Source organism: Nelumbo lutea, chromosome 1 (assembly GCF_056320005.1).
Source record: "Nelumbo lutea isolate HS-2025 chromosome 1, American lotus-T2T, whole genome shotgun sequence".
NCBI classification, from domain to species: Eukaryota; Viridiplantae; Streptophyta; class Magnoliopsida; order Proteales; family Nelumbonaceae; genus Nelumbo; species Nelumbo lutea.
In genome coordinates this window covers 109,398,226-109,470,314 of record NC_142684.1, presented here as the reverse complement: position 1 = coordinate 109,470,314, position 72,089 = coordinate 109,398,226, and the positions used below count along the sequence as shown (strand labels likewise).

The window sequence follows — 72,089 nt, the reverse complement described above, 5'->3', positions numbered from 1 at the left end:
TGAAAACTTCAGAACATGTTTTTTTTCCCTACATTGACCTTTTGGACTAGTACTAGAAACCTTGGAAGTTAATGAAAAACAAAGGGTGTTGAAACCTTAGCATATCCCTTCCTCAATTGATCCTTTATTTTTGAGATGTGCTTATGTTGTTCCTTCCATATTGAACCAACATATCTCAAAAGACTTAAAAAAAAAATCCCTTTAGAAGTCAAACCATGTAAAGAAGATAGTAGGGCTTATGTTGTTTTGAAGTGTTGTGGTATGCTATTGATTCCAAAAAACAATAAGAAATTTAGGGTTAAGTAATCTATGGGCTTGGGTTCTGAATGGTCAGTCCTAGGGTTATAGATCAATTATGGCAAGGTTTGAGGCCATGGATGTATAATTAGTTAACTAATGGATAATATATTCTATCGTTTCCATAGGTTCTTTCAGATTATAAGAATAGATAACCCAACTTGAGAACTGTGGCACCTACAATGGTTTAGGTTAAAAGACAAGGATCAAACCTACAAAATGTAGTTGTGGTGGCTAAGGTGAGTGGATTAGTCTCTAAGGCCCACATGGTTTGATTCTAGTACTACGTTGTTGGTTAAATTTGAAGATTGAAACAAGGTTCAAAATATCGATGCAGCCGATACGTTGATAGGGGCATATCGGTCAGTATCAAAGCTGATTTCTCCTATTTTTTTACTTTTTATAAACCTATTTCAGAGGGGTCAGTTTAAGGTTTGTCTACCCCCTAAACTGGGTTAAATCCCAAAACATGCCTTGTATGAGCATATCGGGAAGCCCTTGATATGATGCGTATCAAAATTTTGAACCTTGGACTGAAAGTATTGTTGGAAGGAGAAGTGGATCCCTCAGAGACCTCTTTTTTTTCCCAATATTCAACTTCTCCCAAACCCTATACTGAAATGTGATGATACTAACACTTTGTATACTAGCAAAGTTTCATAAATTGATACAATAGTAGGGACAACAATCAAAGTTCCCATAGTAGATAGCATGGTTGATCTAAAAATCCTTAAAGAGTTTCAAAGAATTTTGGAAGTATTGCATTGCCTATTGAAGGGATTACAAATAACTTAAATAGAGAGATAAAGACAAAGGTAAGTAGAAAAATTCTAGGGAAAATTCCTGAACAGTACCCTGAACTTTGGGGGTTGTGGCAAGTCAGTCCCTGAACTTCAAAATGTGTCTTTGTAGTAAACTTTCAAATTGTGTCTAATAGGTCCCTATCATTATATAATTATTAGTCAATATCATCACATGACATCAGGTGCATATTAAATAGTTTCAAAATGGTAAAATTACCCTTTATGGTATTTTTCTAACCATTTTGTCTAAGTGTTAAAATAAGGAAAGGGGAAGAATGGTTATGAAACTGGACACTGATCAATTGTTGAAGCTCCCGCTCCCCTGTTCAAGCTCCCCAATTCAACGATCAACTATAATCAGACAATCAACTTGAACCGGACGAAGAATTATACTACTCAAGGCTCAAGGCTTCCTCTACTACAATGAAACTCGTTAAAAAATCTCTGAATGGAAGTGGGTCTAATACAGTGGCGATAATCCTATTGGAGGGAGATTCAAAATTTCAAGAACCTCTCCTCTCTCCCTTGTACTTTTGAGTTATGTCTTTTCCTCTTCCTTTTTTTGAGTGCATGGGAAGACTTCTTGTCCTACATTAATTGGGAAAAGAGTAGAGGTGGAGTGTATTTATAGTTTTGCTCTCTCTATGGGTAGGGACTCATAGGAAGAAAGCGCTACAGATATTCCCATACATGTGAGGGGAGGTTTGGGAGTGCTTTTCACATGCGTGTGCCGAGTCGAGTTGGGTTGGGGCGCGGGTGCTACACCAAACCAGTTGTGTTTTTAATTAGATTAAACTTTTGACTTTTAAATTTCAAAATTATTTTTTAAAACAATTTTTGGTCCGTTTGTGTCTCTTCCTCTCTGTGTCTCTTCGAACAGGTGCATTGTTCTAAAGAGGCTTCTGTCTGAAATGACACTTTTGTGTCCATTTGAGTGATTAAGAACATTCTATAAAAGGAGTGTTGGTCGACCCAGAATCACACACTAGTGCATAGTCTTCTTTGTCAATTGTTGTTCTCTAAGCATCCATTTGAGCATCATTCTTTGTGGTTTACGGAGGTCTGGTAAGTGAGTGCACACCTACTAGTGGCTTGTGGGTTGTTTTATCTTGGAAACCGATTTACAATCACCTAGCTACATCGTAGGGGGAAAATGTGGTTTTAAGGAGAGTAATCGAGTGGCATGACTCAACCCTCCTCTCTGCAAGTTCTCGATTTCACAGTTCTACAACCCTACAAATTCAAAGATTCTCGATTTGGAAAGCGATTACTGATAAGTTCCATTCTGCCTTCTTTACTGTTTTCCAACAATCTTAAAGCTACATTTATGGAACCTACCTCTGCTAACCCTTTCATGAGGAATCGAATACTATCAACAATTCCTGATTTCTCTAAAATTGAACTTTTCAATAGAACCAACTACAAGCATTGGAGACAACGCCTTCTATTTGCCTTAGAATAGTTAGGAGTAACATTTGCATTGAATGAACCGAACCCATTAAACATGGAGGAACTAGCCCGTTCTATTGTTGCAGAACATTGGACTACTACCCACCACCTCTACACAAACCATATCCTCAACTGCTTATCCAATGAATTGTACAATGTCTATTCTTCCTGTAGTTTTGGCTAAGAAATTTGGAATGCATTGGACAAAAAGTATGCTCTAGAAATAAAAAACATGTGATTGCTAATTTCCTACATTTCACCATGAAAGAAGACATGGATGTGTTTGCCCAAATAGATGAGTTTCGGGTGCTTGTAGGGGAAATAGCAAAGAAAGGCATGATACTGCTTGATGAATTCGTTACTTGTTCTCTCATGAAGAAATTTCTACATACATGAAATGATTTTATGACAAGTATGAAGCATAAAAGGTCTGAATTAAAATAAAAGAAAAGAACAGAAAGAAAGAGGATCAAATTTCCAAAACCAATACAATTGAGGAAACGACTACAAAATTCAAAAAGAATTTGAATGTGAAAAATGATAAAAATTTCAAGAAGCAACAAAAGAAAGGAAAATGCTATGTATGTGACAAACCCGAGCATTACAAGAAAGACTGTCAGTACCAAAAGAAGAAAGGCTCTAGGAAATCGAAAGTCAATTTGACTGAGTATATTATTGCAGTCATGGTAACTGAGGCAAACTTAGTTGATAAGCCGAAAGAGTGTGTATTGGACACTAGTGCTACTAATCACATATGTGGGCACCGCAACTCCTTCTATGAGTACACAACTCAGTCTAAGGGAGAACAAGTCCTCATGGGAAACTCACAAAATTTGAACATTATCGGCAAGGGAAAGGTGCTCTTGAAATTGACTTCAAAAAAAATCCTAATGCTGAATGATGTGCTGCATGTGCTAGAGATCAGACGAAATTTGGTATCGAGAGCACTCCTACACAAAGTAGGACTGAAGCTCACATTTGAAGTAGACAAGGTTGTGTTAACTAAAAATAATTTATTTATTGGAAAATGATACAATGATGGTGGACTATTTGTACTGAACATTTCTGATATTATTGTGAATAAGATTGCTTCTTCTTCTTCTTTTATTGTTGAATCATTTGATAATTGACATGATAGATTAGAACATCATAGCACTCCTTATTTAAAACGGTTATGTAAATTAGGAGTTTTGAATGTTCCTATTAATTTTATAAATAAAAAATGTCAAGTATGTATAGAAGAAAACTTCACTAAGAAACCTTATAAATGTGTATAGAGAGAAACTAAATTATAACAATTATATACAATGATCTAGGAGACCTTATGTATCATGAAGCTATAGGAGGAAAAAGATATAATATAACCTTTACAGATGAATTTTCTAGATATGTAAAATTAGTCCTACTTAGATCAAAAGATAAAGTTGAACAATCTTTCATAAACTACAAGGCTGAAGTAGAAAATTAGTTAAGAAAGAAAATAAAAAGACTTAGAACAGATAGATGAACTGAATATGATGAAGAAACCATTAGAATATTCTTTGAAGAAAATGGAACATACATGAAACCATATACCCTTATCAACCTGAGTTTAATGGAGTTGTAGAAAGCGTTGCAGAACATTAAAAGAAATGATGAATGTTATGCTAATTAGTTAATGTGCACTTCTAACTTTGTGGGGGGGGGAGCAATTCTAAAAGAAATGATGAATGCTATCCAATATCACCTAAGAAGAAAGGACAAATACCTTTTGAATTATGGCATAACAAGAAACATAGTTTGAACTACTTAAAAGTTTGGGGCTACTTAGTAAGGGTTGAAATACCTAAACCTAAAATAAAAAGAAATTGGAACCGAAAACCTGTGACTATGTGTTTATTAGATACACACAAAATAGTGTGGCTTATTGACTCTTTGTAATTAAAATAATTGATAATGTTGTAGAAAACAACACAATAATTGAGTCCCGAGATGCATAACTCTTTGAACACATTTTTCCATAAAAAAAAGAAACAATAAATAAGGAACCCTTCCAAATCCAAAACAGAAATCAAGAATAATTAAATAATCAAGGAATTAGTATTTCACTTAGTCAAGACAACACCGATTCTATGAATCAAGAACCAGACCTAAGGAGAAGTAAAGACAAAGGGAAGAAACAAACTCGGGTGATGGAATGTTCACATTTCTAACTGACAAGGACATAGTAACCTATTAAGAAGCCATAACCTCACTTGATGCAGTATTTTGGAAAGAAGCCATAAAAAGTGAACTATTTAGTCACTAATCACACTTGGAAACTTGTAGATCTCCCTTCTGGTATTAAGGCATTGGATTGTAAATGGATTTTTAAGAAAAAACTAAAGCCATATGGTACAATAGATATATTCAAAGCTAGACTAGTTGCTAAAGGTTTCAAAAAAAAGAAAGATGTAGATTTCTTTGACACCTACTCCCCAGTTGCAATGTTAACTACAATTAAAGTCTTATTTTCTATAGCATCCTTTTACAAACTAGTAGTTCATTAAATGGGTGTAAAAACAACTTTATTAAATAAGGAATTAGAGAAAAAAATCTACATTGAGCAACCTAAAGGCTTCATGATGCCAGGACAAGAAAATAAAGTATGCAAACTAATTAAGTCTCTATATGACTTAAAACAAGCTCCCAAATAATGGCATAAAAAATTTGATAATGTGTTAGTAACTAATGGATATAACAGGAATGATTCTGGTAGATGCGTTTATAGTAAATTTGTAGATAATAAAGGAGTCATGATCTGTTTATATATTGATGATATGCTAATAATGGTAACAAGTTTGGAGGTAGCAAAAGAAACAAAACAGTTTCTAATGTCCAAATTTGATGCCGAAGACTTGGGTGAGGCTAATGTAATCTCGAAGATTAAAATCCATAAACAATAAGAAAACTTTATTATCTCCCAATCGCACTATATAGAGAGTATTCTTAGCAAATTTGGACACTATGACTGCAAACCTGTTAAAACACCTCTTGACTGTAGTATTCACTTAAGGAAACATGTAGGAGAACCTGTTTTACAAAAGGAGTATGCAAGTATAATTGGATTTGTGTCTTACTTAATGAATTGCACAAGACTAGATATAGCTATACCTGTGGGAAAATTAAGTAAGCTTACTCATAATCCTAGAAATGAACATTGAGAAGTTCTAGTAAGGTTGTTAAAATATTTAAAAGGAACTATAAATTTTTGTTTACACTACTCAGGTTTTCCTCCTATTTTATAAGGCTTTACTGATGCAAATTGAATTTCAAATTCAAAGGATAGTATTTCCACCAGTGGATATGTTTTTACCCTACGTGGAAGAGCAGTATCATGAAAATCAGTAAAGCAATCATGTAATACCAGCTCAACAATGGAGGTCAGATTCATTGCATTAGAATTGGTGGGGTCCGAGGCAAAGTGGCTAAGGAACTTATTGGCAGATATACCACTTTGGCCACAACCAGTTCCGTCTATATCTCTTCCTCTCTGTGTTTCTTCAAATAGGTGCACTGTTTTGAAGAGGCTTCTGTCTAAAAGGATACTATAAGGGTAAAGATGAGGTTCAATGTCAAAGTAGTTAGCCTTGAATACGATCAACACGGCTCAGTGTAGCAAGTACATGGTAAGACCACGACCAAGAATGAGTTTGTCTCAACTGGTGTGTTTCACACATTGCAAATTGAGCCACGTAAGCCTCTGGAGATAATGAAGAAAGCTTGGGATAAGGAGGCTTTAGATGCATTGGTAGAGAAATGCAATCGTGGTGTTGATGCTGAATTAGCAATGGTTTTGATACAAGAAGGGATCACTCATGTTTTCTTCGTGGGGGGGAAGGCTACAAATACGCTTTGTGTTTGGATTGAAGCTGGGGATCAGAATCCAAATCCAATGGGTTCATGCAAAGGTGGAAGGAGTGGTTCCAATAGAGGTAAGATGGGTTTGAAGGACTTCTTCGAGGAAGTTTTCTCTTGTTTTGTAAAGCATATTGATTTCAATAGTATTCACTGCGTGGTAATCAGAAGCCCAGGTTCTATCAAGGATCAATTTCAACGATACCTCCTCTTTGAAGCGGAGAGGATGCGGTTGAGAGAAATCGTCGATAACAAATTACATATATTTGTTGTTAACACCACATTAAGTGATTCAACCACCATGTCTCTGGTAAGAGATGCCAAGGCAGCCAAAGACATTTCAACCCTCAAGAATATCATGGAATTGCTTTTAAACAATGATTCGGGTAAGGTCTCTTACGGGACCAAGCATGTGGAGACGAGGAAGAAATATGAGAATTTGGTAAACTCAATTGAGAAATCAGGAGAGAAGGTTTACATACTTTGGTCATCCATAGAACAACTCATTTGGTTTTTAGGAATCAATGCAATTTTGTTTGTGTTTGATCAACCCTTAACCATTTGGAATTCACTGATTTTACTATTTTACTCCTAAAACATACTATTTGGAAATGTTGTGTTCAATTCACATTATCTCATAAAAAATAATTTTCAACTTCAAAATAATATTGAAAAAATACAAATAAAAAATATTAAGTTAATAATTAAAAATTATTAATTAATAAATGAGACGGTTAAAATTAAAAAAATAATTAATGACTATAAAAATATTAAAATAATTAATAATTAATAATTTACACAAATAAAAATTAAAATATTTTTTAAAAATTATGGAAATAATTAAAATTACTAGTTAATAAAAATAATTAATAAATAATAAATAACACAAATAAAACAATTAATGTTTAATAAAAATATTAAAATAATAATAATTATTATTATTATTATTTATTATTATTATTTCTCACCCTCTTGAGAGAGAGAAGCGTTGCCTTTGAAGTTGCACCGGTGGTGGCAGGAAGACAAGGGAGAGAGAGAAAGAGAGAGAGAGAATGGGGTAAGGGTACTTTTGACTTTAGGCCATGTTTGAAATGCGTCTGAGCAGGTTAAGTGACAGGCCTGAGTCTTAAAATTTCAGATCTGAAAAAAAAAAAAAAAACTTTTAGATCATATTTCAAATTCAAACATCTAAAAAGTGTTATCAAACGGCACCTTAGTTGCATGTTAAAGCTGATTTAATTCCTAACTTAAACAATAAACACAGTTCAAATTTTCCACAAGTAGTGCATTCCAAGCAATATATATATATATATATATATATATATATTAAAAATGGTTCATCCACGTCAGCATGTCTCTCGTTTGAGAGAAGCTATTTATCTATTTTCTCCTTCTTTTGAATTTTTCATTCAACCAATGAAATGCACTTTCCCAATAAACTAAATAGCCTCTTCTCCTAAAATTTCTCCTAAACCACCTCCCCCACTATCCCTCACTTTCTCCAAAATTATCTCTAATTCCTATTTATCTTTTAAATTATCTCTAATTCCTATTTGTCTCCAAAATTATTTCTAATTTAATAGGGAGTTTATCTCCTAAATTATCTCTAATTCCTATTTATCATCTCCCCTACTTCTTATCTATATCTATCTAAAGAAAGTTTGGATTAAAAAAATGCGAATTATTTAAATATTCTAACAAAATTATATATAACTTTAAAATATTTATTAAAAACACATAATATTATATTTTTCAAAATATATCACAAAATTATGTACTAACAATTTAAATTATGCTTTTTTCGGATTATCAATTTAAATGTTTTTCAAATATTTAATAATATGTAATAGCTTTAAATAAATAAAATTAAAATAACAAAAAAAATTTAATATTTTATAGATTATTTAAATTGTAACTAGATTTTAAATAGTTAAAATAACGAAATTATGTAATAAATTTTAAAAAAAATCTTCAAAGTAGAAAATTAATTATAACATATAATTCAAATTATTAATAATTTAATATATTATAAAATTAATAATAAAATTATGTAATATATATATTAAAACAATGAAGTCTAGAAATTTTCTCCTTTTTTGAATTTTTTATTTTTTTTAATTCCATGTCATTTTTTAAACAACCAATGAGATTCACTTTCCCAATAATCTAAATAATCTCTTCTCCTAAAATTACTCCTAAACTACCTCCCCCACTATCCCCCACTTTCTCCAAAATTATCTCTAATTCCTATTTATCTTCTAAATTATCTCTAATTCCTATTTATCTTCTAAATTATCTTTAATTCCTATTTATCTCTAATTTAGTAGAGTTTCTCTCCTAAATTATCTCTAATTCCTATTTATCCTCTCCCCTACTTTTTATCTATATCTATCTAAACAAAGTTTGGACTAAAAAATTTAACAATTATTTAAATATTCTAATAAAATTATAAATTAACTTTAAAATATGTATTAAAAACACAAAAATAATTTAATCTTTTTACAAAACATATCATGAAATAATGTACTAACAATTTAAATTATGTTTTTCCGGGTTATCAATTTAAATGTTTTTTAAATATTTAATAATATGTAATAGATTTAAATAATAAAAAATTTTAAATATTTTATAGATTATTTAAATATTTATCATAACTATATTTTAAATAGTTAAAATAACGAAATTATGTAATAAATTTAAAAAATTTCTTCAAAGTAGAAAATTAATTATAACATAATATTTTAATTAATAATAATTTAATATATTACAAAATTAATAATGAAATTATGTAATAATAGTTTAGATTATGATTTTATGGATAACTAAATTCAATAAATAATTAATATTTAAAATTTAAATCTTTTATATATATATTTCAGTATTTAAATAACTAAATATTTTAAATAAAAAAAATATTTAACATAACTAGATTTTAAATAGTTAAAATAAAGAAATTATGTAATAAATTTAAAAAATCTAAAAAGTAGAAAAATAATTATAACATAATATTGAAATTAATAATAATTTAATATTTTTACATGATATTTTAAATAATTAATTTCACTTATAGGAAGCAATAATTTGAGAAAATAACTTTCAAAAAAATTATATTTATTAATAATAATTTTAAACCCTTAATTTGTATTTATTATATAATTATATATATATATATTAAAATTAATATTTATTGTCTTTTGTGGAAAATGTATTTTCAATAATTATGTATAAATTTATTTTGTTTTGTTATTTAATATAAAAATTTCAATAATTATTGGAGATTAAATTACTATTATTGAAAATTTTAAATTTAATTTATTGTATTTTTGTTATAAGTTATTGATTAATATTTAGAAGAGATTAAACTATTATTTGAGATTATACTATTTATTGACAAAGTTATATATTTTTAGTACCTATTGTATTTTTTGTATTTTCTGTAATTATTGTATTTTCATTATCAATATATTTTCAATAATTGTGTAGTTTTGCTATAAATTTTCAATAGTTATTGGAGATTAAACTATTGTTATTTATCAGAGATAAGAAAATTAGTTTACCTGAAATTATGTGTTCATGTATTGGTTTAGGTCGACTTTTTGGTTTGGTCAGTCTGTTCAAAAGATTTAAACTTAAAATTTTAATTTAATTTTAAAAATAATAGTGCAATTATTAAATAATAAATTTAAAAATTACATTTACGATATAAAACATTTTAGACTAATGAATATGGGAAAATTCCCACTTTTCCATATTTAAAATATAAAATATTAATATATATCCATGGTTAGGTCATTCGATTTTGGTTAGTTTACAAATGACCAAAGTGAAACTGATCCAATTTGGTTGAATTGGAAAATTTTTGAACCAAATCTAACCTAAAATACTAGAAAACAGACCAACTCGGATCGAGTTAATCATGTTGGTCGGTTTCATCAGTTTGATTAATAAACCTAACTGAACTTAATTATTGTTATTTTTGTATTATAAAAATTTTATTAAAAGTATTATGTAAAATATGAATAATTATTAATTATTTAAAAGTTGAAAATATAAAACAATTGTATACTCTTATGTGTTTCTATTAGGGTCATTTATTAGAACACACTTTTAAGGATGACAATTTTCCCCATCCCCAATGAGGACATGACTTCCCTGACCTGATGGGGCTGGGGATGGGCATTAATAGGAATCCTCGGTCAAGGTCGAGGTCGGGGTTGGGGATGGGGATTGAGGTCCCCGCCCCACCTCGATCCTGACCTAGATTATATATATAATATATATATCAGGTTCAAGGATGGGGAATATGATTCCCACCCCATTGCCATTCCTGTACACCTTATAGTTTTACATATTTACTTAAGCCTACCTTATAGTTTTCATTTTATTAAAACATCCCATATATTTTTTAACTTATTTACTTAATCAACATTTCATTAAGGAGTGTTTGTTTTGCCATTAGGCCCATGATGTTTTATTTCAAAAATACCCCTAACACTTTTTTTGTATTAAAAACAAAATTGACCAAATATAGCCAATGGAGTGGTTGCCCATGTCTTATTAAGAACAAAAATGGTATTTTTATTTTTATTTTTTTTATTAAATTTATTTAAATGAACATTAGGGTCAACACTGTCATTTTCCACTATCATCTAATGGAAGATTGATTAAATCCATTGCAAATTGTAAATGGTGTTTTAGTAAAATGCTAACTATAGGGTAGATTTTTGTAAATCCATGAAACTATAAGGCGTATTTTAGTATATGATCATTTCTATTATTTAGCTTTCTCTTAATAAGTCCCATGCATCGCACGGGTCCCCACTAGTAATAGTTATAGTTGCTCCATATTCAGTACAGCGTGGTAGAAGATAAGTATAACCTTTGCATAGACATGGGTGAAGAAAAAGGTTGAGATTACAACAGTAGACATTTGTTACTACTCACTTGAGTTGACATGGAATTCTTCTTTTAGGAGATTGCAATTTACAACAATAAGGATCTAATATATTAGCACATATATAAAATATTAGACACTTAAGCTGTGTTTGGTTGCAATGCAAATAAATCTGTACTGATGCAAAATTATGGCAGTCAAATGATTTGAATGTAAATTTTGACTTATTTTTGTTCCAAATTTTAGATTATTTTGTTTTATTACAGTACAAATGAAGTAAATTAAGACATGAAGCAGAATAAAATAAAACCCAAAACAAAATTAATCAAGAATTTGTATTCTTTTTTCATTAGCACTCTCATGCATTTGTACTAGTGCAAAAAAAAAATTGCACTGTAACCAAACGCAGCCTTAGACATAAATGGAAATTAGTTTTTGCCTTGATCATCGGTAATATCTTGGGTTAACAAGCAAGAGAACATGGGTTGGAGACTGAAAAGTTTCAATTTTGTACAAAAATGTTGTAGGTTAGGTCCTTGTGTATCCAGTCTACCCCTCCCAAGGACCTAAATAACCAGACCAGGCCCTGTTTTAATTAGTTTGCAATATTCAAGTAAATGCAAAATTAGATGATTTGAAGGTCATATAATCTTAAGAGGTCACTGTAGTAATTGAAAAGAAGCTTTCATGTTTTGGGGTACTAAAGTCACTTTAAATGTTTTACTCAAATCATTATTATCACATTAACCTTGAGGTCAAAATATTATTATCACATTAAATATGATAACAATATTTATAGAGTAAACAAAAGATGGTACTCCCAACCCGTGGATGTAAAGCTATCTTTCTTTGATCTTTTCTTTTTCCATTTCACTATCAGTATTTTCATCTTTCTTTATTGTTACCTACATTCTATTCAGGAGATTAGTTACTGTAATGATAAAAATTCTTTAAATTAGCATGTAAAGTGTTGTGTTTTTTTTTTTTTTGAAACAAAAAGCGACATATAATCCTTCATTTATTATGGCTTTTCTATTTTGTGAAAATAGTTCCTTTGGATATTTTTAAAGTGACTGGAATATATATAATAATACTCTTCTTTGTTAGTCCTTTTCGCCAGTCATATTTTTATAGGAAGAGGATACATAATTCTTGTATCTTCTGTTTTTCATAGGGTACAAATGAGATATTAGACTTGTTCATGGCCGGGCTCAGACTTAACTTTTGTCAACATTTGTGGGCCGAACCCAAAGCCCAGCCTATAAACAGGTCAACTTATACTGTGTAGGGTCTAGGGTTTTGGACAGGACCCATTCAAACTTTAATAAATTCTGAACTCGATCCCACTCAAGTTGCAAACCTACTTTTCAGCTTTTGAATGTACATCTTTCTTTATTTTGTTTTTTTTTTTTTAAGAATTTACATCTTTATTTAAAGGATGAGGATTCTATATATAGATTTTATATTTGTATCTTGAATTTTCATAACCCACGAGTACTTGTTTTTTTATTTATTTATATATTTTGCAATAGTACATAATTTGAATTAATAATCCATTTATTTGAGTATGTAAAATTGTAAATCATAGGTGCTTCCTCGGAGATTCTGCAAAAGAGTAGCAACTAATGTTTTAATAAGTTCCTTGACCATTTTTAGTGCGAATTAAAGGGTTCTTCATATAAACCTGGTGAGTCCTTTCCCCTGTCTTCTTTTTTACTTTTTATGTTTTAGGTTCATGCCATGAGTTGTGTCGTGCGAGGATATACTGGTCCAACTATTGATTTCGAATTCACTTCTTGTGGTGGATTCAGGTCATACACAATGGAATCCTCTAGATCATATACGATATAGAATTTTATACTAAGATCCTAATACATTCATGACTTCGTCAAAATAAAATTTTCTACTTAGGCCATGTTTGGGAGTGTTTCAAAATAAATGTTTATTTGGGTCATTAAGTACTTATTAGTATTTGAGAAATAAGTCCGAAATAAGAGCTTATTTTTTAAGCCTAAATTTCTAGTTTTTTTTTAAGTGCTTATACAGTAAGCACTTATTCAATTTTTTTCTTCCAAGATTATCCCTAGTTGAATTTTAAAATACCATTTATAAAATTATCCCTAGTTGAAATTTATGAAAACACTTTTATAAAGTACTTTTCAAAGCACTTTTAAGAAAGTACTTTTATAAAAGCACTTTTACAAAAGTCCTTTCATAAAAGTACTTTTATGAAAGTAGTTTTATGAAAGCACTTTTATGAAAGAACTTTTACGAAAGTACTTCTACAAAAGAACTTTTATGAAAGCTTTTGTAAAAGCGCTTTTGTGAAAGTGCTTTCGTAAAAACAATTTTATAAAAATACTTTTATAAAAGCATTTTTATAAAAGTAATTTAATAAAAGTGCTTTCAAATGGTATATTTTGAAATTTTGAAAGAAAATAAAGGAAAAAATAGTCACAAATGCTTATTTAAAATGCATATTAGAGAAAAAGACTACCAACCACCAGCCAATATAAAATAAGTGCTTATTTTAAAAAATAAACACTTGAAAAAGTTGGATGCCGAATGCAAATAAATGTTTATTTGAATAAACACTTATAGGCACTTATTTTTAACTTAAGCACTCTCAAACATGGCCTTAAAAGCGTATTAGGTCTCTGAATAGGTTTTTATTCTCTAACATGTCCCTTCATGTAAAAGCCCTTTGGGCTTGAAGCATGGATAAACACAGCCCCCTATAGCCTATACCTTGTTTTGAAATTTAATTAATTATAATGGAGTGACAAGGGTCGAACACATTAGACCACTTGAGTAAAAATCTCTAATACAATCTCAAACAATCATTCAAAGCTAGAATCTTAAGTTGTTAGCTGAGGTATTCAAATAGGCTTTTATTCTCTAACAGTATTACTTGGGGTTGCTCATCAACAGCCGAAAAATCAGAAAATGGAAAAGCTGAACCAAAAAAATCCGGTTAATCGAACCAGTTAGTTTGAGTTCAGTTAACCAATATAAAAATCTGGTATATATATTATCTATTTTGTTAATAAACATTAGGGTCCGTTTGATTTGCTGGAATAGGAGTCTGGAATTGGAATGAGAATTCTGACTGTTTGGTTGGGCAGAATTGGAATCCCATTTACAGATTATGGGAATGAACCATCCCGATTCCAATTCCGAAGGATTTCGATTCTGATTCCAATTACGAACCAAATAAACCCTAAATTAATGAATTAGTTAACCAATTGATTTCAGTTTTCGGTTTTCCAAAAAGAAAAGAATCGGTTCAATTTGAAGAAAAGGCCCAAGATTCGGTTAATCATCCGTAATATTATTGAATAAAAAAAAATCTTGCTTATTTCACTGGCTTGCAGTTGCAGGCTGCGTCTCTCTCTGTCCAGAGGGAAAGGTGCTTCGTGATCATCACCTCTACTAATTCCTCAACACATCCACACTAATCGGACTGTGAAGAGGGATGAGCAAATGGATCATGCACGATGATGGGTGATCCCCACAAAAACTGTTAGATTTTGCTGTTATTTTAGAACGTCTTTTGTTTTGGCTCTTTCCTGTTGCACATTTGTTCTTATTTCAACTGCTCAACATCGATGATCAGGGTGTTTTGATTCTTGCCTTCTTGGTATTCTTTTCTTCATTCCGCGTACTCCTGCTAACCAACAAACAAACTCATGTGACTCATTTTTGTTTTCTTTCTTCATCCTCTAATAACGAACGAACCCATCTAGTTTTGCTACCTAGCTCTGAAGATGATCAAAACCCTGAATGAAAATGCAGTTGATAATCATGGAAAGTTGGATCATGTGATCAGAAGGATCGGAACCTTGAATAGGGCTGGCTTCACTGAGCTTGGTTAGTTTTGTTAAAACAGGCCATCCAGCAATTGGGTCCCATTCCTGAATACATAATATCCTTTAACAGTTGTTGGATGACATACACTCAGACGCGTGGGCTCTTTCTATTAATCAGCAATTGGACTTTTTTATTTTTTTTCTCTTCTTACCCAGGCATATTTAGCTGTTATGTTATCATCAATTGGTTAATGCTTTCAGGCTTTTTTGTTTTGACTTTGTTGCCCACCCCACAAAATGGTCCACCAATTGAACGAGTGAATGGATTATGCAAACAAGATGTTCTGATTAAGTATACACACAAATATATTCCGGGCGGTTCCCACTTGCCAATTGCCATCACCCACCTTACGGTGGGCCCTAATCCATTTCTTCAATTTCTTAGCTTTGATTTTGCTATTCTGGTTCAAGATCTGTTATAGGCGTACCGTGTACCCTTACTAAAGAAGCGATGCAGAAATAAAATGGTACGTATATACTCAGTTGAGTAACGATTTCAAGAAACAAAAATCAACTAGTTATTTATTTTTCTTTTTAGACAATCACCTCACCTCGCAGCCGACCATCTTTTAATTCTCCAGCGCTAATAAGATGAGTGGTAAATTAAAGTAGCTAAATCACCGGTTCTTCATGCAACTTGGGTGGGACAATGAGGCGCGGCCCTAAATTAAGGGATCAATGTTTTAAAAATCAATTCGGAAATCGGAACCACTTTAGCCTTGATCATTTGGTCCGAATAAATGGTTCATTGTAATTTAAAAAATAAAAGAATAATTAAAATAAAAACATCCAAACACCGTTTTTTTGGATTAAATGGATTAATGTTTCAATCGCTCAAATCAACGGATCATTGATCAAAGGAACAGTTCAGGGGTGAGACCGAATGATTGCCCGGATGATTTTCGGGTAGAACAGTCCGACCGCCGGGTCAAAGGGTTCAAAAACCATGACAAGGACAGACGGACCCTGGGTGAATACAACTGTAGGTCAGAGTTCCCCCACATGGTCACCATCGGCTATGGGACCCGGCCCAGTCGTCCTGTATTCTTGTCTCCGCAACTAATGAGTCTGAGTGCCCTGTCGAGTACCCAAGTGGGGCAAAAGCACAGGTCTCACAGGACACACTCTAAAATTTGTGTTAAGCCGCATTTACATCCCATGTAAAGTAAATCAGTGCTTTGGAGTTTGGATTTGGCGACCCCTTTCTCAAGCCCATGGGCTCTTTCTCAGGAACCGATTTTACACAAGGAAATAGGTAATTTTCTCCATACTATTCAATGCAAGGTGGCGAATACTGTGGTGGGCCTCCATCTTATACAAAGTCTAAATCCTGAAAATATGAAGGGTATTGGGGTTATAGACTTTTAGAGTGAGTCGTCTCTCTTCATATAAACTGAAACTGAAGCATCGGTGGAAGGCTTAAAAATTGAAACAAACAATGAAGGGGCCAGGGACGAGGGGGAAGAAAGGGGTTGCCACTTGCCAGGATGTTCAGTAGTTTCCCAGCAGAAAAAGAGATTGCAGCCTTAAATGCCATAAGCCATTGATTGGTGGATGATGAAGTAGAAGGTAGAGGGGCACAAAGTAGTGGGGAGAGAGAGAGAGAGAGAGAGGGACAGAGATCCAACGCTGGAGAAAAGTAGATGAAATCCAGCTCATTATCCTGAAGGAGTGACACGACCCCACGTGGAGAGGACTGCCAGTTCACGGACTCCCAGAGGGGTCATAAAACAAGGGGTCTCTAATCCCTATTGCTGTCTCCTCGTCCCTAACGCTGGCAAAGTGTTAACAAGCTAAGAGTCTAAGACAACGACCCCCTTCTGCCTCTGAGCGTGTACCAGCGTTTACATGTGCGAGTGCGCCTCTCGTGTCCACACCCCACATTCTTTCTCATTTACCATTATGTCTTAAAGACAATTTAATTTATGAACGCACTCATATCAATTCTTCATCCTTGGATGGGCATTCATGGTGGGGCTGGGACCCCACTCTTTCAATTTTAATCAGCGTTCTCAGCTGAGAAGCCTAGTTCCATTGAAAATTAAGTAAAAGCTGAGCAGTAAGGCACGATCCCTTGTTTATAGCAGACTTTACAGCATGGCAATGACAAATTAGTGATGCAAATTTCCATATTCCAGTTAGGACGAGAATCCTTCTAAGTCCTCAACACCCCCCCCCCCCCCCCCCCGCAAAGAGTTTGGGTGTTCTGATCCATCTCTTAACGAATCATAGTAGTTGTAAGATGAACACTCTGGTTTTCTAAAATTCATCGCCGGAGACCCGCCGGTTGCACATGATTCCCAATCTCAGATGACCTGGAGAAACTTGATTGGATCATCACAACTGTCTGGGCTAATTGTTTATTGCTTTTCTTCTTTTGTGTTTAATTTATGGAAAAAACCCATGGTTAGAAGTTTGGCAAGGAGAGGCCATTTGAGAATGTTTGACAAATTAAACTATTACTATTCCCTAAACAATGCCTATGTTAATCTAATTATCTCTGTCTTCACAGAGATGAGAATTAAATATGGACACCCATTAGAAAGAAGGGCTTAAATTAACTATGTTGCTCAATGAGGACAAAAGAAAAATTATAATGAAAACTGGCTTCTCATCTCGACCTAAAGTCTTTGTGGGTTGGCAGATCATTCATCCATATGGACCATAAAAAAGGGAAAAAAATCAACTAGCTAGTAAGCCCAACTCATTTATGGGCCATACCCATCAAAGTTCTTCCATCTATATGTCTCCTTTCTTGTACCATATTACATAATCTAAATTGCATGGCCATTCAGATCAATACAAAAGATTATGTGGTTATTGGACTGATAAAATGAAAGAGATTTGTTTTCTTTTCTTTTCTTTTCTTTTTCGTGGGGGTGGTGGTGGTTATTCTTCACCCGACCCCAATCCACTGAGACTCACCCCAACCCGTTATCTTACTCTGATTCACAAGTGGGCTGAGTTTGACGGGTTTTCCCTCATCAGTCCAAGCAGGGCTACTCTAGTTAACAAATAAGATGAAGCAGCATTATTGGATTGGGAATTTGGGATTGACACTTCTCATCCTGGTTAATTAAAGGATTACTAATTCTTGTTAAGAATTCGAGTTGTAGCCTGTGATGTTTATTCCAGCAGAACTATCGGATCCGAATTGAAGCCTAACCCGCACAGAATTTTGCCGCCTCTAAAGAGGCAGTCCATTTTTTGCTACTTGAGAAGAAGGGCAACCCGTTGATCGGACGGTGTAGCTTACTCCAGGAGACTTGGGATACAAAAGGTTTATAAATGTACCTATCACCTCCTCCATCTGAAGCGTTCAATCTGTGGGTTCCATCTGAAGAGATATGCTTATACCATATATGAGTCCAATCAAATCACCTCAAGTATCCAGTCGTCATAATACGATTGTCAATGTATCTTTAAATGGGTCAATTGATTTTATAGCTGAGATTCATGCTTCTTCAGATAAAATAAATAAAAGGAAAGTAATATGATCCAATCATCCATGAGAGTAATGGGTGATGTGGTTCTTATGAAGTTAAGAACTGGACAAAAGAAATAGATGTGCAGAGGATGAGGAGAGAGAGAGAGAGAAGAACGAACCGATGAAAGAATAGTAGTGGCCAGTGGGGGGGCGAGGCTATATTAATGCGGAGACAGGGAGGACAGACGCGAGTGCGTAGTTGTGCAGCTGTCATGAGACATCCAAACGACCCCCCTCTCAGAGACAGCAAATAAGCGTTTGCAGTTGTCGGGCCTCCTTTTCCTTCAGCTCAATTTCCATCACCCCTTTTCCTTTCTTTCCTTTCTCTTTCTCTCCATTTAATTAAACTTGAAAGTTCAAACCTCTGCTCTTCTGTTAGGATCGAGATCGAACTTCAAGCATCAACAACTCAAACATCCTTATCAGTACGCCACAACCAACACCATCAGTAACAACAATTCTGTTTCGTTTGGGTGTCTCAATGTTGGCTTCTTTGTCAAAGAGGTGAAATGGAGAGAGAGACAACCAAAGAAGAAAAAGAGGTGGAAGAGAAGAAGCGACTCAATCTCTGTGAACTACTCCACAAGGAATATATAGAGAAGAGAGGGAGAGAAAGCGAGGAAGAAGAAGAGAAGAATTCATGCATGAAGGGAAAGGCCCAATTTTTGTTGTTTTAATGTTTTAGAGATCATGGCTTACCAGCACTATCGATCCCAATTCGGAGATACCACATTTAGGAAGGTGTTTGTAGGTGGGTTAGCCTGGGAGACGCAAACAGAAGAGATGAGAAGTTACTTCCAACAATTTGGAGAGATTCTTGAAGCAGTTATCATCACCGACAAGAGCACCGGCAGGTCCAAAGGATACGGCTTTGTGAGTCCTTCCTTTCTCTTATTCAGACAGGATACATTGTCGTCCTTCTTCTTCTTCTTCTTCTTCAGTCAATGGTTTGAGTTTGTAGCTTCTCTATAAAAAATGAAATAAAAGTGATGATGGGGCAGGTAACGTTTCGTGATCCGGAGTCGGCGAGGAGGGCTTGTATTGATCCTAACCCTGTGATCGATGGGAGAAGGACCAATTGCAACATTGCTTCTTTTGGTCGCCCTCGAATCTCCCCACCCAGAGGTAGTTTCTGATTATGGTTGTTATTGACTACTTGTTATCTTCTTTATTATTATTATTATTATTTTTTAACTACTATATATTTCTTGTTAACGAGGAGGAGGGGTGGGGTGTTTACTGTTTAGTTTATACAGCGAGAAATCAAGGAGGAAGTCCCTACCATGGAGGCAGACCTTTGGGTGAATCGTCCTACAACAGAGCTGCAGCAGCGCTACTGTCTCCTCTCCCACCGCCACCACCATCACTGCCGCCTCCGCCTCCACCGCCCCTACCCCCTTCCCCTCCGGTTATATATCCTTCGTACGGGTGAGTTTCTTATATATACGAACGCTACCAAAATAACAGCTTCCCCATACACTCTGATGGATGTGAAAGATAGCTTCTAGTGCATAGTGAGAGTATGGGCCATGAGAGAGAAATTCTTGAGTTGTTTTGGCATGAGGTATATTTCCGGCGGCCTCACGTGAGACTGACTCCAGATAATCGCTGCTTTGGAACAAGTGATGGGACCCACCAGTCAATTTATTCCAATCGGACAGTCACCAGATGCGGCCTCACGTGGTGGCTGGCCGGCCTGGGAGAAGGATAAGACATTACCCAGATTAGGCCAAACTGGTGTTTTCCCCCAATCTTTTCTGTTCTATTTGGGTGAGGATAAGACAGAGAAAAGAATTTAATATATGGGGCTCGGTTGGAATCTTTTTGGTGAATTGATGTAACATACATATCCAAGCTGGCTTACAGTCTCGGTCAAGAAAGCTCTAATTTGATAGGTTTAATGAATTTGCAGGTACTCTACCTACACAGCGGATTACGGATACCATCAAGTTAGTATTCCTTGAGGCATCATATGATGCTTAATTTAATTTATGATTTTAGTTTTCTTTTTTAATTCATTGATTAAGAATTGGTTAAGAAAGGATTAAATGGTGGACACTGGACAGAGCATGTACCACCCACAGTACTACCATCAAATGTGCGGGACGTCGCCGTCGACCATCGGTCCATCGTACTACTACGGGTATACTGTACAGGCCAGCAGGGAAACTCCTTTTTCAGGACCCCAGGGACCCTCCTATCTCCACTACCCTGGACAGGGGAACGGATCCTTCGCCACCACCCCCACCACTTTTCCACCGCCGCCACCACCACCACCACAGTTACTGCGGAGGCCAACCCAACCCACTTCAACGGCCGGTGAGTAACCAACTAATAACCACCTTTCTTTGCTTGGATGTTGTGCGTAGCCAATGACTCAGTGAGTCACAAGGCCAAGCCTGACCACCGGACCACTTGACATGAGCCCTCTCTCGACTCAGACTATGTATGACATCTATGACCTAGGAAAACTGATGCCAGAGAGGCAGAAGGAGAAATATAATTAAAATATAAGGGAGTACTTAGGCTAAATATGCTATGGTATTATGGAGTCTGAGTCGTTGTGATCACACATTCACAGTCAGTCATTCTACTCCAGCAGTAGACCATAAAAACGGATTATGTGCTTACTTTATTCAAATCTCACTCCTCCCGAGTCCCGACGCAAAGACCAATTATTCACAAGAGAAAAAAAAAATGAAAGTAGAGGATTACTGCTTTCAGTACATACTATTTTACTCAAAGTAAAACTATTGTTCATATTTATTAGGGTAAAATACCAAAATCTCCCCTGAGATTTTTAACAATCATAAAAACTTTTCTTTTTTATAGTTTATTTTAGCAAATACCTCCCTTTTTGAGAAATTTGACGAAAATCTCCTTTCTATCACATTTTCAGAGGAAAAACGTTAGGCTGATGTACCAGTTTTTTTCCAAATACTCATTTTACCCTTTTATAAATTATTTTATATACAAAAATACTAAAATAACCCTGTTTTAATTCCACCAAAACATTAAAAGATGACCGCTAAAGGTGATTTTTGTCAAATTAAAATAGGGTTATTTCAGTAATTTTGTATATAAAATAATTTATAAAAGGATAGAATGAGAATTTGAAAAAAAAAACTGATGCATCAATCTAACGTTTTCTATTTGGGAAGATGACAAAAGAGAGATTTTTGTCGAGTTTCTCAAAAGTTTAAGAGAAGTATTTGTTAAAATGAAACTATAGGGGAAGTTTTTATGATTTTCAGAAACTTCAAAGGAACTATGCCATAGAATCTCCATTTTGTGGGTGGCTCTGTTCGTCGGAGAACCCAATTTATTGACTACATGATCAAGTTGGAGGGCTCCCTATTTGATATGCGATTAAGATGAGTCTTGATCCGCTGCACTTTTTCCCTTGCATTTTCTTTCAACTATTGAGTGTTTTTAAAATCAGACCAGAAAAACTGGGAACCAGTCACTTTCCGTTGCACCTAAAAACCACATTTTGGCCAAAAACCATTGATTTGGTCAGTAAACCACTGACCCGGGCGGTTGAACCATCAACTCAGACAATAGTTTTTAGCTTTTTTTATTGTTTTAGTTTTTTTTTCTTTTGTTAGAGCAAGCCATGCATTCAGACCGGATGGTCAGATCATTCAACCCAGGAACCGGACCTAGTTCGGTTCCCTGTCAGTCCGATTTTAAAAACCTTGGCGACAAGTGTCCCATTACATTTGTTTTTTCATGTATGTGGATGCCTGTCACTGACCGAATGGAAGTAGAGGCAATTAACTACATACATGATTCCAGCACATGGTGTAAATTTATTGGGTTGCATTAGAGGTGTCAATTGAACTGGATTTGTTCCAACCTGATCCAATTCAATGTGAGCCTACTTACAAATGGACTAGACCAAATCCAATCCAAATCCATTCCAATCTACTAAAATGTAAATGGACCGGATTGGGTCTAGTCCAAACCAAATGAAAATATAAAATATTGTAAAAAAAACAGAACATATAAAAAATTACAAAAATATATTAAAATGAAGAAAATCTAAAAATTACAAAAATATATTGAGAAAGCACTCTTTCATAAAAGTACTTCAATAAAAGTACTTTCATAAAAGTTCTTCCGTAGAAGTGTTTTTATAAAAGTACTTTTGTAAAATTATTTTTATAAAAACACTTTCATAGAAGTGCATTTATAAAAGTACTTTCGTAAAAGTGTTTTATAAAAGTTCTTTCATAAAAGTACTTTCGTAAAAGTGCTTATACAGTACTTCCATAAAAGTGCTTTTGTAAAAGTGTTTTATAAAAGTATTTCTACAAAAGTGCTTTCATAAAATTACGTTTGTAAAAGTGTTTTTATAAAATTGTTTATGTAAAAGTGTTTTCGTAAAAGTACTTTTATAAAAGTACTTTCGTAAAAGTACTTACAGAAAAAGTGATATTTTGCCAGTTTCAGTTTTGATCAGTTTCAAATTGAACAAGGGTTTGGCCTTATGATCAGATTATTGGAAATTTGGTTTAGGTCCAATTCAGACTAATAATAACATAAACCAATTTATTTTAGATTGGTCTAATCCAATAATTATAATGAACTATCCAAATCCAATTTGATAAGATTTCAATCAGATCCAATCCAAAACAAGTCATTGACACCCCTAGGTTGCATTGTATAATAAATGCTACATTGGCAAAATTATACAATTTGGGCAACACCACCTCAATTCACAGTACTTATTTCTGCCATGCGAAGAGATATCAAAACTTAAAAGCAACTTGGTCTGTTTGTCACAAAGAGAAAGAGAAAGGAAACCTTTAGACATGCAATGCCTTTAATTTATGCAATTCACCTCAGTCCTATGTCCCACTTAACATTGAAGAACTATTTTGACTATGCAACAAGTTGTCTTGGCTGACCATTTATCCCTAGTTGTCTAAGTTGAAGATTCCTGGGTTGCTTTCATTTCTTCTTCACACTTTATTATTATACAAATAGCAGCCCGTGCTAATATATTATATATAAAACCTAAATATGAATCCGGATCTGCTTCTCAAACCAACCTTATAACACGTACTAACCATATTTGGAACATCTTTCATATTTATGTATTTTTTTTCATGGAAGATGTTCCAAATACATATGGGATGTTTTGTAAAACCTGAGGTGTGTTCTGTGATAAATAAATCTCCATTTCCTAAATATTTAATCTTTTGTAATAAGTAATTTCCTTTTTTATAAAATTATTTGCTTAATTATGAGGAGAATCGTATATGTACCTGGTTCAACTTATTATTTATAGGATTGGATCTTCATGAACCATAATTCAATTTCAACCTGAATCTCACGCACATAAAGAGCTATATATTATTAACAGGGGCTGAGATAGTCCAAGCTCTACTATGCTTGGATCAAGCCTGCAAGCGTCATTTGTGCTACTTGAATCTATGGCAAATCTTATTATCATGAGTTCAAGTTCGTCTTTCTTTGTGTTTTTGTTTATATATTCATGCTAACAGCAATCAGTACTGGTTTATTTCATCAGAATCGCAGAATACCCAACCGGCCGCACAAGCTTCATCGGCGACAGAAGTTAGGGGTCCCTAGCTCTGTGAGTCGGCAAACCCAAGGGAATAACTCATGAAGATGTATACATATGGGTTGGTATAAGTGTTCAAATTGTATAACCTTGACAAAGCTTCCGTTTCTTATTTCTTATCTCACCACATATTCATTTTTTCCCTTCTGTCCAATGTGGAATTGAACAAAGCTGCATCAGTGCCCCAAGCCCGAGTTGTGTCTCGATTTTTTCCCCACATTTGGGTTCTATTTATTTTTCAATTTTCGCCCAAGCCATCTTTCACTTATGTACGCGGGGGAGAAGGAAAGGTAGAATCCTCAATAAGGAGAATTTCGTACTGCTAATATTTCAAAACTATGTCTCATTCTTCCTTCTGTGTTTCTACTTTATATACGAAGCTATAAATATTTGCACAAATTGCATCTAACCAGCACCAAGTGATACTACTACTTCATGGGTCCTGGTTTTGTCATTTCCTCTCTTGAAACCATGGTTTTTAAAACAGGACCAGATCGGATGGTCAGACCGGAAAAATTAGGAATCGGTCAGGTGATTGGTTCCGTTTTACCCCAGAATCATTATTTTCCCAAAAACTATTGATTTGGTCAGCAAATCATTAACTGGGCAGTTGAATCATTCAAATCATTTAACGGTTTGATTTTTTTTAAATTTTTTATTTTTATTATCAAAATGGGCCACTCGTTCAATTCGAACAAAAAATCGGACCCCTAACCGGTTTATTGTCCAATTCCATTTTAAAAACCATGCTTGATTTTTACATGAGGATGAAATGTGGGTTTCAACTTCGACTAGCTGGCTATATTTAAAATTCAAACACGGGAGTATTGAACCGGATACATTACAATATGGGTGTAAGTTGGTCTGGATGGGCCGATTTTAAGTTCATTTCAGGCCCAATCTTAAGAATTGGGCTTAAGATTTAAACCCCAGGTCAAGTCTAATCTGTTCAACGTAAGTCTGTATTAAAATTTGATGCACTTGAATTAAGTTTGGACCTGGGCCGATTTTAATTATTCAATCATCCCACATTAAAATTTAACGCACCCAATATATATATATATATATATTTATTTATTTATTTATTTATCTAAGCATGCATTCAATATGTATATGCATACATATATTTACATAAATATATATACAGGTCGAGCTCCAGTTAATCAATCAGCCCACACTAAATTTTAACATAAATAAATATGTTTATATGAGCATATATGAATATACATGCAAATAAAGTACCTATATGAATATATATATATATATAGTTTGGTCAGGCTCTGGTTTCTAAGAACTAAGCCCAAATCCAGCCTAAAAATTAGGAAAGTCCGAACTTTTGGATCAATGCGAGCCCGAAGACCCAATTAACAAGTTTGGGAATCGGGATGGGATTTTGGACCAGCCCATCCGGAACCATCCAGCTCAGTCTGGCTTGGAAAGAAGATCGGACTACACAAGCCTAAAATAGTTCCATTGTATTTTATATTCTTCAATCACAAATCAAATCTGCTTTAGTTTCCGTATCTACATAGAAAAACATGCAATTAGACATAGCTTAAGGTTATGTTTGGTTTGAAGAAAAAATAGAAAAAAAAAAAGAAGAAAAAAATATAAAAATTTATACAAGATTTATAAAGATTTTCTTATCTTTTCTTTCCTTTTCCTACTTTTTTTTTCCTTCAAACCAAACACAACTTAAGGTTTTCAAATAGTTGAAAATGAAAATTGACATTGGTGTGGGTTCTATTCTACAAAAATTAATATTTAGATAATGATGGTACGATAGTGGTGGATGAGCCACCCTTTGCGTTACTCAATTAAACATCTGATCTATTATTATTCAATTTGGACTACTTATCAACTTTTCGCAGCCAACGTGGCCTATATCACTCCTACTGATGCCACGTTTCTTCATTCCTCTACTGATATAAAGGAATGCTATACGACTGAGCATTAATTGCATATACATCGATTACTTCCTATATATAAAAACCCCGCCACCCCATGCATCTCTTAGTTCAGACTTAAAAAAGACGTACATCCCTTATAAAACATTCAAAATTTGATAGGCTGGATGTTAAAGCCACCCTAAAACATTAAAAAAAAGTGGCGTGGACCTATCATCCACCGTTAAAAGCTATTGTACCTAGGTTTTTCGGATTGCAAATGGATCAATTTTATGCTAAGGGTAAATTTCTTAACTTACCCTTATTACTGTATATATTGGCTTAGATTACTTCTAAATTTTCTTACAATTCATTAGTTGTATTCATGTTGTTTAGCATCCATTCATGTTACGTTAAAATTCGTACACATATGACATCATATGATGTATAAATTTTTTAAAACCTAATATTATTCTCCGTCTCTCTTCTTCTGTAAGTTGAGTAACAATCACCACCTATGAACAAGAGTGTTATGGTCTCTGCTAATTCTTTGTCCGTGATCCCACACAAGAAATTTGTATTGATGGTATGCGATCTGAAAGCTCCTAGCTGGAAGGTTACTTGAACGTTGGTCACTACGCGAGTTGGCTTAGATTGCAAAAAGGCAGATCAGAAAACTCACGAGGCTAACCCGGTGAGGTCGGTCCAATGCTTAAGTTAGTATTGTTGTATAGTGGCGAGCTGAATGCTTGAATACAAATAACTAGTGAACAAGCAATAGTGCATACCTTGTGCTATGGGGGTCAATGCCCTCATATAGTTGGGCTACCGTGAGCCTCACGAAACCTCTCCGAGATCCTCGGGCCAAGCAATAGGAGTATGTTCTGCTCTGGAAGATGGATAACATGTTGGCCAATAAACCTCATTGTGTCCACTTGAATCGGGCAGGATGAGGATAAGACCAACGGATGCGCGACATTATCCCAAAAGGCTCAGAGGCAACTGGCAGGCTTCTAGAACTTGCTACGTGTCACCTCGACAAATATGGGCATCCGGGATATCTTGTCCTTGGGGTGATCCGAGGTGACTGGGACACCCAAGATGACCGATTTGCCGAGGTGGTCAAAAGCGCTGAGTCATCACCTGGCTAGCAAATTTTGTCCACATGTCCTCTGTTCATTAGGCCAGGCCAAATCACCCCTCATCAATTGCCCCCACTCCTCGTGCACGGGTCATGATTCGATGCGAGGAGTTCATGACGAGCTGAGGTAGATTTGGCCTTGGCCGATCTGGCGTTTGACCTCAGTGACCTGTCTGGCTCGACCAGGAAGCCAGATCGCGTATTAGGAACACACAGACATTATGCAGATTATTAACCCTATAGACGCCAAAACGCGCGCTTAACTGATTTCAGGTTCTGGAAGAGTGTAGCCGATTTTCATGGGAGCTGTTGGATCATTTTGATCATGCCTGTACAAAATCGACTATAGTAGTTATAAATATGGACTATGGGGTCTCCATTTTTTTGCCATGATTTGTGTGTTTGTGATCTAAGCTCGCGTGTCCGCTTCCAGGTCGGTGTCACCTATTCTGGTCCTTCGAAGTCATCTTCTCTTCTCTCCGATCTAGGTAAGTTTATTCATTCTTACTCTTTTTCCTTCCATTGCAATGTCGAGTGTCAGCACTGGTAGTCTGCTAGATGCCAGTAGCAAGTCAAGTGGGACTGAGGTGGACTCCTCGATCCAAGAAGTAGAGTCTGGTCATGCCGAGGTGGGCACCTCGGCACATGGCTTTGAGCCTAGTTAACCCGAGGTGGACTCCCAAACAAGGGAGTGGGAAGACTCCGGGAAGGAAGCCTCGAGCTCTAGTAGTTCTCGGAGGTCGGGGCCAGATTGCTTTGGTCCTTTCGTGATGATTGCGGAGAGATTGCAAACATTGGCCGAGTACTATAAATTCCCTGAGGACCACGACTAGTGCATCCCTTTAGAAGGGTACCCATGGGATCCTGATCCCGATGAGGTCTTAGTATTCGAAGAGCAACTAAATGTTAGGCCGCGCTTCCCGCTCCACCCATTCATTATGAGATCCTCCGATTTTTTAACATAACCGTAGGCCAACTCCACCCGAACTCAGTTCGCTCTATAGTAGGTACTATCTCTCTGTTTCACCACTTCAGCAAACCATTAACTATGGATACCTTTAGCTCGATCTGTTCTATTAAGAAGAACTCTACATTCTTCCTTCTTCTGAACACTGTAGTTACTACCTAACCCCCCAACCTGGATACAAGATCCTATATGGTTTTCCCAACAACGTCCTGGCCTAGAAGAGGTGCTATTTTATCGTCACTGTGGTTGGGGGTGGCCGTTTCTGACGCACTAGAGAATGACCATCAGTGACCCCGCCATCAAACTAGATAAGGACATGAAGAAACAGGTCCGCTCCTGGGCATAGCTCAGGTTGGAGTTGGACAACTTCCTAGCTGAGAAGAAATTAGTTAATGCAGGGTTGAGTCTAGGTAGGTCTCCACTTTGGTCTCACACACTTTAATTTTTTATCTTTCTCACTGTCTTCTTCACTAAGTTTGTGTCTGTGATACAGGTACCATGGCAGATATCCCTGTCTCCAAGCTTTTCTCTGATATGAAGAAAAGGAAGAAGAGGAAGGCGTCTCGCACCGAACCCCAGCCACTGAGCCCGTTGCTAGTTCCATTGCACTTGCTGCCCCGAGAAGAAAGGAGGATGCGTTTGTTATCAACCTGGTCGAGGATGACTAGGGAACTAGGTCGCCAGGTCGCCAGCCCGAGGTGAACCAAGAGTTCAAGCCCTAGCCCGTCCAACCCGAGGTCGCCGCTTTCAACGTAATTCTCGAGGAGGGCCAAAGCATTTTTGATGCTCGGACTGTCACTCTCAAGAGAAAGGAAGCTATCTTTCCTACCGAGGTGTCGAAACATGCGGGGATGCCACACTCCAAACTCGCTGCCACTGCGTGGGGTCATCTGATGGTGGTACGTTTCTAACTTCACTTCTCCGTCCTTTGTGCTTTCCTTGCCTTACTTATCGGTACAGCTCTTTTGTAGACAAACTTGATGACCCACTCGTTGGTGAGGCAGTCTGACCATCAGATGGATCTATTGCAATTCTCGGAGTCAAAGGCAAAGGTTGGTTGCCACTTTCGACGTAATTCTCGAGGAGGGCCAAAGCATTTTTTATGCTCGGGTTGTCACTCTCAAGAGCAAGGAAGTTGTCTTTCCTACTGAGGTGTCGAAATATGTGGGGATGCCACACTCCAAACACGCTGCCACTGCATGGGGTCATCTGATGGTGGTACGTTTCTAACTTCACTTCTCCGTCCTTTGTGCTTTCCTTGCCTTACTGATCGGTACAGCTCTTTTGTAGACAAACTTGATGACCCACTCGTTTTTGGAGCAGTCTGACCGTCAGATGGAGCTATTGCAAGTCTCGGAGTCAAAGGCGAAGGTTTTGGCTGCCGAATCGAAAGCAGTGGAGTGCCAATCCAGGACATTGAAGGCTGTGGAGCTGGTGAAGAAGCGGGAGGCAGAGGCGAAGCGGAAGGAGGAGCGCATCTACGAGTTGACGTAGGAGGTTGAGGAGAAGAAGGCTCTCCTTTTTGAACGCGAGGCTATCTTCTCCCAAGAACTAAAGGAAGCCGGTACTCGCATTGTTCATGCTTACAAGACTTCTTCGGAGTTCGAGAGAATAAATAGAATCCTTTTGTTCCCCTCCTTATGCAAAAATCTTGATTGTGTGAAAAATTTTCTAAGTGTGGATTATTCCGATGTGTCGAGCTGACAAGCTCGGTGTAAGTAAGAATAATACAATGTCAATGTATGCCAAAGTGAGCAGACAATGTAAGGTATACGCCCGACCTGCCTGCACGTGGGCTACTTTTCACCTATCCATGCCAAAGAGGCAATTGGGTTTTATATTGCCCATGCCGAAGCGACTAGGTCTTAGGTTGCCCATGCCGAAGTGACTAGGTCTTAGGTTGCGCCGAGTCATTTGCTCGATCATCGTGGCCCTTAGGCTCTGGGAGCGACTCACATTCCACTCCTCGATTTATAATATGGCTAGCTCGGTGGTCTTCTAGACTTAGTTAATTTTTGGAGGATATCTATCTCTCGAGCTCATAGGTAGTACTTCTTTAGGTTGTCAACATTCCATACTTGGAGTACCGACTTCCCTTCCATCGTCTCTAGCTCGTATGTGCCTTCCCCGAACCTTCGCCTCACCCTATACAGACCCTCCCAATTCGGACCGAGCTTACCTACGCCGGGCTCAGGTACCATCACTTTATGGAGCACCTTGTTGCCAACTCAAACTATTGTTTCTTGACCCGGGCATTATAGTATTGAGCTACTTGCTGCTGGTAGGCTGTAGTTCAAATGTAGGACAGGTCGTGTACCTCTTCGATCAGGTCTAGGTTAGTTCGGAGCTCGTCGTCGTTGGCAATTTCGTCGTACGTGTCAAGCCTCAATGTCAGTACTTTGATCTCCGCAGGGATCACAACCTCCATTCCGTATGTCAAGTTGAAAGGCGTTTCCTCGGTTGTAGTTTTGATAGTAGTTTATTAGGCCCAGAGGACACTAGGCAGTTCGTCCACCCATAGCCTCTTAGCTCACGCCAAGCGAGCTTTTAATCTGTGGAGGATTGGCCTGTTCGTCACCTCAGCCTGTCTGTTCGCTTAAGGGTGTGCAACTGAAGTAAAATTCTATTGGATCCCCATTTCAGCACACCAATTTTGGAACTTGATGTCTTCGAATTGCTTCCCATTATCTGAAATCAACACCTTGGGTATCCCAAAGCGGCACACTATGTTTTTCCAAAAGAATTCTACACGTTTTGAGCTATAATTGTTACCAGCGGCTCAGCCTCCACCCACTTCGTAAAGTAGTCAACCACCACGACCAAGAATCTTCTTTGCTCGGCTGCCGATGGGAACGGTCTGAGGATATCTATCCCCCACTGCACAAGCGGCCACGGGCTGGTCAGGTATTTTAGATTGGCAGCAGGTTGATGAAGGATGTTGGTGTGCCTTTGGCAGTTGTCGCATTTCTTGATGAGCTTGAGTGCATCCGCCTTCATGGTGGGCCAGTAGTACCCTTGTCTTAATGCCTTTTGGGCTAGCGCCCTACCCCCGAAGTGCCCTCCACAAAGTCCTTCATGGATGTCATGGAGTACTCAATCTGCTTCTGAATGTCACAAGCAACATAGGTAGGGGAGTGTGAAGGACCTCCTATATAGCCGCCCGTCGATAACAACATACCGAGCTGACTGATGTTCTACCCTTCGAGCTACATTGCATTCTTCTGGTAGGATCCCATGCAGCAGATAATTGATGAATGAATCAATCCAGTTTGGTTCCCCTGGCAACACAGGAGCGACCTCTTCTACCCCCCCCCCCCCCCCCCCCGAGAATGCTAGGCTAAGGCAGGTCTTCTATGTACACCGTTCGCATCATGTTGTCACTAGTGCTCGCCAACCACAACAGGGCATCGGCTTTAGTGTTCTCATATCTCAGTATATGTCGGATGAACCAAGAGAGGAAGGTCAGCAAGAGCTCTCTCACTTTAGGTAGATAGGCTGTCATTGTTGGATCTCTGACCTCGTAGTCGTCGTTGATCTGGTTCACCACCGACTGGGAGTCGCTGCACACTACAAGGTGCTTCACGCCAATTTCCCTCGCCAGACTTAGCCTGACAATCAAAGCCTCATACTCTGCCTTATTATTCGATGCCTTGAATCTAAACCGGAGAGCATACTCTAGCTTCATCTCGGTCGGCCCATACAATATCAATCCAACACCGCTTCCTTGCTGATTAGATGAGTCATTTATTTGGAGGATCCAGGGCTCCTCGTCCCAGGTTGGATTTTCTCTGACCGGGATCGGTGTCGTGTTGGTCGAAGCCTCCAATGTGCTAGCCGACTCAGTCACTTCAGGGGCCAGTGTGCTGGATGTGCATTCTGCAATGAAATCCACCAATACTTGGGCTTTGATCGCTGGACGTGGCTCAAACCGGATGTTGTACTCACTCAGCTTGATGACCAACTTCGTCAATCTCCTTAACACCTTGGGCTTCAATAAAGTGTGCCTCAATGGTTTGTTGGTGAGGACGACGATCGTGTGGGTACGGACATAATTTCCGAGCTTCTACTATCAACGCATGTGCTAGCTTTTCGATGTCGGGGTATTTGGTTTCTACAGCCTGCAAAACCTTACTTACATAGTAGATGGGTCATTGGACCCGGTCTACTTCTTTAATTAGTATCAAGCTGATCACCTCGTCACTCGCAGAGAGGTATAATTTCAACTTGTCACCTTCCTCAAATCGGGTTAAAACCGTTGCAATACTTAAGTATTTTTTTTAGCTCATCAAACACGAGTTGGCACTCTTTGGCTCATACAAAGTCTTCGTTCTTTTTAATTGCCTTGAAAAAGGGTAGGCACCGACCCGCTAATTTAGACATAAAGAGTTCGAAAATAGAGTCTTCACGACCATGTCACCAACATAACACTCTACTTTATTTTTGAAAAGAGGTTCAAAAACTTTATTTACAAGTTGCTAGAAAGTTGCTCTAGCATTTTTCAATCCGAAGGGCATCACTTTATAACAATATAGCTCTAGCTCAGTTACAAATGCGGTCTTGTCTTGGTTGGCTACGTCCTTCCTAATTTAGTTGTGGTCGGAGTAGTTATCCATGAAACTTAGCAACTCGTGCCTCGGGGTCGCGTTTACCAAGCAGTCTACTATGGGAAGGAGGAAGCAGTCCTTTGGACAGGCTCTGTTGAGGCCAGTGTAGTCGACGCACATGTGCCACTTTCCACTTGCCTTCTTCACCATCACGGGGTTGGCCTCCTAGCTCGAATAATGGACCTCCCTAACAAAGTTTGCTGTGAGGAGCTTCCCGACCTCCTTGTCAACTACCCTCCACCGTTCTGAGGTGATGTTTCATTTTCTTTGTCTAACTGGCATGACTAAAGGGTCCACATTCAGTTTGTGAGTAATTACGCTAGGGTCAATGCCGGGCATTTCTGCCGTGGACCAAGCAAAAACATCTAAGTTATTGAGTAAGAAACTTACTCATTGCGACCAAAGTGGTTCTTTTAGCAGAGCGCCGATCTGGAGGACCTTCGTCAGCTCAGCTTAGGAAACTGGTACATGGACTGTCTCCTCCATCGGGGTAGCTTGCTCCTCTGCGTGCTCGGATGGTTGCTCTAGTTCGACGTCATCTGCCAACTTTGCCTTACCCTTCAACGGGACCACGTAGCACTTACGAGATTCGATTTGATTACCTCGTACTACCCCCACTCTGCAAATCGTTGGGAACTTCATTGCTAAATAGTAGGTTGATACCTCTACATGTAAGGCATGCAACATGGGCCTACCTAAGATTGCGTTGTAGGGGGATGGAGTCATGATCACAAGAACGTGTGCTCGAAGTGCACTAAGTTTGGCCATGTCCCTGTTGCAACTGGTACTGTGACTCGACCAGGGGGTCTGACCACCTCGTCGTTGAACCCCACCAGAGGTGAATCTGCTGGCTTTATGTCGCTTTGCTTCAACTGCAACTTGTCAAATGCTTCCTTGAACAGGATGTCGGCCAAACTCCCTGAATCCACTAGTATCCTTTTTACCTCGAAGTCGTTAATTACAAGCTTGACGATGAAGGCATCATCCTGTGAATACTATATCCTACACACATCATCCTCGATGAAGTAGATTGGCTCCTCCACCCGAGGTTGCTTTGGTGGGCTTTTTACTTCTTGCTCTAACTCTCGGATCGAGGTCTTCCCCACTGTTGTGGTACACCCCACAACAATGGACCTGCCAGTGATCATGTCGATCACCCCATGGATTAGTCTGTCTTTAGGTGGCTGCTATTGCTAGGGTGGCTGATCATTTCGCTTGCTCGACTCTGGAGCTTCTCTTCTCTGGTTAGCTTGATGGTCTGCTGATTCTCTTCCTTCATGGAAGATGTACATCTTCAGATATCAGTGGCGGATGAGCTCTTCAATCTCATCGCGGAGGTTTCGATAGTTTTTAGTGCTGTGCCCGGCGTCGGGATGAAAGTGATAATAGAAATTAGGGTTCCTGGTCATCGGATGTCCCCATAGCCTAGGTGGCCACTTGACAAAAGAAGGAAGAATCATTGATTGCCATCAGGATTTCACCTCGCTTTGCATTGAGGGGGTGTAGGACGTTCTTTCAACAGGAGGGGTCCTAGATCACTGACTTGACCTGGAACCCTGAGATGGTGACTTACTTCTCTAACGGGGAGACTTGCTTTTCTTTCACCTGGACTTATTGTTGCTTGCTCATTCATCCTTTCTCTTCCTCTTCTTGCCTTGTTGGACCTCTACCTTTGGGCTGAGAGCTTCTCTAGTGCTCATGAACCTCTCAGCATGGTTGAGGAACTCCGCAATCGTCCTTGGGTGATGTACTCCGAGGTACCATGCGAACTCCTTGTGCTTAATTCCCTTTCACGCTGCAATGAGGTGCACAACCGGATCAAGGTCGGGGATAAGCAAACACTCTTCGTTGAAGCACTTGATGTAACTTCGAATTGGTTCGTTCTCCCTCTAGACCACGTTCAAAAGGCTTGCTTGTGATTTCAGGAACTTCTTACTAGTGACAAAGTGGGCAGTGAACATATCGACGAACTGAGCCCAACTTTTGATCGAGCCCGGTGTGATGTTTTCTGTACCATTGCTTGGATAATCCTCTAAGTGGTAGAAAAGGCCACACACATACACACCTCATTTGCTTATGCAAGGTGCATTTGAGAGTGAAATGCATCGATGTGTTCATTGGGGTCAAACTTTCTGTCATATGTCTCTAAGGTAGGTGTCTTGAAGTCCTTTGGCCTCAGGGCCGCTAGTATCTCAAGTGACAAGGGAAGGGCCGACTCAACAAAGCAGGAGCCAGCTGTGTAGCTACCGAGCTCACTTCCTCTCTCACCCTTCTTTGTTCTAGTGGCTGACTGCTTCTTGGTGGCAGATTGTTCCTAGCGGAAGATCGGTGCATCTTGCGGTGTCGTCGCTGCTTCTTTGCTACTTCCACATTTGTGCTATTGACCTCGGTGTTATCGGGTACTTCGACCTTGGTTCGTTTTCACTCCTAGACACTGTCATTAGGTGGGAGTGGGTTCCTACTAGCATCTTCTCGGTCGTGAACTTGTTGTTGACTATTACGGGGAGCCGAGGGTCTCGTCGTGAGTCTGTGCCTCGTGCTCCAAGTTGGCGGTCATTGACCTACGACTTGTGATTCTCAGGCCACGAGTGTTATTGCTTATTAGTCCTCATATGCTGGCTGACTTCAGACTTGTCTTTAGGATTTCCTCTCTGAGAAGGTTGGGATGTACGCTGATCATCAACTCTACCCCGAGGTGGGGTCTGGTCCCGGGGAGGGACCTGGACCTATGAGTTTCCCACACTCCAAGGAGGAGATCATCATACACCTTGTTGTTCCTACTGATTATGGGCCCAATGCTGGTTCTGGTTCTGGTTCTGATTCTGGTTTTGAGGTTGATGTTGATTCGGCTGCAGTTGTGAAAACTACTGCTAGTACTGTTGGTAGTGGTAGAATTGTTGGAACTGTTGGAACTGGTGGATTTGTTGCATTTGCAGTTGCATGGTTCAGACACTTTGGACCAGCTCGTTGAACTGCTAGTTCCTAACCCCAAGAGGGACCATAGAGGGTTCCGACATGGAGAAAGTAGCGCTTACCTGGGGCAAGGGAACGTTTAATGGTTGGGTTTGGTACTGTGTCTGTTGGGTTGATACAATAGGGATCCCCGAGACAGTGAGGGGAATGGTGAACTGGTTGATGCAGATAGTGGGGAACTCTTGGCTAGTAGCAGTCTGCTCCTACCCCCTAGAGACAGTCATGTCGGCGCTCTTTCCAATGTTGTTTGGAGAAGCCATTGAGTGAATGAAATAGTGAGGTAGAAAACTTGACCTTTTGATCGTTTCCCATAGACGACACCAATTGATGGTGCACGATTTGGAAGCTCCTAGCTGGGAGGTTACTTGGATGCTGGTCGCTACGCGAGCTGGCTTAGATTGCAAAAAAAGAGAGATCAGAGAACCCGGGGAGGCTAACCTGGCGAGGTCGCTCCAATGCTTAAGTTTGTATTGTTCTCTAGTGGTGAGCTAAATGCTTGAATACAAATAGCTAGTGAACAAGTAATCGTGCGTACCTTGTGCTATGGGGGCCAATGCCCTTATATAGTTGGGCTATCGTGAGCCTCATGAAACCTCTCTGAGATCCTTGAGCCGAGCAATAGGAGTCCGTTCCGCTCCGGAAGGTGGATAACGTGCTGGCCGATAAACCTCATCGTGTCCACCCAAATCGGGCGGGATAAGGATAAGACCTACAAATGTGCAGCATGATCCCGAAAGGTTCAGAGACAACTGGCGGGCTTCTAGAACTTTCTATGTGTCACCTTGGCAAATACGAGCATCCGGGATATCCTGTCCTCGGGGCGATCCATGGTGATTGGGACACCCGAGGTGACCGATTTGTTGAGGTGGTAAGAAGTGCTGAGCCATCACCTGATTGGCAAATTTCGTCCACATGTCCTTTGTTCATCAGGTTGGGTCAAATCACCTCTCATCATGTATAGTGGTGCAACTTCAATTCCTGTAATGTCAGGCACTTGTCCAATATACTCACCAACCCAGTCTCAATTGAAATCTCCGGGATGAGAAATAGAGGAGGAGAAGAAGAGAGGAAGAAAAGAAGAGGGCGGGGAGTTGCAGGAAGAAAAGAAGAGAATAGAAGTGGTAGTTGGAGAAGAAGAAGAGGAAGAAAAAGAAAGATTGCATAGAGAGAGAGGCAAAGAGATCACGTCTTCTCGCCGATCCTCGTAGAGATCACATCTTGATTTATTTGCTTAAAGAGATGGGGGAGTTTCAAGGGCCAGAAACGGTGTCAAGAGCTACGAAGCCAACCTCGGACACTAGAGTGGAGGTTGATGGAGTTCATCTCATGTTCAGGTTGAAAGCTGAACCCGAGAGTCTGGAAAACGAAGTGGGTGGGACAAATAAACTAAAGGAAATAGAACAATTGCTACAAAGCGTTTCTCCAACAAAGCGATTGTGTACACAACACAACTACTTGTCCAAGCGACATAAAAACTCCGCACGAGAGGAAAATGCTAGAAAATGGTCTATGGATTTTTGAATTGGGTATGGATGTAGTAGGCACGTTAGGTAAGCACAATGACTGAGTACGTAATAGCTGTGTAACACATGTCATAGCTAATGTGCCTTTCATTTAAACGTTTTTGTTCCGTTAGATAGAAATTATCCATTATTTTATTATTTTTGTCAAAATAATTAAAAATAAAAACAATGAAAAGGAAAACCTAAACGTGTTGGGAGTTGGGACTCATTTATGCTTTCCTTTTTTATTGTTTTTTATTTTTAATTATTTTAACAAAAATAATAAAATAATGGGTAATTTCTGTCTAACAAAGAAAAAATGTTTGAATGAAAGGTGCATTAGCTAGGACATGTGTCACACAACTATTACGTGCCTACTACATCCAGACATGTTGGTGAGTTGTCGTATTATATCACTTTATATTATGATGGATTTGAACTCTACCTCCGTTTTTGTTGTATTCGATTAGTTTCCATAGGCAATCTAGGGTTTGGAGGAATTTTGATGGATTAGATGTTTGGGGAAATTTTCTGAAGAGTCAAGGATGGATGGAGAAGCATAAATTTATACAACTTTCTGGCTTATTCAACCTATAAAACAGAAATTTATACAACTTCTATCCTTTTTTTGCTAATGTGTATCACATGTAAATAGAAAAATAAACAGGACAGCTCATGATCTAGCATATAATGCATGTAAATATAATATAATAATAGAAAAAAAGAGAGCAGCCAAACCAAGAAATATAACCTTTAGCTACGGATAAAAACCGTGGCTAAAGGTCAATAAAACCGTAGCCTATGTTTGCGTGGCTATAGCCTACGACTACAGTTCAACTTATCCAAGGCTATAACCCATTTATATCTACGGTATCTGTCTGTAGCTAAAGGGCAAACACATACCAATGAACCTTTAGCTATGGGCTAAACCGTAGCTAAAAGATGCATATAGCTATGGTTTTTATACTGCCCGTATTAATATATCCAAATCTATAACCACAGATTTTTATAAAACCATAGCTACAGTTCTTCTATTTATAGATACAGTTTGCTACAAAACCATAGCTAAATGTACTAACTTATAACCACAGTTTTTTTGCTAAAACCGAAATTAAACACTCTAACCTATAATTATGGTTTTTTTACAAACTGTGGCTAAAAGATGCAATATATGCCCAGAATTATAACTAATTATTTCAATTTATAGCTACGGTCTTACAAAACCTAGCTAATTGTTTCAATCTATAACCATGGTTTCTTACACAATTGTAGCCAATTATTTCAATTTATAACCATAAAATTTCAAATAATTGTGGCTATATTCTAATTAAAATAATAAAATAGCAACAATTGAGACTGACAACTTAAAGCAATATATGTTTTATTCATACATCACATGAAAATTGTATAATAACTTCTAGCAAATGATTATATTATTATGACAAGAAATTATATGCCATGAATAATTTGAATACACCCCTTGTTTGACATGTATTACAAATGTTAAATTTCCCTTAGTATTAACGTTTATATGACCTTAAAAAACAAAAATAAAAAAAGAAACTATAAATGTAAAAAATTATCCATTGCCTTCAGCCACACATTAAGGGTTTCACGTAACATGTTTAACCTACAAAGAAAAACAAAAAAAGTTAGAACAAGGATTACTTAAAGGATAAGAGAAGATGAACCTCTTGAATCTAAGCCTAGCACAAGCACATTAAAGGGAAAAAGAAAATAAGAGAGAGAAAGAACAAAAGAAAGAATTAGACACTTTAGGATCTTTGGGAGGTGGCAATTATTCAACAAGATAGTAAAAGGCAAAAACCATTCATAAAATTCTCAATCATTTATTTATAAGATCAAATATATATATATAGTCTAGGATTGCAATTTGGACACTTCCACTTGAACATCTAGAAAAAACAAAATGTTACCGTTCTTCCACTAATTATCCTTGCCCTAAAGATATAAGAAGAATAAAGCACAAGAAATATAGATTATGAACCAATCATCCCATGCTAACCAAATTAAGTACCAAGCACATGTATTGAGACCCACCATTAAATATGTACCACCTAGATGTTTATCCATAAAAAAAAAAAATTAGATAAAGCTCCATGATCTACAAATTAAATGGTTTACCTTTCTGTATGACCTGAACATGGTAATCTGGCAGCTGAGAATATCACCTCACTGTTCAAAGAGGGGTGAAGCACCAACAGTTATCCATTTTATTACTCTTTAGATTCTCTTCTAATTGAATTTGAACCAAGTTTTCAGCATTGTCAATGAAATAATTTAGACATTTACATACTTATAAAGTATATTCCAAGGGTTGGAGCACTGTGCTCGGAAAGTCTTGGAAAGAATTAACACTTGAGACCAACTTCAAAGGAAGAGGCCTTTTTGGTACGTACTTGTCTCCTAACTGCTGTACTCTTTGTAAGGCCAGTGGTGAGTTTTGTTACCATTTATTAATCCCCTTCCTCTTTGTTCCTTCTATTTAGGTTTGGTTTCTCTGACTCGACTCAGAGCATGGAGGTGAGGCTGCAGTTGGTAAAAAGATATGCCAATTTCTTTGCAGATGCACTTGGTAACAAGGGGTGGGAAGAAATCATTTGCTTTGGGCTACTTTGTAATTTTGTTTTGTTTTAGGGGGAGAGTTAAGAAAGTTTAACTCTTCCCACCTTTGTACTTGATTCATATCTTATAATGAAAATTTTCTGTTATTGTTCAGAAAAAAGAAAAAGTAAGAGTAACTCATTGGATAAAGTCTTTGAAAGTGGTGGTGAAAAATCCATGGAAACAGCCTGATAGGGGAGCTTTCAAATTCAACTTTGATGACAGTAATTTGGGGAGTCCAGGTCCAACTGGAATGGGTGGTGTGTTCAGGGATGAACATGGCAGAGTTAATGCAGTGTTCTAAGGTCGAATAGGGATTGAAGATTCTATTAGAGCAGATCTAACTGCTAGCAGCACTTCAGGGCATCAGTTTGGCAAAGCAAACGAGTGTCGGTACTAATCTGCTTATTGAAGGTGATTCAAAGACTATAGTAATCTGGTTATCCAATGAAGGGAAAGCTTTGTGGACTTGAGAGGAACTTAGGGAAATTAAATGACCGACTTTGAATATGGGAGTTAACTTCAGTGGGTGCCAAGATTGAACAATAATATGCTTGATTTTTTTTTTGGCTAAACAAGGGTTAATTATTTTTAGCTCAACAATAATATGTCTGTTTTGTAATATGGGAGTTAACTTCGGCTGGCTATGGAGCTGCCATTTTGTGGGCAATGGTTTCTGGTGTCATCCATTGCCATTTTGTGGGCAATGGAGCTGCCGTTCATTCAAATCGGATGATTGAACCGTCATCTAGAAACCAGTGGCCAGAATGGTCAGTTTTTAAAACCATAGATGAACCCACCCAAAAACCAGTGTACAAAACGATTATGCTTCGGGTCAGTTTTTAAAACATTGATCATTTATAAAAAAATAAAACTTATTTTTTAATATAATAAAGGAAAAACCTAAAACTCTAAACCCGCCCAAACCCATTCACTAAAATTTCATTCTACCTCCCGCGTTGGGCTTTCTGCTTCTCCCTCCCTCGCTCACTCTTCTTCTCTCTTTCCCTCCTACTTCACCCGCGTCGTTCTTTCATCTTTTCTCTTTCCCTCCACTCCTCATATGCTGTAAATCATTTTGGGGCTGCTTCAACCCCATTTTCTAATTACGATTTGAGTTCAGGTAATTTTTATTTTATTTTTTATTTTTCCTCTTTGTTTTTCATGGAAAATCTTCTATTGGAAATATTCATCAAACCTAGAAATTTCTACTGATTATTTACTGAAAAATCTTCTAGTGGAAAATCTTTTATTTTTAAAAAAAATTTTCCTCTGTTTTATTTCTGCTGATTCATCAAACCTAGAAATTAGTGGTGTGCATATGTACATTTATTTTTGTGCGATCTTTTGTTGGGAGCTTCTCTTTTTTCTTAATTGATGTTGGAGCTTCTCTTTTTGCTTGTGGAAGAATATTGCTTTAGGATGCATTGCTCTTGGTAAGGGAACTTCTCTTTTTGCTTAATTGATGTTGCAGTCGATCATGGAGTAGTAGACTGTTTACCTTGCGGGAGTGGAATGCAAAATGAATTCTGTTTCTCCTCCATTCCCAGAGATAAGAAAATAGAAACATTAACTCTATATAGCGGCCCTTCACAGATAGGTCTCCTGCCCAAACCCACAAGTCCATAACCCCATGAAGGAAACTCGAAGATAGAAAAGTAAAAAACAAAAATTATAATAGATTATCAGATCTGAAGGAAACTAAAAGTTCTATAGATTTTATTGATAGGTCAGTTCCTTTAATCTAAGAGGGTCTTTTAACTGATCATTTTAACTAATTCCTTTGCATCTCTCTAATCCAATCATTCATTTAAAATTTCAATGTTTTCTTCCATCCACTCTGCCTTTTTTTTTGGTTGTTTTCTATTTTTCTTTATTGGGATTCGTGGAAATGGATTAGTTTGGTAACTGCTCCAAGTGTTGTAACTTAATTACTTTGTATTTCTGAACTATGAGAAATAAATTACAGTATGCATGAGAGTAGACATATTCCAGGAAGTGTTTGAGTGGTTATAATATATGCATTTGCCAAATTTCTTTTTGTAATACCCAAAAGAAAATTGTACTAAACTACTAATACATTCTGAAGTTTTTTGCTGGTATCTGTTGTGCGTTTGTTTTATCTTACTTTGTAATACAATGGAGTGTTTTGAGTTGAAGATTTTTTTTTTAAACTCATTCTCTTTTCTGCTGTTTTTGTTTTATTTTTTCTAACCCAAGGATGTTCACCGGTGCAGGACAATTCAATATTTTTTGACACCATCATCAACAACAGCTGGAGGCAGAGCTAATTAAATTCAATGTCTCCTGCAACACCAATGGTTGTTTCCTCTATGTAGGAACTTTACGAGTTTGCATGCTCAGGTCCTCTTGTAGAGAAACTGGGTTTGACCCCAAAAATAATTGCAGACTTTTCATAAGTGGTTAAAATGTGGGCTTTACCTCTGCAAATTATTTCAATTCAATGAACTTAACCTATCAATCCCTCAAAAAGCCAGATTTTATCACTTGTATATACCGGTGTTCTTCTGGTGTGAAGATCAAATTTTCCATCACAGGTCAATGTTCAAGGTTGCAGAAGATATCCCTCCTTTAGTGGTATAGATATCCATTTGGACATATCGTTTTCCTTATTTCCTGATCACTGTCCATAAGTGTGTTTGCATAAGCAGCTCATATAGATAATTTCTGTTTGTGGTACAGATTGGTTTCGCTGCTCCGACTATATGAAAAATATGGAGTTTCTGAAGCTTTAATTAATCTTAGGAATTCTGCAACAATATCAATGGATGATTTCTATTTGATAGCTGAGGATCAGGTAATGATCATTTGTAGTTCATTGAAGTATTTTCCCCTTCAACTCAAAATTTTGTTTCTGGTTTGATTTTATTGTAGGCTGGACTGTGAGAAGAAAATCCTGGAAATGCACTTTTAGAGGTAGCAATTGAAATTAATGCCTTCAGTTTGATATTTTAATATTCTTCTCCTTAACTTGTTAAAAGTAGATATAAGGGATTTGTTCTTTCAATTTTTGTCAATTTCTGCCTTCATCAGCTTCGGGGGAATGCTGAAAGCCATGATCTTCATCTCCCTGTTGAAACACTGATGGACCTGTGCAGATTGACAAAAGAAGGTATGTATGTCTCAACAGTCTGCATTACTGCCTTTGATGATTTCTATGGCTCAGTTTGGAAAGAGTGCAAATACAAATAGATACTGTACAGTGCAAAATTGACACTGTACATATTTGTATTTGCACCCTTCCCGAACTAAGAAAGCACTGATTTATTCATGTTCCAAATGATGGAGTTTTCCTTTCTTCATAAAAACATGGTATCCTGTCTGTAACAATGGGTTGTAAACCATCCAGGCATGAGGATGAAGCTTCCACGTTACAACAAAGTAAGCAGAAAATTATCATTAGCCCTTTTCTTTATTTTTGAAGATTATTTATGAGTTTAAGATTGTATATTGATAGGGTATACATCTCTCTGTACAGTCTGCGTTTGGTGGAAGAGGTGACAGATCTGATCCTTCAACATGGCCAGAGGTTGAAGGGCCACTAGCAGTAAGATAGTGATCTTCAGTTTTTTGATTATTAAAGGTTATGTTTGGATAAGCTTCACATTTGAGTTTTGGGCTGTGGGAAACCAAAATGTGACAAAAAGTGTTTTAAGTGTTCGGTAAGTATGCCTTTAAAAAAAAACATAATCTAAACTAAAGTCCCAAAACACTTTTAAGCCCCAAAACACAAACCTTAGAATTGGGGCTTTAAAAAACACAACTCCTGAAGCTTATTCAATAGAAAGCTTACTGAATCAATAATTTTCCATTCTGTCTCATTATTGTTTTGCCCTTTGGATGGTTCAGGCTATTTTGTTTGAAGGTTGGATGCTTAATTTTAAACCCCTTGAAATGGAAGTAGTCAAGGCCATCGATCCACAGGTTTGGACTGGTCAATTTGTTTGTTTCAATTATGGCTGAGTTTGGAGGAGTACAAATACAAATATATAGAGTGCAAAACCTTGTATTTTGTATGTATTTGCACTGCATATATTTGCATTTGTACTCCTTCCAAACTCAGCCTAATGTTTTATTTCTAAGGCTCTCTCATTTTGTATATAGGTTTGAAGATTTTGGATCTAAGATGGTTTTAGTTGTGTGCAGCTAGTGGTTGTTAACGAAAACCTTGAGACTTATTATGATGCATGGGACAAGTTTGTTGAGTCATGGATGGTAATCAAGGTCAAGGACCCAAGTTGTGTCTGGGTGGCGATTGCAGGTATATGTGTTATCCATGAACATTAATACTGTGAGGTCCGAAAGCACCTCTCAAAGTACAACTGTCACCACATACACGACACAGTTGGAGCAAGAGAACCAACAACTTTGGGCAAAGGTGGGCAATCTTCAATCGGACATGGTGAACCTGAATTCACACGTGCTACATTTGCAATCCTTCATGGAGCGGATGGCACAATAATATGGCATGCCTATGCCTGATCCATTCCCCACACTCAACACAGTTCAGGTATGGCTATCACAAAAACTATAGACATTTTCCAGAAATTTATCTTGTTTCTTGTGGACCTAAGAAAACATTGAATTGCACAAACTACCAATTACATGTTAGAGAAGAGATTACTACTACTACTACTACTTAGAGGAGCATGAATGAAGCCTTTTAATGGGCCCTGATGAGCTCATGGGAAGAATTTTTTTTCTTTTGATTTCTGTGAATGACTGCTTATAACCATATTATACTGCAAAATGAATAGATTATTATAAGTAGAAGTTGAATCAAACCTAAATCAGAATTTGCACTTAAATCGATTAATGCACTTCCATGCTTTTGTACCAATGCAAATGGAACTTGCATCTCAGGTCTTGAGACAAACCAAGCGAACATGATTTATCCAGTTGGGGTGAGGAGAAAAACCAATAGAAATCCAACATGAGATAACTAGGAAATTTTCCTAGGATTATCAATGTAAATAATTACAATATGTTTTTCTATGTGCCATTATAATTTTGGAAAAGTACGGACAGGCCCAATGCAGATTTCTGATTTCCACTGCAGAGCTATAAACATTCAAAATGTCAAAAACCCTGGGCTGAACCGTCATTCTCCCTTATAATTTTCTTTGCTACTCTCTCTTTTATTTGTTTGGTTTACAAATTGGCTCCTGAATTTCGGTTTTCTTCCTTTCTGTATTCATCATTTTGTGGCTGGATTCAAATAGTTTGGTAGGATTATCATATTTGTTTTTATTTTTCCAAAGTTCTATCACAGCTTTAGATTCAAATCTTATTTGCTATGAAGGTTTCTTCTATCTAGCAAACCTCAAGTGAGCTAAGTAGTTTTATAATAGTTATAGGCTTGTATCTAGCTCATTTCATAGTAAGAAGGTTGTTTTTCTTTTATATTTTTTTATTCTTTTCCTCTATTAAGAGAAAATTATTTCCTTGATATTCCCTTTTCTAATTAATTTTATTACTGTTGTTTTAGAGGCTTCAACTGCATGCTAGATACTGCCATGCATAAACAGTCAAACATCCCATCATATATTTCCCTTACTCATGCTAGCTCACAGGCGTATCCCTGGACTTGGGATGGATGGAAATGGGTCGGGTCAGGTCTCATTACCACAGTAATAGTGAACAAGCTTCACAACCCCACAAAGCATCAGTACCATAAGACATGTTTCTATACGGGAATTTTATGGTACCCAATATCATGAATTAAGTTGGATTGAGCTGTAAATTTTGCATTTCATGTTTTAGTGGAAGTGAGAACCACATTGATCCAGCAATTCAGAAAACCACTAGTTTCAGTGTTGGGATACAACATCACTTCCAGCTTTGTATAGAATCTCACAGTTTTATGGTAGTTCACCAATCTGGGACCTAAAATCACTGTTTTGTCAATTATAGAAATGCTCACATAGTTCTATGGTAGTTCACCAATCTGCTATTCTTGCTTTTTATATGTGAATTATTATTTGGAGCAAAAAACCAGCATGATTTAATTGATGATCTCAACTATCTATTCTTACCCTCTTTATTTGAACCCTATGTTCATAATATTTAATTGATAAGAATGTTTGAATACACTTTTTTTTGTGCAGAGCCATGGGTCGGAAAACATTTATGTTCCACTTAGAGATTTTGATTCCCATCATGCTGTTCCATCATCAAACCCAGTAAGATAAGCCAAATTTAATTTTTATATCAACCAAGAAAAATTATGTTTATACTTTCAAATCTTTTAGCGAAAATTGTTGTCTTTTGTAGGACATTGAACCAGCATTTGGTAGAGGGTCCTCTTGTGCATATGTAACAAGTAGGGAGGAGAATGCGAATGCAAACGGGAAATCCCTTCATTTTGGATGTTATTTTATCTTCTTTTTTGTATATATTTTTGTTTAAACATAAATGTTTAATTGCAAATGTTAAAGTTTTTTATAATATTTTAATATATGTTTGTTGTCAAATAGAAGGTTATATGGATAAACGTGATTAATTAGGTGTAAAGCAGGTGATTTAAATTAATTTGGATAGCCTCAAAAATGAGGAAAATAGGAAAAAAAAACACTGAATTTTTTGTGACGTTTGTAGCTAGTCCAGGTCAAAAACATTGACGGCTTTTGACGACGTTTACAACCGTCGTCAAAAGTGATCAATATGTGGTTACATTTATAAACGTTGCTAAACGTGTGGCCTATTTTTGTTCCTATTTTGTTGTATGGCTTACAGGCCTTGTTACCGAAAGGTTTATTATTGATCAGAGAGAAAACAATTCAACTATTTCTCATTCTTGATTGAAGTTTGAGGTCATTGCTGAAGCTCTTGTTTTGATTGCTAATCAACAGGGTTGAGTTTTTAGATCTGCTCCTTCTGTAAATAATGATAGATCCTCCTTTCATGGAAGACCACCACAAACCATAGAAGAAAGGGAGGGGAGCAGTAAGATCCCAATAGAAAAATATAATATTAAATCTGAAGCAGAAAAATAGAAAAGTAAAAACTTAAACTTATTAAAGTGATAACAGTTGTAAGATCCCAACAGAAAGTACATTATAGAACTTACAATTTTTTAAGTAAGATTAAACAACTAATATGAAGTACCAAAAAAAATTGAAGTATAGAAGCTAGGCAAGAAAATATGAGGAAAAAATATGTGATACCTTGATAGCAAGAACAGGATCTGAAGAACCATAATTGCTTGAAAATGACACACATAATCTCTCAACATCAGAAAGAGTTTTCACTTCAGAGATAGCTTCTTGTGGCATCATCCCAAGCTTTATTCCAAGGACAACTTGTAGTTAGAATTTTAGTATCTTAACCAAGGTTCAAAGTATTGATACATAGTGTAGTGCATCATACAATATGTATTGGTTTTTAGGGTCACCGACATGTGAAATACTAATAGTAAGGTGATGGAGCACGATCTGGATGCTCCTAGCTAGAGGATGATCTGAAACACCAGCCAACCGGGAGCTGCCAAAATGCACATAATCAATTATCATGCACCTAAACAAATCAAATATATATATATATATATATCCTAGCTAGAGGATGATCTGAAACACCAGCCAACTGGGAGCTGCCAAAATGCGCATCATCAATTATCATGCACCTAAACAAATCAATGTATATATATATATATATCCAGGGGTTACACAATGGGAGATACCATATCCCCCAACCCTAGTGGCAATGGAATTTGATCCTAGGTCTTTGCTACAATGACTAGAGATCCTACCAACTAAGCCACCATCAAACCAAGTATCAAATATGCCATGACCCAAATTTGAGATACCATATCCCCCAACCCTAGTGGCTCGATTTGTTTTTCATTTTGGTAACCAAATTTGAGTATCCCTATCTTTCATTGCTTGTGGCATGACATTTGCTTTTTGAGATGGAAAATGAAACATCAAATATGCCATGACCCATGCCTTTGGTTGTAGTGTATTTGTTGTTTCTATGTCATTATTGAATAAAGGTCAATGGGGATGGTTGGTCATCGGTGTTATAGGCTGAACATTAGATTTTGGTCACTATGACTTGAATAAGATAATGTCGTAACACAAAAAAGGTTTCACTAAGAGGGGAGAAGAGAAGAAATCTGACTATTGGATTGGGTTTGAATCGGTTCAAGACTAGGTGGAACCAGTTTCAAACCGATAATAATCGAGACAATATACCCAGAACTAGAGTCAACTCATCAATTCTGATTCCTAGAACTATAACCAACCTAATAAGTTAATGAACATTGGGTTTGTCAGGTCAAACTTGACCCATTGAATGCCCTATTTCTATGTAATATAAAATAACATATATATTATCTATAATATACATATAGTTAAATATATGTGGGTCAAGTTAAGTCCAAGGAGGGTTTAAAGTATTAAGCCTATGCTCAACCCTAAAATTTGGGGCTCTAATGAGGGTCCAATCCTCGGCTAGGGCTTAAACACAAAATCTAGGTCTAAGAGTGAAATTTTGCAAGTCGCTAAAGTGATCACCCTTGTTTTATGGCAAAAATAGCAGGGTAAGGTGCCTTCAATACTTTAAAAGACATGGGTAGCAAAAAAGTTACCCAAGGCCAATTCATTAGTTCTTGGGTTAGACCAGTTTGGTGGATAGTTTTGGCATTTTTTTTTGGAGTAAATAGGGTTAGGTGTATGATCAAATTGGTTAAGGGTTGGGTCATGGTTTAACAGTAATCTGACTAGTTGGTCTCGTCCAACTTTTTAAACATTGGTTAATGTTATATGTTTTATTATAAATAGAATAAATAATGTTGTTATGAAATATGTATTGATTTATTTATATTTTATTTTAGTTTTTCATCTTTCACAAATAAAAAAGTTAAAAATTACATTGAGGCAAAAAAATTGGTAAAGTGGTTGAAATAATTTATTAAACAAATCATTAGTTATTATTTAATTAATAAAATAATAATTAATAATTATTTATCTATACTGTATTACTATTACTTTATTAATAATTTATTTACAAATTTAAATAATTTAGTGTAATTGTCAATATTATTTTCATTTATAGGTAATTAATTAATTTACTATTAGTGGTTTTCATATTTAGTTTATTATTTTATATTAATTATTAATTTACTTAAATAATTAAATTAAAATTTGATGATTAGTTTTAATTAATCAAATAATAATTAATATTTATTTATTTATATTTTAGAAATTATTTTCTTTTTATTAATGTACTTGTGAAATTATTAATAATTTATTTTCTAGTTTAATTATTATTAAATAGAAATCATTAATTATGATTGTTATGCAATAGTAGTGAGCTAATAATTTGTTAATTATTTTCATTTACTTTAATAAATTTTTAATTATTGATTTACTATAAAAAAGTAAATAATAAATAATAAATATTTTAAATGAATATTATATGATTATTATTTATGAGCTAGGAATAAAACGATTGTAGCTAAAGATGATTAATTTCGTAATTATAGCCATGAAATTATAGTTATCCGTGGCTATAGTGATAAATAGCTCTTTAGCCAAGGATAGAATAACTTTTAACCATGCACAAGTGTCTGTTGCTAAAGATCAACTTTTGCTTTTATAACTTATAGCCACAGATATATTATAACCGTGGCTATAAATATCTTTTAGCCATGGACAAAATAACTTTTAACCATGGACAAATTGTCCCTAGCTAAAGCTCAACTTCTACCTTTGTAACTTATACCCACATGTACATTATAGCCGCGGTTATAAATATCTTTTAGCCACGAACAAAATAACTTTTAATTACAGACAATTTGTCCGTAATTAAAGCTCATATTCTGCTTTTGTAACTTATAACCACAAATACATTATAACCGTGGCTATAAATAATTTTTAGGCATGGATAGAATAATTTTTAACCACGGACAAATTGTTGTAGGTAAAGCTCACCTTTTAACCACAGACAATTTATCTGTAGCTAAAGCTCATATTTTGCCCTTGTAACTTATAGCCATAGGTACATTATAACTGTGGCCATAAATATCTTTTAGAAAGCTCAAATTTTTGCCACAGACATCAAATTGTCGGTGGTTATATCTCATGTTTTAGCTACAGTTTTTTGGACCTTAGCGTTCTGAGTGTGTGTTTTGGAGAAAAAAAAAAGGATGGATGGAAAAGGGAATTTGGGCCAATAACTCTTGCGAGCAAAATATAGGATTCGAAAGAGATTATGATTCCATATACCAAGTCCCATATTTGTTCGGTGGAAAATGGCGATGGGGGGAGAGATGGATAGGGAAAACAGAAATGGTGACGGAGCAACGATTTGCTTTCAATCTTTCTAAAAATTTTTATTAATTAAATTTTATTTTAAAAATTTGAAGAATAATACAAATAAAATTAGTTTTTTTGTTTATTAGCATTTAACGATGATATCAAAATAACAAGAATAGTTTAAGACAATATATACACAGTAAAAATATAGTTAGCCAGTTAACTAATTAAACAATAAGAATAATTAAAGAAATTTACCCTTATTCTAATTAAAATTTCAATAGTCGAATGAAATGACAAGAGGCTACCTCAATATTGGGACCACATATCCATTATGAGGTCGCTGTGGACGATCGATGGTAGGACTGCCTCAAGCCATCTAATGTGGAACCTGCCCCAACAAGACACCCAACCACATATTTGACTAATAAAAAGCCGTGGAGTTAAAAAAAGAATTAGACAGTTTGATGGTTTATATATGAGACTAATATGGTTGTAGTGTAGTTTCACGTGTTAGTGCGTCTTGGTAGTGTTGTTTCTATTTTTTTATCAAAATAGAATAATAAAAAAAAAGAATTCCAATAGTTGGATTCGGATATCTGTTTAATCATATAATCGCATTTAAAAATATAATCCATTTCTTAATTTTATAATAATAAACTTATTTTTTCTATTTATATATGATATATATCTTTTTATATTCAATATTATGGAAAAAATCTATGATATAGAAAAGATATGGTATATAATATGGGAAGAATTTTGACCAATCAAAACCCACCCCAGGAATTTTGATAAATAACACCTGATTTGGCTCGACCATTTCTAATAAATTATCTTTTTATTAAAAGAGTATAATACAAATAAAACAAAAAAAAAAAAAAAAACAAATGCTGAGCAGCTGATGAGGAGATCTTGACGTATCCTCCATTAAGTTCAAATGGGTTCAATCCAGCACAGGTGTGTTTTTGTCTCTGTTTAGAGTTTAGACAAAAGGATGGCGGCTGGGGGTCTCAGTCTGAGAGGGAGAGGGAGAAAAGTGAATGTGACGCTAGCTGCAGAAAACAACACCCACCTGTGTTTCTGTCATCTGTTCTATAAATCAAAGCTTGAATTCAACGGCCCAAGTGAATCTTCACAAGCAAATAAGTGTCCCGGCCCCGTCCGGCCACTTCCATTTACAAGTGCCAAATGAAGCCGGTAAAGGTCAAGCCCCATGTTGTTTGTGTTCCGTTTCCGGCTCAAGGCCACATAAACCCTATGCTCAAACTGGCAAAACTCCTCCATTTTAGAGGCTTCCATATCACCTTTGTCCACACGGAGTTCAACTACCAGCGCCTGGTGAGTTCGAGAGGCCCAGTGTCTGTCAAAGGATTGAACGACTTCAGATTCGAGAGCATCCCTGACGGATTGCCACCGGACAACAAGCGAGGCATACTAGATCTTCCGGCACTATGTAGATCGATGCCAAGGGATTGTGTAGTTCCATTCCACAATCTAGTAAGGATGCTCAATAGCTCATCAGATGTGCCTCCTGTCACCTGTATCATATCAGATGGGGTCATGAGCTTCACTTTACAGGTTGCTCAAGACTTGGGCATTCCTGAGTTAGTCTTCTTTACACCAAGCGCCTGTGGTTTCTTGTGTTGCTTATATCATGAACAGCTCATAGAAAGAGGCTACTTCCCACTGAAAGGTATATATACAACATACTTTTTTTCTAGTCCTTGATCCTTTTCATTTTAATCATGGATATGAATTAAAAAAGTTTCACCTTTCAGGGAGTTAATTATATTTATGCTCTTATTGTAGATGAGAGTTGCTTAAGTAATGGGTACCTGGACACTCCCATCGATTTTATACCTGCTATGAGTGGAATTCGACTAAGGGATCTACCTACGTTCCTTAGGACAACGGATCGCTATGACACCATGTTCAACTACAATTTCGAACAAGTGACCAATGCTAGGAAAGCTAGAGGGCTTATTCTCAACACATTTGATGATCTAGAGCAAAAGGTCATAGACGTCATTAGATCCAAGTTTCCCCAGCTTTACACCATTGGTCCATTATCAATGCTCTGTCGGCAGCAAATATCCGATGCAAAATTGAAGTCGATTGAATCAAATCTGTGGAAAGAGGAGATGGGATGCCTGGAATGGTTAGAGAAATGGAAACCCAAATCAGTTGTGTACGTGAACTTTGGGAGCCTAGTCACTATGACACCTCAACAGCTGAGGGAGTTTGCTTGGGGGCTTGCTAATACCGGGTATCCTTTCTTATGGGTGATTCGACCTGATCTTGTGGATGGTGGATCAGAAATCAAGTCAAATGACTTCGTTGAGGTAATCAGAGGGAGAAGTTTGCTTGTGGATTGGTGCCCACAAGAGCAAGTCTTGGGTCATCCTTCGGTTGGTGGCTTTTTAACGCACTGTGGATGGAATTCCACACTGGAAGGAATATGTGAGGGAGTTCCCATGATCTGTTGGCCTTTCTTCGCCGACCAGCAGACTAACTGCCTGTATGCACGCACCAAATGGGGGATCGGTATGGAGATCAGCACCGACGTCAAGAGAGAGCAAGTGGAGGAGTTTGTGAGGGAATTGATGGAAGGGGAGAGGGGGAAAATGTTGAGGAGCAAGACCATGGAGTGGAAGAAGAGAGCAGAAGCTGCTGCAAAGCCAGGGGGGTCATCTTTTTTCCAATTGGATAGATTAATTGAGGAAATTAATACTTGATGTTACAGCTGCAAATTAAACTTCAATCAACTTTGGCTTCTTGGAATTTTCATCTTGTATTGAGTTTGTTTGTCCAAAGTCTCCAAACCTGATAGTTTGATGTAGCTTCATATATATAAATAGAATTCGAATTAATACTGATGTGACTTTAAAGGCCTGTTGTTTTTTTATTTCTTATTTCTTAAATGCAATCATACAACTTTTTATTTTTCAATAATACCCTCAAAGACAAAGAAAAACTCTGATATATGGTCAAAATGTATATTTGATAATTTTCTAAATTTAGAATTGAGAACAACATTCTCTCAATTCAGAGTTGAGTTTAGTGGAAAGAAAAGTTCACCAATACCAATATATACCTCTTAATGTAATTATTGCACTTTTAGATGTCAGACTTCAGATCTAACAAACAGGCCCTCAGTTTAATATTGACGTGAAACCTTATCATTGGTTCCACAGCCTACCAAATTGCTAAAGCATTCAGCTAAACCTTGCTCGTTAGAGAACGATCGGCAAAGCCTTTTCTAACCAGCCTAAATCAGCATGCTCTTGAGACCCTTATGATTGATTGCCTTTGTTGTAAGCACGCGGCGGCACACTACCACCGTCCAGTCCCATTCTTCATCCTTCTTTCTTTGACAAACCCTCCTTTGCCAAGGTAGGAGGAGCTCATTTTGAGCTCAGAGCCAATGCGAATGCAAAGTCTTAGGTACTCATCCTCACAAAATTGGAAGAACCAGGTTGAAAACCCTCTGAAAAAGCTAAGCAACTCCCTTGTGCCTAAGGGCACGTGTCATGGATGTATAGAAATTTAAAATATTTGTTTTGTAGTAGGTTTAGGGATGACAGTGGGATGAATTTGGGGATGATTTTATAATTCTAGATTCTACCCATCTCCCTAAGCCTCTCAATTCAGAGATCGGATCTGCTCCTCACACATGGTGCCTCAAACCGACCTCACACGCACATCCTACCATGCATTGGGAACATCTTCTGTACTTATAATTTATTATTCAAGGGAGATGTTCCCAATGCACGTTGGATGTGCTTGTGAGGTGCCCATGTGTGAGGAGCAGATCCCGTTCCCTCAATTCATATCTGCCACAAAACCAGTAGCAGGTTGGATTTTGAGAATGCAAACCATATCCACACATGAAAATGCAAAGCCCTTCCCGACCCTATCCTCCTTGCATTCAAGGGTAGGGGTGGGTTTGATTTACAACCCGTATCTAATTTCTTATTATTTCTTGTCATATATAAGCAATAAATAAGTAAAATAACACAAATAAATAACAAAATTTTGAATTATTTGATTTATACATGAAGAAAATACATATTTTAATTAATCAATTATCTTTTACCTAAAATTCAAAATATTATTAATTTCAATACTTGGTACATAAAGTTTATATGCTTTCCAACAATATACGGGTCCGGGAGGGTTGGGTTTAGCCTAATACTGTACCGTACCCGTACCTATATAGGTTGTAGAATCCTAAAATCCATCCTTCAAGCAAAAATATCCACCCCGTCAGGGAGGATGGGGGGGGGGGGGTACCCACAGGGTATGGTAGAAATTGCCATCCCCAAGTAAAGTTCGTTGTCCGTGTTCTCATTTGTTTCCTTGTAGTTTGTTATTTATTTTGTTTTTTAGTGAATATTTTTTTATGAAAAGAAAATATTATTAGGGGTGGTTTCAAGCCGAGCCGAGCCGAATAGTACGAGGCTTGAGCTTGGCTTGCTAAGGTAGTACAAGGCTTGAGCTTGATTTGAGTCAAAACTCGTAAACTCAAGCTCAGCTCGGCTCGGCTCGAGCTCGATTTGAGAAAAAATGTGTTATAAAAATAAAAACTATATATAAAAATATTTTTTATTTGATATTTAAAAAAATTAAGAATTATAATATTTTTATTATATATTATTTAAAAAGAATAAAAATAGAAAATAGAAACCAATAAGGATATAGTATTCAGCAAAGAGATTGAATTACTCACAACACAAGAATGTTTAAAACTTTGTTAATGAGCTCCCAAGCAAAGTCCACAAGTTGTTGAGGCGTCATGACGGTGATGTTGCCAAAATTTATGTGCACAACTGAGTTTCCCCGTGAAAATCCCCATCCCCATCTTTGTCCCCGTCCCTGTTAACAAGGACAAGGTTATCCCCATCCCCATCCCCACAGGGATTCTTGTCCTCATGGATTTCTCCATTCTCTGTGATATTTTATAACGTTAATCATTTTGTTTTTGTTTTTTATTTTATTAAAAAAAATATAATTAAAATAATTAAAATAATTAAAATTTACAATCCTATTAGAAAAGATTCAACTATATTTTTTAAAATATTAATATATAGATGTATATGTACATATATTCATATATAATGTATGCATACATATATTAGTAGGGATCCTACAGGGTGGGGAGTGCTCTTCCCATCTCCGCCCCGTAAGCGGGGATGAAAATTTCTCCATCCCCATCCCCGCGGAGGAAAATCATCCCCATCCCTACGAGGATTGGGGAAATGGAAATATTGCCATCCCTAAAATCGAACCACTCTAGACATCCTGATTGCTATTCTTATTGCCATTCATTGGACCTAATAAACTTTTAACCCATCCCTCGAGATGTAAAAGTCCATCCATATGTAGGTCCACTTCCATTGCTTCACAATCAGATCTCGGATGGGTTAAAGTCTATTGGGCCCAATTTATTGTAGGAACAACCAAGATCGGTGTCTGGAGTTGTTGGATTCCAAGAACCTCAGTTTGGTTGCGTACGTGAATTTTGGCAGCATAACATTACGATGACTCAACAGCTTGTGGAGGGATGAGAGGCCTTTGAGTCGTCGATATTAGAATTCAGAGGGTAGAAAGACCGTCATGGATATGGTTTCGAACCTGAAACCGGGTAACCCCTTTACAGAATCAGGGCCCTTAGACTTGACCAAGTGGCGTGACTGTATTCAATATAAACAAAGGTAATGTAATAATGAAGGAGCGAGCTTTGCTATGTGGCCGTTTTAATGGGTATTGGGTAGGGGATACAAACCGCATGAGGCTTCTCAACTAAGGCTGCAATCTGCACTGGGTTGCCCCGAACTCAATCCTAAAACTGGATTGGGTTGGGTCGGATTGATGTTCAGGTTAGGGTTAGGGTTGAAATTTATGAACTTGATTTTACTTCGGGTTGGGTTAGGATTGACCCTTTAGGAAATCGGACTTAATCCGAACCCGAGTCTATAATATATGTCATTTATAAATATATATTATATGTAGTATATAACATACATTGATTTGTTTAGATGTATGATATTTGTATAACCCCCACCACATAGTATCATGTATTTCTTTTAAGATAATCATTTCACTTAATCCTAATCAAAATGACTAAAACCTTAGGCTCAATTTGGAAAGAGTACAAATGCAAATATGTACAATGCAAAAACATACAATATAATACAAAACATAAGGTTTTGCACTCTATATATTTGCATTTGTGCTCCTTCCAAACAGAGCCTTAACAACATTATTTTATGTTTTTTGAAAATTTTATTCTTCATCTCCTCTTTGTTATTTGCCGTCCATAAGAGATCTATCATGAGTCATAACTCATAATAAACTATAGCCATTTCTAACACTTATTTTTCTGACTTTTGTATTAAAAGAATAAAAAAATATTAACAAATAAATACTAATGAAACATAGCATTAATATATATAATGAAAGTTATTTGCCGTCCATAAGAGATCTATCATGAGTCATAACTCATAATAAACTATAGTCATTTCTAACACTTATTTTTCTGACTTTTGTATTAAAAGAATAAAAAAATATTAACAAATAAATACTAATGAAACATAGCATTAATATATATAATGAAAGTTGACTTAAGATTTAAAGTTGAAAAATTCTATGAAGTTTTTAAGGGATGGGAAGGTTGGATTGTTCCCAATCCAACCCGAAATTAACTTTAAATTGGGTTGATTTGGATTAGAATTAAAAGAATTTAATTAGAATTAATGGTAGGATTGAGTTGATATAATTGAAGGTTGAGTTGGGGGTTTAAAACTTAGGGTTAAGTTAGGATTGGCCTCAACCTGATCTAATCCAGCCCGCCTTGCAGTGGGGTAGGTGGTTGCTTATGGCTGTGGTTTAACTTGATTCCTGCAACACCCATTTATCGGGAGATAATAGGATATCACTTTTTGTTTTTGTTGAAAGAATTAAGTTAATTTGCACGTAGAATCTCTCCGTTTCATGTAACAACTAACAAGACAATATATATGTTAGTTCCTAGCATGCTGTATATTACTACGTTACACAATCCAAAGTATGGTTTTTTATTGACAGCTATCCAGGTGGTTATTTATTCTCCTAATTTCTAGACGTTTGTGTAGTTGAAACCAATGGATCTATACCTAATTGAGCTCACAGAGTGGCACGAGTTTATGATTCGTGTGGTATCCTCTGATGTATAACTTATGTAAAGCCCCTTTCCTGTTGACAATGAACAGAACAAAAACATTTTGTCAGCCCAAGCCACCGAAGAAATTGCAATTGCTCAGAAAGTCAACACAAAAACTTCTACCAATTAAGATCTAGCAAATCACACTCATTCAAGTAAGGTTGCCAATTTCCCAATTCAGGCTGAGTAGAATAGCTCTTGAATAATTCTACCTTCTTTTTCATTTTTTAAGTTTCTTTCCATATTTTAAACAAGAAACAGCGTTAGTTTGGAATGCACGCCTTTTTTTTTTGGGTTAATAGCATATAAGGGCAATTTTTGGGGTTTAATATCAATAAAAGTAATATATTTAAAAAAATTTAAAAAACAGGTTATCTTTTTAAAAACAATATCAATGAAGGGCAAATGCACTGTCCATCCTCTTCTTCTTGTCATTTGTTCACTAGACCCGCCACCCGCCACCACCTGCCACTGCCCACCGCCGCCTCCACTTCCGGCAACGTTGCCGGAGGTAGCCGGAGGTAGAGGCAAAAGTGGCGGAGGCAGTGTTGGTGGTTTCTCTGTCCAATGCCACCACCTCCGCCTTCGCCTCTAGCAATGTTGTCGGAGATGGGTAGAGACAGAGGTGGTGGCGGCGGCGGGCAGAGGAATGACCACCAGTGCCATCGTTGCCACCTTTGCCTCTGGCCACCTCTGGCAATGTTGCCGGAGGCGGAGAAGGAGGTGGGTGGAGGCGGCGGCGGCGGGTGGCAATGGACGGCGGTGGACGGCAGCTCTGGTGAACAAATGGAAAGAATAAGAAGATGAATGGTGTTTTTGCCCTTTATTGATATTATTTTTAAAAAGTTAACCTATTTTTGAAATTTTTTTAAATATATTACTTTTATTGATATTAAACCTCAAAAGTTGCCCTTATATGCTAGAAACCCTTTTTTTTTGCTTTTATTTATTGGAAAAAAGTACACTTATTGAAGTGTAGAAGAAACAGAAATGGCTGAAATTCTTATTGGCAGAGCAGCACCTCGTTGATCATTTTATCCAAATTCAACTGAGACGATCCACCTAGATTGGTGGCTTCTTCTGCTCTCTTTTTCCACTCCATGGCTTTATTTTTAATCTCTTTACCCTTCTCCCCTTCCATTAACTGTTTGATAATATCCGTAACGTGCTCTCTCTTGACGTTGCTATCAATTTCAAAGCCCATTCCCCATTCAGTACATACATAACGACAATTGGTTTGTTGTTCTGCGAAGAATGGCCAGCAGATCATAAGCACTCCACCACAGATGCTTTCGATTGTCGAATTCCAGCCACAGTGCGTTAAAAAGGCTCCAATGGAAGGGTGATTTAGAACTTGTTCTTGTGGGCACCAGCTCACTATGAGTCCCCTTTCCTTGGTATCTGTTACGAATTCGGGAGGCAGAAGCACGGAGTCACCGGCCACGAGATCAACTCGAATTACCCACAAGAAGGTGTGATTGCTGTTAGTGAGTCCCCAAGCAAATTCCACAAGTTGTTGAGACGTCATAACTGTGATACTGCCAAAATTCACGTACACAACTGAGTTGGGTTTCTTGGAATCAAGCCACTCCAGACAGTCCAGTCGTTCTTTCCATAGATTGGACCCAACAGACTTTAACCCATCCTCCATGATCTGATTGTGGAGCAAATGGAGTGGGCCTATGGTGTAAATACGAGGAAACATGGATGACAGTGCATCTAATACATCAAGCTCAAGGGCATCAAAGGTGTTAAGAATGACAGCCTGAGCTTTATTAGCTCTCTCTGCTGCTTCCTTTAAAAAGTTGAGCAAGATATCGTCGGGATCAGTGGTCCTAACGAAGCTTGGAAGATCCCTCAAACGAATATCCTTGATCAATCCAGGAATCCAATCGATGATGGTGTCCAAATACCCATTTATTAAGTAGTTGGTGTCTGCAAATTATTATAGATGCAGTTAGCTCAATATAGATATATCAAGTTTAAATAAAGGGAGGTGGGTAAGCTTTGCATTTGTTTATACCTTTGAGTGGCGTAAGACCTCTCTGGATGAGATGGGAGTAGTGTACATAACTCATGAAGCCACAAGCGCTAGTGGTCCAGAACAGAACTTCAGGGATATCGAGTTCTTGAGCAGCAGCGAGAGTGAAACTCGTGACCCCATCAGAGATGATGCAAGTAACCGGAGGAATGTTGGACGATGAAGAATCATTGAGTTTGGAAAGGAGATTGCGAAATGGCACTAAGCAGGTTTTACTAGTTGAGATACAGAGAGATGGGATGTCTTGGGTGGCATCAATATCATCAGAGGGTGGAAGACCGTCAGGGATGGTTTCGAACCTGAAACCAGGTCGTCCCTTTACAAAATCAAGGCCCCTTGACTTGACCAAGCGACGGTAATTGTATTCAGTGTGAACGAAGGTTATGTGGAAACCTCTGTAATGGAGGATCTTTGCAAGCTTGAACATAGGGTTGATGTGGCCCTGTGCTGGGTATGGGATACAAACTGCGTGAAGCTTCTGCTTCTCAACCACTCCAAGAGAACCCATCACTCATCAGTCTGCATGTGTGTGTGGAAGAACAATCTTGGAAATGCTAAGTTACAACTTACGAGGCGTTGGGCCTTGGCTTTATATGATACGTAGTCGTCACCGATTTCTCTAAACTGACTTCTTTTATCGGTTTACAGAACAGACTTTCAACACCGCTTAACAATTGAATTAAAAGGGCCCACGTAGATTATTCATTCAAACATCATAAATTTTGTTTAAACCAAAATCTTCGTTATGTATTGTGTGTGAGTGTGTAGTTTGAAGTTATGTGTGTATGTTTGTGACTTTGTGTGTAGTCTTGCATTAAATAATTTGTATAGTTTTTTTTTTTTTTTAATATAGTGAATCTGTTTCTTTTTATTTGAATATTTGTTATTTTGCTTTTCTCCCGTGAGGGTTCGTTTGTTTGTTGTGTTTTGAGTGAATTATCATTGAAATAATCCCTGTGTTTTCTAAAAATAAAATTTTCGTGTACTTTTGTCTAAGGGGTGTCAATTGGATTGGATTTGGTCCAATTAATCCAGTCCAGTTCAATGTGAGTTTATTACAAATGGACCTTGTCCAATCTAGTCCAATGAATATTTTAGACCATTTTGTACCGGTTCAGAGACTTTTATCTGTTCAAATATCTGTTGATTTAGATTGGTTTCAACTCAAACCTGATCCATTGACACCTATGTTTTTATCTTCTATCAATAGATCAGATATTGACTCAATTCAATATAAATTCATTATGTATGGACCAGGTCCTATCCAATATATCATATTGGTCTGTCCAGTCCATCCAAATTCAATATGCCTTGTTGGTCCGTCCAATCCATCCAAATAGATTTTGATTTGGACAGAATCCAACATAAAAACGATCCGATGACACCCCTACTTCTGTTCTCTGTGCAAATCTCCCTTTACGCTTTAAGTAAACATGCAAATACATTTTATTCGATTAGTTCTCGTCCTATGAAGTATTGTTACTTCACAAGCTATAGTATGACAAAAAAAACAAAAGATCTCAGTAAAAATCTCGATCCATTTACATTTTATACTTTTGGTTCACTGAGCTAAAATGAAACCCAACGACAATGAAACCCACTTAAATAAAGAATCAAATTTTTTAGAAGTCATCGCCATCATTCAAACCTTGTGTTGTCCCAAGTCCTAACTATATTTATGGGTCGGCAAAGAAAATGAAATTAAAAAAATATATATCCTCACTAGAACTAGGTGTCGGCAATCACTTCATGAATTCACATCTGCGCCTTATAAGGGGGCGCCCCACCATGTCCCACAACATATCCCCACCTTGTATTGGAAATATCTACTGATAATAAGTATGGGAGATGATAAGATATTATCGGGAGATGTTTCCAATACAAGGTGGAGATGTCCTGTGGGGTGCAGATGTGAACTTACATTTTCATATGTTAAAAGGGTTCAACTATGATATGGAAAAGATATGATATTGAAAAACAACTGGCCAATAGATTGGAATCACAAAAGTGATAGCGAATCAGGTGTCATTTATCAAAACTCTTTCCATATCATATCTTTCCCTTATTATAGATTTTCCCTAAAAAGATAAATTCTAGTGTATTAAACAAGTATCTCAATTCTAGTGTATCAAGGCTCGCTCACCATTCTCAACAATTGATGTATATATGATACTAAGAATTATTGAAGATTAAATAAATTGCTAAATTTGCTTTCGTTTTTGAAAAAGACAACCAATACATCAGCAAAACTATATTGTTATCAGTTTTTGTTTTCAAAAAAGAAAAAAAAAACCAACCATATTTTTGAACATTTCCTTAGATGATAGAATTTTTTATTTTTTGTTTGGGTATGAAAAGTCATATGATAAAACTAATTTCTAATGTGCAAGAGGACATTTTGCATTTTTTTTCTCATTTAGGCAATGCTCGGTTTGTAGGTGATTAGACCGGTTGTGGGCCGGGCCAGGTTTGGATTAGGCTTTGCCTCTTTATAAACAGAAAATGATCAGGCCCAAGCACAAACTCGGCTGGACCATTGGGCCCAAATGTTGAACTTGAACCCAACCTTATATATATAAAACCCAAATCTGATATGGACAGATATTTTATATTTTATTAATTTATATTATTTATAATATTTTATATATTATAATTAATATAATTCATTTTTCATTAATAATTTTAATATTATATAATATATTATATATTATATATTATATCATCAGGCCAGGTTTATTTGGGAAAATCAAATTTGACCTGGAAATTAGTGGACCCGCCTGAGCCCAAACCTGTGGGCATAAAACTTTGCTCAAGCTCAATTTAGAACAGATCAGACTGGGCCCGCCCACCAGGTACGTCCCTGACCCATGAATAGGTGATGAATATATGTACAATTTCAATAGTACTCAAGCTAGGAATTTATTGTAAAAAAAAAAGAAACTAATTGATGGATGATATAAAAACTAGTTGGTGCATGCACAAAGACCATAAGTTTGTTGATTTTTTTTTTTCATTATTTTTAATGATGGATAAGTTTGTAGAATTGAGAAATTCAAATTTCACATGTACTAATGCAATGCATGTAGATAGGTAGGCAGAACTTAACAAAATCATGAATGTTAAATCTCTTATGTTTTTATTAGGAAAGCCTTGTTGATAAATCTTTTAATTAACTGTTTTCCTAGCACGCTTGAACAACGTAACAATCAATCTCGCTAATTATACATGATAACCTAAAGATCCATACATATACATAGTGCTGGTTTTGTACTCGTGAAGACTCAGAGAACACAGAAAGAAAGAGAAAAAACTCAACTACAATAATAATAATAATAAAAAAGTGGGATACGAATGGTACGTTGGGGAGAGTAGTAGCTGATGGATTAAATGAAATGGCGGTGATGATGCAATTGTGATATTGGTTTGCCTGACCTATAATAATGGATTGGCGTCCCATTATCATACATATACCAGATATTTGTGTTAGTCAATGCGCTTCCATGGATCAATTAATGGATCCCTCCCTTCTTACAGACCAATTAAATTGCATATTCTTCATTTTTTGGTATTCCATTTTATGCATCATTAATAACTTGTTATCAAAGTACTGCTTCTGGGATTTGGTTATGCGTAAATATTAAAACAAACCAATTAATACACAAACGAGTCAGCTGATAATGGTTGGGGCGACGTAGGAATTTCCACAATACAAGATTTTACAACTACCGGACGGTGGCATTATTATAGCTGGCGGTCCTTGGTCTCGCATTTTAATGAGGGTCCGGATGTTGTAGGCATGTTAAGTAAGCACAATGAGTGAATATGTAATAGTTGTGTGGCACGTGTCTCAGTTGATGTGTCTTTCATTCAAACGTTTTTGTTTCGTTAAACAGAAATTATCTATTATTTTATTATTTTTGTCAAATTAATTAAAAATAAAAATAATAAAAAAAGAAAACCTAAACGTGTTGGGAGTTGAAATTTATTTATATTTTTTTTTATTGTTTTTTATTTTTAATTATTTTAACAAAGATAATAAAATAATGAACAATTTTTGCCTGACGGAACAAAAACATTTATATGAAAGATACATTAACAAGAACATGTATCACACAGCTATTATGTGCTCACTTATTATATTTACCTAAGGTGGCTATTACATCCGGACCCTCTTAAAGAAGGTATGGCATGTCAACATTAACATTGTGTGGGCTCAACTTTGGGAGATATCCATCCCACGTCAGGTTCCAAATAACATTACCCAATTCACATTAATATTGTTAGCTTTCATTATTGGATCCGTATATATAGTTTTCATCAATTGCTCACCCCCTTCCAACTTGGTTCTAATCACTACTGTCTCACTGCCGGGCTAACAATTTTCTTTTGCCCCTTGTTAATTTCTGTTTCTTCACAAATTGGAAAAGGCGAATCGGTCTGTTTTTGATGAGTGTGCATGGTAGCTGGCAGCCGGCTAGCTCCCTCTCCTTTTTCATGCTGTGTGTGGCGTTAATTAGCGGTGCCTGCTTTGTAGGCAGTTTGGTAAATGTGTGAATTTTGTTTTAGAGGAGTGATTGTTTAGTGTACTGTGTATTCTCTATTGGAGAGTAGGTCCAAAAGACTTTATTTTTTCTACAAAATATAAGATATTTATTCAGTTTTGTTATAAGTAGGGCTGAGCAAAAAATCAAAAAGTCAAATCGTCCGAAAAAATTAATCGAAATCAAATAAAAAAATTGGTTAATCGAATTGGTCGATTTAGTTTTGGTTTGGTGTTTTTAAAAAACTGAAGATATCGGTTTGGTTTTGGTTAACTAATATAAAAAACCGGTGGTTAATCGAATTGATCGATATACATATATTTCTATATATTTATATATTGTATATATTTTATATATTTTTTATATATTATAAATTAGTAAATATGCATTATGTATAAATTTATATATTTATAATATATTATACATTATTTATTATTTAAAATATAATATTTTATATATATTTATAATTTTTTATTATATATTTTTATAATTTATATTGCGATAACTAAAAAACTGAAAAATCGACGATCCGAATCGACAGTTAACCAAACCGGTCAACTAGTTTTCCAAAAACAGTTTAACCGACTGGCTTCGGCTCGGTTTCGATTACCAGTTTCCAAAAACTGGTACTACCAGTTTGATTCCAAAAAGTGCCCCACAGAGCACCCCTAGTTACAACTGGGTAGGTCTTGTAATGAAATGGCCCATTATTTGGCTGCCAAAGGTCTCTAAGATCAGTGTTGCTTAGAGTCCCTTCTAATTGGTTGTAGGGGTGTCAATGGTATTCGAAAATCCAATTTCGAATTTGAGATTCAACATAATCGAATCGAAATTCGAACAATGTGAATATCTAGTCGGCTGAATTCGAATATGACCTGACTCAATTTGATAAATATCCGAATTCGATCGATTATTTAATTCTTATATATAATATATAAATTTTTTAAATATTTTATATAATTTATATATATAATAATTAAATTATATAAATATTTTATATATTTATATACTTTATATAAATAAAATATTTATTGTATATATTTATTAATTACCTAAAATAATTAATTAATCGAATTTAAATCGAATCTAATGTTCAAATATTTAATTGAGTTTGAATTCAAATATTAATTTTCAATATACGTCAGATTTTACACCCTAATTGATTGTGTGAAATTCTTTAAAGTCTGAGTCTAGTATTGGGTGTCCAATTGGTTACTCTTGTTGTTCTGGATGGCTTAATGAATGAAGGTCAAATTATTAAATCCTTCACCTTCCAAATTTATTTCATTAGGAGAATCTGACACAATAAAAAGGGTATATATATATATATATATATGATAAATAGGATCTTAAAAAATAAATTAAAAAACAAATAAGTAGAAATTTGTAACGTAGTCGGGATAGATCATAATTTTCACAATTAATGAATATGTTTCCTTACTGAGAAATAAAATAAAAAAGAGTCTGGATATTTATTATAATCCAACCAATTATAATGTCAGGGGTGGGTGTGAGATGGTGATTGTATTGATTTCTCAGCCATGACACAAGTGGATTGAAAAAGCATTTTAGCGTCGGAGTCATACCTCGCCAAAGTACCTCAGGTCCTCAGCCCTGGGGTCATAACTCATAAAGTTGCATGCCAATAACGGCTTTTTTTTTTTCTTTTCTTTTTATTTGTCAATAAGGGGGTTGTATTGCCACTCCTCCGATAGGTTGTAAAAGTTACTCCACACTTTTTAATTTGTCTTTCTTTCTTTTTTTTTTTTTTTATTATATAAGAAAAATTTTTGAATAAATTTCTTAGTCTACCCTTTTGATTAAACTAATTGACTATTGTCTTATGTTATCCCAACTGTTTCAGACAATTACCATCATTAAATCGTAATAGAAGGGATGGAAATGTTTGTTTTGCATTTGCATTCAAGTTTGATCACTCTTGAAGCAAGTGTCATTACTATTCAGACCTTGAATTTGTAGTCCAAACATGCCCAAATCTTCACAAACACACTGGGTGAAACACGGGACGATGGAGAGAAGCCACATCGGCTTCGTAGGTGACGATTGTCAAAGTTTGTTCACAAACCTCACACATCCATATTCTATTCTTGGAGTCAACAGAGATATGAATCGAGGCCTGCGGCAGAAGATCACCAAAGTTTCCCCAAAACCTTCGATGAAGAGACGAGAAAGCGTTCTTTCTTCATCTTCATCCTGTCGAGAAACCACGCCAGAAAACCACCAGGCCAAGAGCGTTGGATGCATGTCAGGCATTTTTCAGCTGGTCTGTAAATACCAACAACGTCGGAAGTTCCTCACTTCCAGTATTCTAGTTAGTCTCAAAACCCTACTCCTCCAACCACTGGCATCTCTCTGAGATCGTCCAACAAGTTTCAAACTCAGAAATGATTTTCTGATCACAAAAATTACATAGGTTAAGCCGGATTGGATATTCCAAAGCCCATAGAAAGGAAATAATAGATCTGCCACGAATTTAGCAGAGCAATATGAAAGTAGTAGCTTGAACCAACTCTTCTCAGAGAATAAAAACCGCCTTGAATATATGTGAGATAAAGAAAAGCGACTTATATAGCGAGGGCCAGAGATTTGGGTTTGAAATCAATAATGATTTTCTTGGAAATGAGTGAGAAAATATAAACAGATACCGAAACGCACAAAATCATCAATCAAAGAAGAAAACCCCTGAACGTTGTCTTTAAGGTTTTTTTTAGGCAAGCAAAGATCAATATGTTTTTAGTTTTTTGTCTCTTTATTTATTTGTGTATTCATTTCAAAATCATTCAATTGAAATTTCTCGTTAATGTCTTAGAATGTGTTCTCTCATCTCTGAAAGTACCGAAGGAGAATTGATGTTCGATGAAGAAGACAGGACACGCCTAACGGCCAGACGTAGAAAACGAAGAAGACGTTAAACTATGCCGATTAAATGTATTCTAACTATTTCTCACTAGAAAGTTCTCTTCACTACTTAGTGGAGGCCATCAAAGTTCTCTTCACTACTTAGTGGAGAAAGAAAGAGAAAGATAGATGGAAGAGATAGAGAGAGAAAGAGGTTAAAGGACGAATGAGTTTCCCCGTGTTTTGCCGGTGTACCAAGAGAAAGGGGACGGGGTAATATTGGGTTTTAAAAAAGTAAACATCACTTGGTGTCACATGTGTACAAAATTTGACAAAATATTAAAGATGTTAATGAAGGGGTAGAACTAATCAATTGTGGTAAACAATAGGGGTGGGTTTAGTTAAACATTAGGAATGGTTTAAGAAATTAGTCCAAAATTTTATATAAGAGAGTTAGGCTTGGAATCAGTCCCGGCCTGGCCTGACCAATGATCGTTCTTAATTTTAACATATCAGAACCCTGTGAGTTTTGATAAAGACCAACTGATTGACACCACTTTTATGACATTGGTTGATTGGCTATTGGTTTTCATTATCGTGGTTTTTCTTGTCTTAACATCATAGTCAAACCCTTTTTTGCTGGCCATCAAAAAATAAAAATTATATATAAATAAAATCTTTCACTCCTTTTATGAATTAGGTACTACTTTTTCATTGTGAATGAATGATAAGCCACATCGAAAAGCTGAATGTGGGATGAACTTGTACTAAATGTCCAAAGGAAATTGTAAAAGATATTTATTTGAATAGTAGACGACACTTTATTTGATTGAAGGTGTCAACCGGTGAATGAGTTGATAAGGTATGGTTGTGGTGAAGATTTGGGATCCATCCACCTGGATTGGAAAAAGGGGATTATGACTTATAGGGGATGGGCTATCCCATTGTATATTCCTAGAAAAGCAGATAAAAAAAGAAAAAAAAAAGAATTATAGTTCATAAGAGCAAATTTTAAAAGTAATATTAATTAAGGACAAAAATACTGTTTATCTTCTTTCTCTTACAATAGTTACTTGTTTTAAGAGATGGGTTCATCACCTGGTAATAAACTTGTTCAACAAGTTCATCATAGGAGCCATTAAAAGGTACAAACTCATACAACAAAGAATAGTCATTGGTTTGGTTGGAAAAGCCGCTTGGAAGATGTTAATGTAGGAACCAGCAAAACTTGTTTTGTTCTCTTTATCTTCCACCTTCACGAACTTCGAGAAAGAAGTTTTGCCTGGAACACCGATTCTCGTCAGTTCACCGTTAGAAGGAAATCCCCAACCTAGTGGAGCTCGTTGTAGTTCTCCTGGACAATTTAAGGGACCAATCAAGCCTTCCATGGTTCTAAGAGTACAACCACCACCACTTTTCTCTCCGAGGTTGTCAAAGAAACCAATGTCAGACGACCAGAAGTGGAGCTCTTGTAACTCTTTCCAAACACATTTGCTATTTGAAAAATTGGCAAGATTGATAATTCTCCATCTGTGAATCGAATTTCTCCACTTAAACCATTGAAATTAGTTGATAGGATTTTCTCTAATAACACTTTGAAGTACTACTGTTACAAGTTGATTTCTCCATCATTGCCTGTGTTAGTGTGGAGATGGTATCGTGTGCTCGGAAAGCATAAATCCCAGGTTCAAAGTAATATTCTTCTGGATATCCCGATCGAAAATTTCTTTTGAATTCACTGTAAAATTCTATAAAATTCTTTGAACGATGGGCTACTGCCTGAGAAATGGGTCTTAATTCCCAAAACTCCTTACATGGAGGAGATGACAGAAGAGTTAACGGAATCAATGACACTGGTAACAGCATCTGTAATTATCGAAACAGACTCTTTTTCCATCAAACCCATTTCTTCGGCTTGTGTAAAAAGGTGGGCAGTGAACGGTGAACGGTAAGGATGACTGGACAAGGATGAACACCCTCAGTTGCTTGCTCCTTAGCTTCTCCAACCCACGTCGAATTGTGGATCTTGGATCAAAGAAGGCAAAGGTTTGAGAGAAGAACGACCATCCCTGAATCGCTGCCATAGGTGTCATCTTCAGAGATTATTATGATCATCTTCCACTGGTAGACCCGGACAATATCCACCACGCATCTCATCTATGTGGACCCATTGTTAGTCATCCTTACCAAGAAAGGCCATTGCATGGACGTTAGTAATGCAGAGGCCGAGGACATAGCCATGGATAAGACAGGGACTTGTGCTCGATTTCCCATTTGGGCAACTAAAGCTGTCTCCTGCCATGTCTTCATCCCAAGAATTGCTTAAACTTGTGCTTGTTAATGAGATCATCTGCTGTAATTTATCATGTTTAATTCAGTGCTGCCGCCCACCGCCGCCAGAGGTGGAGACGGTGGCGCTGGGCAGAGGTGAATGCGGAGGTGGGTGGAAGTATTGCCGGAGGTGGTAGCGGGTGGTGGCGCTGATGAAAAGATTGTAAGAGGAAGAAGATAAATATTGTTTTTGTCCTTTATTTTTAAAATTTTATTAAAAATATTATTTTTATTGATATTAGAATCCAAAAATTACTGTTATTTATTATAATCTAAAAAAAAGACTATTTATTATAATCCAAAAATTTCTGTTATTTATTATAATCTAAAAAAAAGACTATTTATTATAATCCAAAAATTTCTGTTATTTATTATAATCTAAAAAAAAAGACCATAGGGCAAGGGGCATGGAGGAGTGCCCCATCCTGTGAATGCATCGAACCCGCTAGTAAATATAAAAAAAAGGTAAACCTGTTATTTCCCTATCAATCCACCCATGCAATCAAACTCGCATAATTGTTACAAAAGTTAGTTTATTTATGATCGGGTCACTTAAATTTGAAACATTTGGCCATCAAATAACATCTCCAAAAGAGACTATTTATAGTGCATGGATTAAAGAAAGGACATGGACGATTTGAGATGGTTTATAATTTGGGAAGACTAGTCATTAATTTTTTTTTTTTTTTTTTTTTTGAGAAGGAGAAATAGTTTTATCGCACAAGAAGATACTACGTTGTTATCCTTTTTAAAGAGCTTTTCAAAAATAAAAAACCTTTTTAAAGAGAAAGTCCCCAAGCCCTTATTTTTTATTTTTTGAGCAAATTACTTTAATCTCCACTATCTTTTCTAACATTTGCTTTAACTTCCCCAGTTTATGTTGAAAATTTAATCGAAAATGATGATGTCATACTTTCAAAAATTTTATAATATTTGATTTGCCGTTGGATGACACCCTGATCCTTTGATCTTTTAGTTCAAAGCAAAAGGGAAGAGAAAATTTTGGAATTCTTTCGGATCTTCTAGGTTTGATTACTGCCCAAATGCCATTTTTTAAATTGTTTAGAATAAAAAATTTTGGAATGTATCAGCATGTATCATCCAATATATATTGTATTGATGACCCACCAATATATCAAATAGGAATTTCGGGATATGACTTTTCTTTGCTCACTTTTTGTTTTTTCCTTTTTTTTTTCATGATATAATACCTGAAAGGATTTGATCAATCAGAACACTGCTGAATTTTGATGAAAATCCACCTGACTGATTACAATTTTTGTGTTAATTGATTGGTTAGAAAATTTTCCGATATCGTGCTACTCCAGCATCATAGTTGCACCCAAGAAGGAAATATCTATCAAATCCTTTGCAGTAGCATTTCTTTCCGGTATTATAGATTTTCTTTTTTAAAATTAAATAACAAGATGTTATATTAATAAAATCAAAAGGTTACACAGGCAGAGATAGAAACAGAGGAGCCCATAACAGGGCATCAAGGCATCGAGTCATTGGTGTACAAAAGAGATCCATGGACTCCAGATTTTGCTAAAGTTTCTGCTGCAGTGTTTTGTTCCCTAGGAACCAACTGAAGGTCACACTAACAGAGGAATCTAGGACCCTTGCTTCAGTCAAAAAAAAAAAAAAAAAAATCCAAACACCATGGACCTCCTTGTTCATGGTGTTTGGCTGTGAATTATTTGTAATTAATTTGCTCTTTTTACCTGCATGTTTGGTGGTTTATTCTTTCAATAAGGTTTATAATCACAGCGAAAATGGTAATGCCCGCTAGTTCCATCAACCGTGAAACTCTTCCAAGGCGAGGTGTCTATGGTAAAGGTTTATCATGGGAAGATGTTTTCAATACATGGTAAAGATGTGTTATGGGACATTGTAGGGATTGATTTGATTCCGAACTGGGAAATTCATCATAGTAAATATGCCAATGTTCCCTACGCAAAAGGTGTGGGTCCATGGCCAAAAGAAGTGTGGGTTTCATATGAGCCTCAAAATGTCTATGGAACACTGGTATATTCATTCTTGAAAGATCGCCCAATCTACTGTACGCAATTTTTACTCCAGTCCATCCGATCCCAACAAAATCACTCCCACCTTTGATTTGAACGGGTACAATTGTTGCTGATTTGTTGATCTCTCCTTCCTTTTCTAATTAATCTTCCTATCTCTTCGTTTTCAAATGTTAGGTTTATGGGTAATTTTGCATTTTCCAGCTATCAAATTTAATAGAAAAGGTTTAGATGCAACTGTCTCAGCTTCGGTCAATCAGCACGAACAGCCTTTACAGCTTTCGAGTTCACATCTTTGCCCCACAAGGGGGCACGCCACAATGCCCCATAGCACATCCTGGCCTTGTATTAGAAATTAGCGGGAACCCCTATGATGTATAGAATTTATTAAACGAAAGTTAAATAATAGAAATGGTCATTTACTAAAATATTTTTTATAGTTTCGGATTTACTAAAATTTATCCTATATTTAGTATTTTACTAAAACACCACTTATAATTTGTAATGGATTTAATCAATCTTTCATTATTAGATGACAATGGAAAACGATAATATTGACCCTAATCCTCATTTAAATAAATTTAATAAAAAATATAAAAATACCATTTTTGCCCTTAATAAAACACGGACAACCACTCTATTGACTATATTTGGTCAATTTTGTTTTATATACAAAAAAAAGTGTTAAGGGTATTTTTGAAAGAAAAAAATCATGGGTCTAATGGCAAAACAAACACTCCTTAATGAAAGGTTGATTAAGTAAATAAGTTGTAAAATATATGAGATGTTTTAGTAAAATGAAAACTATAAGGTAGGTTTAAGTAAATATGTAAAGCTATAAGG

At 36.4% G+C, this 72,089-nt stretch overlaps 4 protein-coding genes and 1 pseudogene across 6 annotated transcripts; 4 read left to right on the top strand and 1 right to left on the bottom strand.

Moving 5' to 3' along the window:
- The first annotated feature begins 6,279 nt into the window (after window positions 1-6,279).
- LOC148876734 (protein PELOTA 1-like) lies at window positions 6,280-7,539 on the top strand. Its single transcript, XM_088968059.1, has 2 exons — window positions 6,280-6,897; window positions 7,531-7,539. Exons 1-2 carry the CDS (start codon window positions 6,280-6,282, stop codon window positions 7,537-7,539), a joined length of 627 nt encoding a protein of 208 aa, XP_088824185.1.
- An 11,220-nt stretch (window positions 7,540-18,759) lies between these two features.
- Window positions 18,760-24,604, top strand: LOC148876733 (uncharacterized). 2 transcript variants are annotated; one of them, XM_088964469.1, is made up of 6 exons: window positions 18,760-19,548; window positions 19,677-19,800; window positions 19,932-20,103; window positions 20,588-20,624; window positions 20,742-20,994; window positions 24,215-24,604. In XM_088964469.1, exons 1-6 carry the CDS (start codon window positions 19,366-19,368, stop codon window positions 24,274-24,276), a joined length of 831 nt encoding a protein of 276 aa, XP_088820595.1. In that variant the 5' UTR covers window positions 18,760-19,365; the 3' UTR covers window positions 24,277-24,604. The 2 variants fall into 2 exon arrangements, with proteins under 2 accessions (XP_088820595.1, XP_088820594.1); XM_088964468.1 differs by having other exon boundaries at window positions 19,923-20,103.
- A 17,608-nt stretch (window positions 24,605-42,212) lies between these two features.
- LOC148876732 (D-glycerate 3-kinase, chloroplastic-like) lies at window positions 42,213-46,460 on the top strand (annotated as a pseudogene). The gene is made up of 10 exons (XR_016105556.1): window positions 42,213-42,564; window positions 42,670-42,784; window positions 42,862-42,903; window positions 43,021-43,099; window positions 43,337-43,368; window positions 43,466-43,534; window positions 43,837-43,911; window positions 44,134-44,497; window positions 46,095-46,169; window positions 46,261-46,460. The product of XR_016105556.1 is annotated as a D-glycerate 3-kinase, chloroplastic-like (transcript).
- A 4,758-nt stretch (window positions 46,461-51,218) lies between these two features.
- LOC148876731 (7-deoxyloganetin glucosyltransferase-like) lies at window positions 51,219-53,134 on the top strand. Its single transcript, XM_088980456.1, has 2 exons — window positions 51,219-51,939; window positions 52,056-53,134. The coding sequence occupies exons 1-2, from the start codon at window positions 51,435-51,437 to the stop codon at window positions 52,979-52,981; spliced, it is 1,431 nt and encodes a 476-aa protein (XP_088836582.1). The 5' UTR covers window positions 51,219-51,434; the 3' UTR covers window positions 52,982-53,134.
- Window positions 53,135-58,421: 5,287 nt separating this feature from the next.
- On the bottom strand, window positions 58,422-60,070 carry LOC148876730 (7-deoxyloganetin glucosyltransferase-like). The gene is made up of 2 exons (XM_088951400.1): window positions 59,471-60,070; window positions 58,422-59,382 (listed from the first exon to the last, which is right to left on the bottom strand). Exons 1-2 carry the CDS (start codon window positions 59,994-59,996, stop codon window positions 58,451-58,453), a joined length of 1,458 nt encoding a protein of 485 aa, XP_088807526.1. The 5' UTR covers window positions 59,997-60,070; the 3' UTR covers window positions 58,422-58,450.
- Between the last annotated feature and the right edge of the window lie 12,019 nt (window positions 60,071-72,089).

What these genes read in the sequence shown, in the direction of transcription:
- LOC148876730 (XM_088951400.1), bottom strand. Translation starts at nt 59,996, where the DNA reads ATGGGTTCTCTTGGAGTGGTTGAGAAGCAGAAGCTTCACGCAGTTTGT. An exon ending in AGGTCTTACGCCACTCAAAG is followed by an intron (nt 59,383 to 59,470) that starts GTATAAACAAAT and finishes AATAATTTGCAG; the next exon opens with ACACCAACTACTTAATAAAT.
- LOC148876734 (XM_088968059.1), top strand. Translation starts at nt 6,280, where the DNA reads ATGAAGAAAGCTTGGGATAAGGAGGCTTTAGATGCATTGGTAGAGAAA.
- LOC148876731 (XM_088980456.1), top strand. Translation starts at nt 51,435, where the DNA reads ATGAAGCCGGTAAAGGTCAAGCCCCATGTTGTTTGTGTTCCGTTTCCG. An exon ending in AGGCTACTTCCCACTGAAAG is followed by an intron (nt 51,940 to 52,055) that starts GTATATATACAA and finishes CTCTTATTGTAG; the next exon opens with ATGAGAGTTGCTTAAGTAAT.
- LOC148876733 (XM_088964468.1), top strand. Translation starts at nt 19,366, where the DNA reads ATGGCTTACCAGCACTATCGATCCCAATTCGGAGATACCACATTTAGG. An exon ending in GGTCCAAAGGATACGGCTTT is followed by an intron (nt 19,549 to 19,676) that starts GTGAGTCCTTCC and finishes ATGATGGGGCAG; the next exon opens with GTAACGTTTCGTGATCCGGA. An exon ending in CGGATTACGGATACCATCAA is followed by an intron (nt 20,625 to 20,741) that starts GTTAGTATTCCT and finishes GACACTGGACAG; the next exon opens with AGCATGTACCACCCACAGTA.